This window comes from Delphinapterus leucas, chromosome 10 (genome assembly GCF_059928025.1).
Source record: "Delphinapterus leucas isolate spDelLeu-1000000601 "Yukka" chromosome 10, BTC_Dleu_Yukka2, whole genome shotgun sequence".
NCBI classification, from domain to species: Eukaryota; Metazoa; Chordata; class Mammalia; order Artiodactyla; family Monodontidae; genus Delphinapterus; species Delphinapterus leucas.
In genome coordinates, this window is record NC_143138.1 from 103,462,657 (window position 1) to 103,534,435 (window position 71,779).

General features: G+C 44.7%; 1 protein-coding gene, 1 non-coding gene and 1 pseudogene across 2 annotated transcripts; 1 reads left to right on the forward strand and 2 right to left on the reverse strand.

The window, feature by feature from the left end:
- Window positions 1-238: 238 nt before the first annotated feature.
- KBTBD12 (kelch repeat and BTB domain containing 12) lies at window positions 239-44,576 on the reverse strand. The gene is made up of 5 exons (XM_022562567.3): window positions 43,435-44,576; window positions 38,742-39,012; window positions 36,506-36,656; window positions 14,490-14,687; window positions 239-471 (listed from the first exon to the last, which is right to left on the reverse strand). Exons 1-5 carry the CDS (start codon window positions 44,502-44,504, stop codon window positions 290-292), a joined length of 1,872 nt encoding a protein of 623 aa, XP_022418275.1. The 5' UTR covers window positions 44,505-44,576; the 3' UTR covers window positions 239-289.
- Window positions 15,287-15,768, reverse strand: LOC111168834 (large ribosomal subunit protein eL28 pseudogene; annotated as a pseudogene).
- Window positions 26,422-26,527, forward strand: LOC115801555 (U6 spliceosomal RNA). The gene has a single exon (XR_004021862.1). It is a non-coding gene; the product is annotated as a U6 spliceosomal RNA (small nuclear RNA).
- Window positions 44,577-71,779: the final 27,203 nt, after the last annotated feature.

Below are 71,779 nucleotides of genomic sequence, written 5' to 3' on the forward strand. Positions count from 1 at the left end.
TTATTTAAATGTCATCCCTAAATTATATTTTGGGAGTGGCTGTTTTCTGATTATGCTCAACTGTGGGTGAAGCAGGCGGTTCCATCCTTACCCTCCAAGCTTGGGGAAGACACTGCAAAGCCTGGGTACCGGAGGGCGGACTCTGCACACACCCCCTGCACCGCCCAGCGCATGCCGCTCTGCACCGGGTCACGACGCATGCAATGCACACGTCCCACACATGCTGTGGGCTCTCCATCCCTAGTGCCTCCTTGGCAGACACCTTGGGGGTCCCACAGAGACACAGACCTCAGTGCCCCCCACCCTCCTCCACTGACTCTGAAGGTGGGGGGACGAGGTCGCGGGGATTCTTCTTTGCCACCAGGCAGACATCATAGCTGTCGTGCATGAGGGCGTTGACGGCTACGACATTCCACTGGTTCTCCCAGGGGTCCAGCTCCAATATCTCTTTGGAGATAATTTCGTGGCGATCTGAAAAACAGCAAAGGAGGAGAACAAAATATCAAATATCACACAGTATTAAATTCAGAGGTCATCATTGCTATTAAACAACTTCCTCTAAAAGGTATTATGCAGCAGAAATGAATTAACGAACAGCTGAATACTGTACTGTGGAAGACACAGTGTTCCTGATGTTTAAGAAACCAAGAAAGGCCACGTGACCACTCACATTCAGGAGTTATTCAGACACACTGACAGGGCATACTGTTGTCTCAAGTGGAAGGGGTGTGCCGGGGTCGTGTTAACGATTTATTAAAGATGCCAGCAAGGGGGGAGACTGTCCTTAATTCTGCACCTGTAGGAGGAGGTCTCACGACCTCGTGTGAGTCACTGGCCTCCCTGAGCTTACGTTTCCTTAACTGCAGATAGGATGCTGGGATACAGCCAGGGTCCTTGCAGGAGACAGATGGCACAGTCTAACTGGGCAATTTAAGAGAGTTTGGAAAGGTGTGAGTAGCGTTTAGGAAGACCCACGAGGGATGGCACAGCCCCCAGGACTAAGAGCAGCTGGGCCATTGCCACCTGGAAGGCCGCGGGGAAGGGGTGGGAACAGCAACTTGGAGAGGGCAGCTGCCTGGAGCTTAGCCATCCCCAGGGACCCTCCCGGCAGCCCCCGCAGAGGGGTGGGGAGAACAAATGCCCTTATTCTACCCTTCTTTCTCCCAACAATTCTGGCTAAACCCAACCAGAGGCCAGAGGGGAAAGGAGCCTGTGAATGCAGCCCACACAGGTCGGCTTTGCAGGACACAGAGTAAGATAGAGAAGGGGTGAGTGGGTTGGGAGGGCAGATGGGAGATTTCCAGCCCAGACGACTGTTTCACAACTTTATGATGATAAGAGGGGATAATGTATGGAAAAGTGCCCTGTCCTGGCATATAACAGTCAATACTTGAAAATGGTCTATGTGCGCTTGTAAAGGATGTGGGTTTTATAGTTGTTCATATATGTCCATTAGGTCATGTCATTCAAATCTTCTACATATTTACTGCTTTTTGTGGGCTTGTTCTGTCTGTTACTCAGAGAGCTGTGTGAAGCTATCCCACTAAGATTATCGATTTGTCTATTTCTCCTTTTAGTTCTGTCAATTTTTAGTGTACACATTTTGAGTCTGTTATTAAGTGAATACAAATTTTATCATTTATAAATTTATCATTTAATTGACCCTCTTACTCTAGAATAAGTTCCATTAGAATTCTTTTGACTAATATCATAACTAGCAAAGGTACAATTCTAAAGAACATTCTGATAATCTTTGACTTTTAACTGGAACATTTAGTCTATTTACATTTAATGCAATAACTGATATATTTTGGTTTAAATCTAACATCCCATTTGTGAACCGTCCTTGTCTCACTCGTTCTTTTCTCCTTTAATGCTGTCTTTTGGACTGAGTGGGTTTTTTTTGCGGTCCGCGGGACTCTCACTGTTGTGGCCTCTCCCGTTGCGGAGCACAGGCTCCGGACGCACAGGCTCAGCGGCCATGGCTCATGGGCCCAGCCACTCTGCGGCATGTGGGATCTTCCCGGACCGGGGCACGAATCCGTGTCCCCTGCGTCGGCAGGCGGACCCTCAACCACTGCGCCACCAGGGAAGCCCCTGAGTGTTTTTTATCATTCCATTTCTTCTCCTCCACTGATTCAGAAATTATAAACCCCATTTGTATTCGTTTTTTTTTTTGGCCAAGCTGTGTGGCTTGCAGGATCTTAGTTCCCCAACCAGGGATCGAACCTGGGCCCCGGCAGTGAAGGCACTGTGTCCTAACCACTGGATCTCCTGGGAGTTCACCCCCATTTCTATTCTTTTGGTGGGGGTTACCCTAGATTAAAACTTGCACACCCAACTTACCAAGATCTGATTAAGCAATACCTTGACCATCCTCTTGGAAGGCCTTAGAATAGTTTAATTATATTTACTTCCCTCCCAATTTATTAGCCTTTGTTGATGTGCATTTTCATTCTATCTGTAGACTCTGAAAGACATTATTATTATTGTTCTGTACGGTAAATGCTCACAGAATGACCTGCGTATTTACACTTGCATTGCTCTTCATTCTTTCCTGCATCTTAGACTTTTCATCAGGGTCAGTTTTCCTTATGCCGAAGTACATACTGTAGGGGATGTCTTGTTACGGCAAACTCCTTCATCTTTTGTTTGTCTGAAAATGCCCTTTTTCACCTGCATTTCCTGAATGAACCTTCACTCCAAAAACACCAAAAAATAGTCATAGCTGACACTCACTGTGTGCTTACGGTGGGCTGCGTGTGCTGTGCTCACCGTGAGCCGGGTGCGCTGAGATGTTATATCACATCACCCTGTGGGGCAAGCACCAGTTTACCCCTGTTTTCAGACTAAGGGTTAAGATTCAGAGGACCTGCCTACAGGCACACGGCTAGAAGTGGCAGAGCCGGAATTCCCACCCAGATCTGCGATCCTCAAAGCCTGTGCTCGAGACCACTGAGCCCTTCCGAATGAAGAAGGACGTGGTGGGACTGTGTTTCCTGCAGCTTGTTGATAAGGCAGGAGGAGACAGGCTCTGTGGGACCCAAAGCTTATATGACTTGGGAGGCCCTCTTTAAGGAACATGTTACAAAATTAGGTATGGAAGTGAGTATTTACTTTTTCCAGCTCTATTGGGGCACAATTGACAAATAAAAATTGTATACATTTAAGGTACACGATGTGATGATTGAGATGTGCACACGCTGTGAAACCATCACCACAATCAAGCTAATTCACACACCCATCACCCCACATGGTTACGTGTGTGTGTGTGTGCGTGTGTGTGTGTGTGTGTGTGGAGAACACTTAGCAAATTTCAGGTATACAATACAGTACTTTTTTTGTTTTTTTTGTCCACGTGGCGCGGCTTGCAGGATCTTAGTTCCCTGACCAGAGACTGAACCTGGGCCACGGCAGTGAAAGCACCAAGTCCTAACCACTGGACCGCCAGGGAATTCCCAGTGTTAACTAGAGTCACCAGCCATGTATTAGACCCCCAGAACGCCTTCACTTTATAGCGGGAGGTCTGTAGCTTTTGACCAGTGTCTCCCCATGTCCCCTCCCCCAAGGCCCTGGCAGTCGCCATTTCTGCGCTCTGCTTCTGTGCGTTGGATTACTTTGGATCCCACTTGCAAGTGAGATCACGTGGTACTTGTTGTTCTGTGTCTGGATTGTCTCACTTAGCATGATGTCCTCCAGGTTCATCCTTGGGGGGCAAGTGGCAGGATTTCCTTCTTTTTTATGCTGAATAATATTCCATGGAATAGAAATATATACACACCACATCTTCTTGATATCAGCTCTGTCCAGTACAACTCTGTGATAAAGGAAATGTTCTGTAATCTGCAGTGTCCAGTACAGAAACCACTAGACACATTTGAAGTGTGAGACTGAGGAGCTGATTTTTAACTTTTATTTAATTGTAATTAGCTTAAATTAAGAACTTACGTAGACACGAAGCTCAAAATCTTTTTTTCCTTTAGTTTTTTTTAAAAAAATCTTTTGGGTCTGTGACTTTCTGAGACAGGTGTCACAAAGTCCATGCAGGTCTTGAGGATTTATCCATTTATCTTCCGGTTTGTGTAGTTTCTGTTTTATATGTCTCTGAGCTGTGTTGTTAAGTGCAAAAGGAATCATGCTTGTTGAGTCTGTTAGAGTTCCTGGCGACACCAGCAGACACGAATTCTGTCCGGCTTTAGCAAAGTGGGGATTTACTGGACAGAAGGTAGCTCGGCAGCTTGAGGGCAGCCGAGAGGGGTGTGGGTGGCCCTGCCACTGGCCTTCTCGCTGTGGCTGCTGGCAGGCGTCAGTGCTGGAAACCACCATTCCCCGCAGAGCCCTGGCGGCGCGAGGCTGACGGGTCTGACCCAGGGGCCGCCCATCGAGGGGCAGACCTCCGGGACGACCGTTTCCTCTTCCTGCCCGTCCTCCTGTTGAGGTGGAGGAGCCTTCTCTGGCTCCTTTACTGCCGGTGTCTTGCAACATGTGTTTTACCACTCCCACACCTGGGTTTCTGTTTCGTTTTGTTTTGGTTTAGCTGGATGAAGGCTTGCAATGTGTTTATTTAAATTAATGCAGGATGGGGCTTGTAAAATTTTAGAGTAGACGGAGTTTTCTTCATTAATTTTGCTTCCTTTCGCTCATTTCAGTGTTTATTGGGGAGACGTATTTTTTTAAACGATGTATGCGTATTACCATCTTTCCTAGAAATCTCTAATTTACATGGAATGAAAGTTACTGCATTAGTGCCAAAGAAGTGAAGAAGGTAATGAGTGAGCTTTCTTGACTGGGAAGGGGAGAGTGTACTGAGTCGTCCCAGACTTGGGTGTGGCCGGGGACTCAGGAAGAAGGCACCCCGGGGATCCGAGCTCCCGCCAGGGCCGCCTGACAGGGCACACACCGCGGTGGGCCGTCCCTAACGGAGCTCAGAGAGCGAGCTGTGTACCTACCCGTGTGTGTGAGTGAGCCTGGGCTCCTGAAACGCTGTCCTCTCACAAGGAAGAAGAAACCGGTGGCCGAATTCAGTGTCAGCTCGTTTCAGTTCAGTTGATTCTCCAAAAACAGACACTTAATGCAACAGCATCTTACTCACTCGAGGAGTCAGGAAACTCCCTGAGGCCGGCTGCCTCCAGGGGTCAGCAGTTGAAAACGTTATTTTATACGAAGCAAATAAAGAATTCGCGTAAGCGTTTGAAGATGACAATGCCAAAGGCATGCTGTGAGTGTGGCAGACGCCTCAGCTGTAGCCCCACGTGCCTTAGGGCTGCTCCCTGTTGTTGGATATCCTCCAGTAGACAAACTTGAGAAGCACCACCTTAGTCTAGATCTCATCGTTCAATTCAGTGAGACTGTCAGAAAACTGAAAGCGTGGGATATTTTTTTAGTCCCTTATAGAGTTTTTTTTTCTGACGTGCTCTTCGGTGAAATGCTGACTTGCATTTTATTTATTACAGAAATATAATTGAGGACATTTCTCACTGCCCTATATGAGGCTACGGGGAGAAATTCTCCACGTTTAAAAGCTGTGCCCCTCTAGCAGTGGTTTGTTCCCCTCTGAGGACACTGCAAATCCGTAGCTGGGCGTGTGGTCCTTTCAACTCTGGCCTCTAGAGGGACCAGAGATGAACTGGTGGACCTCATACAGCCAGTGCATGAGAGCGCTGGCGACTTTACCCCCATCTGGCTTGCTTTTTTTTTTCTCTTTAAAAAAAGTTTTTATTTTATATTGGAGTATAGTTGATTTACAATGTTGTGTTAGTTTCAGGTGCACAGCAAACTGAATCAGTTATACACACACATACATCCACTCTTTTTTAGATTCTTTTCCCATATAGGTCATTGTAGAGTAGTGAGAAGAGTTCCCTGTGCTGTACAGTAGGTCCTTGTTGTTTTTCTATTTTATACATAGTGGTGTGTATATGTCTTTATTTTCCCTTCATCCCATTTCCTGATTTTTTTTTTTTTTTTGGCTGCGTTGGGTCTTCGTTGCTGCACACCGGCTTTCTCTAGTTGCAGCGAGTGGGGCCTCCTCTTCGTTGCAGTTGCAGGCTTCTCATTGTTGTGGCTTTTCTTGTTGTGGAGCACGGGCTCTAGGCTCGCAGGCTTCAGTAGCTGTGGCACATGGGCTCAGTAGTTGTGGCTCGTGGGCTCTAGAGCACAGGCTCAGTAGTTGTGGCGCATGGGCTCAGTTGCTCTGCGGCATGTGGGATCTTCCGGGACCAGGGCTCGAACCTGTGTCCCTTGCGTTGGCAGGCGGATTCTTAACCACTGCGCCACCAGGGAAGCCCCCTGATTTATTTTAATTTCTATCTTATTGTGTCGTGTGCCTCTCTATGAGCCATGTCAAGTTCCATTGCATTTTGAATGAATAGGTATGTCAGTCAATCATAAATCATAAAACGGGTTACTGAGCACAGGCTGACCTGGCCTGTGCAGCTGGTGGGCTTGTCCTCAGGCGGGGGTGTTACCTACCCTCTGTAGCGAGGTGGAGCAAAAAGCGTGATACAGCTGCCCCCCACTCAAGCAGGAAGGAGAGGGTGATGAGTGTAACCAAGGCGCGACCGCAGTGAGCACCTCTTAGAGGAGGGACCCGGTTTGGGCAAAACCAGAACCAAAGCCACACGACCGTCTGAGGATGTGCAGTTGCCTCTGTGAACGAGGTTAGGATGCGGGGGAGTCCTTTGCAGCCCCCTGCGGTACATCAGCGTACTGTCAAATCACGTGGCACAGAAACAGTCTTCCGCTGTCTGGAAATTCAATTAATTAATCAGAGATTTTATATTTTCCACCGACTGAAGGAATGGATGTACAAAATCACTTTTGATCAAGGGGTAACTGGCATCCCAAGTAATGACTATAAACAAACTTCTGAGTATTCTGGGCCTTTTTCTTTGCTTTGGCCGTGCCGTGCATTGCGCAGGATCTTAGTTCCCTGAACAGGGATCGAACCCCTGCCCCCTGCACTGAGAACGTGGGGTCTTAACTACTAAACCACCAGGGAATTCCCTGGGCTTATTTATAAGAAACATAGAATGTGTTTTACCCTTCAAGATACACAGGAGTTCAAATAGGAAATGGTGCTTTCGAGAAAATTAGTTTTTTATTTTCTTTTTCTTAAGAAAAATACTTTAAAAAATGAGATTAAGCAAGTGGAAGGTCTGTGAGGTGAAATGATTTGATAAAGACCACTGTATTGGGACTTCCCTGGTGGTGCAGTGGTTAAGAATCCGCCTGCCAATGCAGGGGACACAGGTTTGAGCCCTGGTCCGGGCAGATCCCACATGCCATGGAGCAACTAAGCCTGTGCACCACAACTACTGAGCCTGCGCTCTAGAGCCCACGAGCCACAACTACTGAAGCCTGTGAGCCACAACTACTGAAGCCCGTGCACCTAGAGCCGGCACTGCGCAACAAGAGAAGCCACTGCAATGAGAAGCCTAAGCACTGCAACAAAGAGTAGCCCTCACTCACCACAACTAGAGAAAGCCTGCACGCAGCAACGAAGACCCAACGCAGCCAAAAATAAATAAATTTATATATTAAAAAAAGACCATTGTATTTCATGTAAACATCAACACACTGGGATTCAGGTCTACTATTTTATTATTTCTTTTATGTTTTGCTCCTCTGTTTCCCCTTTCCTTCTTCTTTTTGGATTATGTGAATATTTTAAATATCCCATTTTAATTTATCTTGAATTTTTAAGCATTCTTCTTTGTACAGTTTGTTTTTTGGTAGTTGTTCTAAGGATTACAGTAACTTTTTTTAAAAAAATATTTATTTATTTATTTTTGGCTGTATTGGGTCTCTGTTGCTGTGCACGGGCTTTCTCTAGTTGCGGTGAGCGGGGGCTACTCTTCGTTGTGGTGCATGGACTTCTCACTGCGGTGGCTTCTCTTTGTTGCGGAGCACGGGCTCTAGGCACGCGGGCTTCAGTAGTTGTGGCACGCGGGCTCAGTAACTGTGGCTTGCGGGCTCTAGAGCACAGGCTCGGTAGTTGTGGCACACGGGCTTAGTTGCTCCGCGGCATGTGGGATCTTCCTGGACCAGGGCTCAAACCCGTGTCCCCGGCGTTGGCAGGCGGATTCTTAATGACTGCGCCACCAGGGAAGCCCAGGAGTACAGTAACTTTTAACAGACTATTTCGCTGATACTTCATCACTTCAAGTGGGTGCAGGAACCCCCCCACTCCCATCTAGTCCCTTAGCCTACCTACCCCATTACGTTTAATTGTCACCACAAGGGAGACAGCCCTCTCTGTGTAACACTAACCCACACTGAGAACACTATCAGACAGTGTTAAAATTTTTCCTGTCGACTGCCATTCATGTGCTAAAGAACTGAAGAGGAGAAAAATGTCCATTATATTTACCCGGGTATTCACTATTTCTCTTTGTCTTCCTGGATTCCTGAGGTTCCAAGTTTCTCAGCGATACCAGTTGCCTTTCATTTGAAGAATTTTCTGTAACTTTCCTTTTTTAGAGCAGGTCTGCCTAATACGGTGTATTACACTGATTAATTTTTGTACGGTGAACCAGCTTTTCATTCCTGGCATAAAGCCTGCTTGGTTAGAATGCATAATTCTTTTTGTATGTTGCTACATTCAGCTTGCTAGTATTTTACTGAGCATTTTTGCAACCGTATTCATAAGGGATGTTGGCCCGTAGTTTTCTGGCATGTCTTTGTCCAGTTTTGGTATCAGGGAAATTCCGGCCTCATAGAAAGAGTTGGGAAATGTTCCGTCCTTTTCTATATTCTGTAAGTGTGTGAAGAGTTGGTGTTATGAGCTCTGATCTTTTGGAAACATAATGTTGGCTTCCTCACTCTGCTGGGGGTGGAGAACAGAGTGTTTGATTCTGACTTTCCTCTGCTGAGTCAAAGAACTCAACAGGTCTGTCAAGAACTGTGAAGAGTCTTAGACTTTACAACACGAAACTCCTGGTCATAGAGGAAGGATGGGGTCGCTCGTAGCAACAGCAGCAGGCAGTGTGTCCGCATTTTAAAAGTACAGTTATTTGAGCCACAAATCCCACAGGGCAGCATGGAGTGTGTCAGGGGACACCTGTACAATCAGTGGGCTGCCTTGTAGGAGGGGAGCCCTAAGCTTAGGAACCGGAAGCTTTTATAATGGCCCTTGCGGTGGAGGGAGACACTGTCTCTCTTTTCTAAGGTTGTCTGCTGTACAGACACGCTTGAAAGGGTCTTCCAGAACAAAGGCAGGCAGTGTCTCTGCTCCCAGATGCTCAGAGATGCATGAGACCCACAGAGGATTACCTCCCAGCAGGCTCACCTGCTAATATTTTCCTTAATACTCCCCTCATTGTTCCTCTCTTACAGGTACTCTATTTATGTATCTCAAACTTGCTTTTGTTTTATCAGTTATACACGCGCACGATTTAAAGAGCCAAACAGCTCAACAAGGTTCAGGCCTTAAAGATGGTTGTGTCCTACCCACCTCCCCATTTTCTGCCTTTCAACCTGGCTGATTCTTCTGGCACTGAACACTGTCATCTATAAATAACATATTTTATACTATTGCAACTTCTTTTTTAAAAAAAATGATTTTCTTTATTTTTATTATTATTATTTTTTTGGCTGTGTCGGGTCTTAGTTGTAGCACACGGGATCTTCACTGAGGCACGCGGAATCTTTAGTTTGCGGCACACGAGCTTCTCTGTAGTTGAGGCTCGGTAGTTGTGGCACGCGGGCTTAGTTGCCCCGTGGCCCGTAGGATCTTAGTTCCCCGACCAGGGATCAAACCCGCGTCCACTGGACCATGAGGGAAGTCCCTATTGCAACTTCTTGGTTTCTCAGATGAAGCCATGCACTCCTGACTTCCACTGTAGAAAATGTGGTTTCAGCTTTCTTCCACATCCCCACCGTGTGTGCCCCACTCCCCCGAACGGTTGAGGCTCCGTGTTTACCACTGACATGATTAGACGTGATTGTTATCAGTGCTATTCACACATGACCGGGTGACACACTCTCCTTTCCTGCACAACTGCTTGTTTCCTCTCAAGTCAGTTGTTTTATTTTTGTTAGTTTTCATTGCTCTTCTCCAAGTGTCTAAATCTTGCAGAATATTAAGATTTGATCAGTTTTCTCTTCTGGAAGTCCCCTCCCCCAGAGCCTTTGACCAGCTGCCTTCTGAACTGGCTGTTCAGGCCACTGTACAAGCTGTCATCCCTGGATCTCCCCTCAGTATCCTTCCCTCCACTGTGTTTAATCCTGTCTCCTGGCCCCCTGCCCTCTAGTACTTGGCTTAGGTGTTCGTTGTTGGGAAGCAAAACCTAACAGAAGGGAGCACAGGAGATAAATTTTGGGAACATTGCATGTCTGAAAACGTGCTCCCACACTTAGAGGTTCAGCAGGTACGGAAGTGTAGGTAGAAGGTAACTTTCCTCTAGGGTTTTTGAAGGCATTAGCTTAAGTTTCTTCTAGCTTCCAGTGTCACGTTTCCTAAGTGTGGTGCTATTCTGATTCCTGACACTTTCTACGAGATGAGTCCTTTCTCTCTGGCAGCTTTCAGGATCCTCATTTGTCCCCGGCGTTCTGTGACATTGCAGGGATGTGCTTTACTCTGTGTCCGTTTTCTTCCACTCTGCTGGGGATGAGGTGTTTCCTTTCAACTGGTAACTTTAGTTCTGGGAAATTTTCCTAATTTATTTCATGGATGTTTTGTCCCTCCATTTTCTCTATTCTTTTTTTTTTTTTTTTTTTTTTACTGAAACTCCTATTCAACGATTGGACCTCATGGACTTACTTTCTTTTTCTCTCATTTTCTATCTAATTGCTTTTTGCTCTGCTTCCTGAGAAGTTTCTTCCACTCTACACTCCAAGTTTTCTATTGTATATATAAGTTCTGCTGTCATATTTTTAACCTCCGAGGACGTTTCTCCCCCTGGCACAGCCTGTTTCCTCCAGTTGCTTTTCTTCTTTTATGTTTTGATTTCTGTCTTTTCTGTACATGCTTTCCTCAAAGGTCTGATGAGCCCCAGCTGTTTGCTCATCTTTAAGAGAGGGATACCATGGAAGCCTTTCCTGTGAGGTTCTCTGTGGGGTGATTTGGCTTTGCCTTATTTTGGGGCTGGTCAGATTCCCAAAGAAGAATCTTCCTGTCTCCTGCCTGGAGGTTATGGCTGCCCACGTCTGGGAGCCAGAAGACGAAGAAAGCTGCTGATCTCAAGATTCAGTATGTAGCCGTTCTCTTCAGCCCCCTGCTTTTAGTACTGATTGCCTCCCCGCCCCCATCCTTAGCTTCGGTCTTTGTTGGGGTGCAGGAGGGGCTTTATCTCAGTGTCGAGGGAAGGGCAGGAGATTGGGGTCTTCCTGTCTTTCCGCTGTCCTCGTGTTTTCAGCGTCACCTTCATTCCCTCTTCCAGACTTGTCCACCCCCAAGACTCCCTGGGGTTCTGTGGTTTGTGCTTCCTTTTCCTGTTGCCAGGTTAGCACTGAACTGTCTCATGTCTGGGCAGTTATTCATCCATCTGCTTTCCTGCTTCCTAAATTGTGTTGCTGTTGCCCTCTCTCCTCTTCTCTTTGTCTGACTGTGTTCATTCCATTTACCGTCATTTTCGTGGGACATGGGAGAAAACAGAGGTGTTCAACCTACTATTTTAACCAGTATGCAATTACTATGTTTATTACGTGTTTTGGTGTCTATCTTTCCCATCAGCCGTTGAGCATCTCAAAATTGTAGCCCAAGTGCCTCTAAACAGTTTGTTTCAATACATTTTTATGGAATTAACTAAACAGATTAAAAGAGTACTTTCTTGACTGTGGTTTTTTGAGTAAATAAATGGGATGAGTAGGTTTGTGTCACACAAGGAGAGAAAATTCAGTGCCTCTTTTTAGGTCTGACGCTGAGATCTCTAGTTTGTAATGGGCACGCTAATATACAATTGTTCTGTTTTCCATAAAACCCCACTGACAACTCACTCAGCTAATCCGGGACAATTTTCCATCTTAAAACCAAATAATTAAAAGGGACTTTGAGAGCTCGCATAGTAAATCCCTTTCCCTCTGGCTGGAAGCATTATTAGTCCATTACAGTTCCAAGAAAAGACATTGGCTCAGAGCGTGAGTTCAGACATTCTTGAAAAACTGGGGATATCAATTCTCTAACTCAGTATTATACAAAGGAAAATAGGACAAGGAAACAAGACAAAAGAGAGTATCTTCTAGATCCTTAGACACTAATTACCCCCCACTGCTCTGGAGTGGGGCTCTGGAGGTCCTGAGGCTGCCCTCTGTATTCTCTGCCCTTCTCTTCTGGTCAAGAGAAAGCCTGCAGCCAGGGGATGGAGAGTAGGGCCCTGGCGGGGGGTGGGGGGCGGGCGGCGAGTGGTCCAGCACCTGGGCGCTCTCCTGTCTCCTCCAAGGCCTCCTCACTCACGGGGTTGCAACAGGGGTCTTTACAAGATCTCCTTGCCCTGCCAGGTTTCTTGCTACTGTGACAGGTTACTACCTTTACACAAGCATGTGATGTGTAATATAAAAGATATTAGAACCGTTAAAAAAAAACGTTTTGGAAAGTTCTCTGAAGAACAAATAGAGAAAGAAAAATTGAAGCTTCTTATCATGGGGGCTTTCAAGAATACAAAAACCAGTAAATAGGGAATTCCCTGTCAGTCCAGTGGTTAGGGCTTCATGCTTTCACTGCCAAGGGCCCGGGGTTCGATCCCTGGTCAGGGAACTAAGGTCCCACAAGCCGAGTGGTGCGGAAAGAAAAAAAAAAAAAATCTAGTAAATAAAGCTCCTGTAGCCATTATCCAGCTTTCACAATGATCAACATTTTACCAACGTTGTAAAATCTACTCTTGCCCCCCATCCCCATTCACTTCTTAAAAAATATTTGCTGGAGTAGATTAACACAAGTTCCAGACAGCATGTCATTTTCATCCATAAAAACTTCTACACAGTCTCTCATCGTTCATAACGTTTTTCCTTTTTCTTCCTCTTTCATATAAAACTACAATGCCATTATTATTGTGACCTAAAATTAACCGTTCCTTAATATCCTCTAATACTCCAGTCCACACTCAGATTTCCCAGATTACCTGAAAAATACCTTTCTCCACAAGATTTGTTTGAATCAGGAGCCAGATAAGGTCCACTCATTGTATTTGGTTCATATACCTCCTAAGTCTCTTTTAATTTCTAATGAAAACTTTATTCTTTAACTTACATATAATTCCGTGCTTTAAAAATGAAGGGAGGTGTATAGCAGGCTTGGTTTTGCTGCAGGGGCAGCTCTATTTTAATTGGGCATGCTTCCAAAATTGTAAGTACTCCTGGGGCATGTTTTTCCTGGCTATGTCCTGGCCTAGTACTTCTATTAGGAAGGTTAGAATTAAACTGTTAATCATTTTTACTGTAGCTGCATTCTACCTTACTTACTGATGCAACTTTGGAGACAGTTAATTATTAAATTTGTGCATATTTAAAAATCTACCTGGACTTCCCTGGTGGTCCAGTGGGTAAGACGCCGTGCTCCCAGGGCAGGGAGCCCCGGTTCAATCCCTGGTTGGGGAACTAGATTCTGCGTGCCACCAACAGCCCGCATGCCTTGACTAAAAGATCTGGTGTGCCACAACTAAGACCCGGCACAGCCAACCAAAATAAATAAATAAACAAATATTTTAAAAAATAAAATAAAGAATAAAAATCTCCCTGTTACTTTAAAAAACTATAAATCCGTACTGTAGATTGCAATGATGGTGGCAATTAGATATGTGGAAGCTGAGTTTGGTAATAAACACGTAGATTAGGTATTATCTTAGAAAGGCTTTCAAGCAATTTATTTCTCGTGTCAGTAGTGGGGAGTAAGAGAGTTTTCCGAGGGCAGGATTTCAGTAAAGATCAATAAATGCAGAGCTAACCCCCCGCGTTTCTGGTCATTCCCCTATTTCCATGCGTTCTTCATATTTTTATTTATTTTTTAAAAAATACTTATTTACTTATTTATTTTGGCTACCCCAGGTCTTAGATGTGGCAGGTGGGCTCCTTAGTTGCAGCATGTGGGCTCCTTAGTTGCGGCATGCAGACTCTCAGTTGCAGCAAGCATGTGGAATCTAGTTCCCCGACCAGGGATTGAACCCGGGCCCCCTGCATTGGGAGCACAGAGTCTTATCACTGCCCCACCAGGGAAGTCCCTCTTCATATTCTTAAATCTCTCCTTTAGTCCTACAATCTGGCATTAGCCTTCCCTCCCCCATTTCTCCTCTTGTCGTGTTCAACTCATGTTTATTGTGTGTCTGCTGTGTGCCAGACACATTACAGACCAGATCTCACTTAATTCTTATGACAGTCCGTGGAGGGAGTAGCCCCACTTTGTGGACGTGAAAACCCAAGGTCAGAGGTTGGTGAGTTGCCCAAGGTCACTGCTTTTGCCAGTGCCCCCTGCTCTTAGGATTTTTCGTTGGGTCAGTTAAGGGAGGTGAAAATCGACATCAAAGGAGGTTACAAAACATTTAAAACTCGGCCAGTACCTGCTCCGTGGAAGCCCCCGCAGACGTACAGCTTCCCGTCCACGGCTCCTGCATTGGTAGAATTGGTGCGAAGTGAGAGCAGGGGGCTGGGCATGGGTGGGCCCTCCCTCCAGAAGTCCCCGTCCGGGTTGTAGATCTCCACTGTGTCAAGGCACTTCCGAACCTGACCCTTGTCTCGACCTATGCAGCCGATTCCACCTGCAGAGGGTGACACAGAAGGGAGGTGACCAGAGCTGAGATGTCCCCATGGGCAGTGCCCCCTTTCTGCCGGGTCTGTATCTCAGGCTCATGGACCTTGGTGTGCTTCTGTTGCCTGGTGCTTCTTCTGAGATAATTTGTAAGCAATGGTAATGTCTACTGTGGACTCCATAGCCAAGGCTAATCTCGTTTTATCCATAGTATTCTGTTTGTGCTCACCCATGAGGCTGATTCCACCACAGGCTTTATAACCTACAACATCCAACACTGGCTCACACAATGACCCTCCCTTTAGAGGAAGAATTTCCGGTTTGAATGTGAGGGTGACCCGGTTCTGACATCTGCCTTCCTGTTCGTTATGATTCCACAGACCTGGCTAGAGAGGCAAACATCCTTTCCATCCCCATCATTGCCAGCCTGTCTCTCCTTCTCTTCTTGTTTATTTTATTTTTTATTTTTGGCTGCTCCGCACGGCATGCCGGTTCTTAGTTCCCCGACCAGGGGTCGAACCCGGGCCCCCTGCAGTGGAAGCACAGAGTCCTAACCACTGGACCACCAGGGAAGTCCTTCTCACTCTTTTTTTTTTTTTTTGCGGCAAGTCAGCTGACACCTTTATTGCATTGGGGAAGGGGACAGATTGCTCAGGAGCTCTTGGTGGGGCGGGTCCGCTGCCTTCACCATCACAGGCTTCTGGCTGTGCAGGATGGCGCTGGCTCTGCGGATGGCAGCCATACGCAAATCTGGGCGGTACTTGTTCTTTCGGATTATGTGCCGGCTGCTGCTGAGGGTGGCCCGGGCGTTCTTGTTGATGGTGGTCCGCACGTAAGAAGTGGCTGGCTTTCGCTGGCCGGATCTCCGCTTCATGACCACCACGACCCCTTTGCCGTCCTCCGCCGGCTCCACGCCCACAGTCTTGCGGTGAATGAGCCCGTTGTAGCGAAAGGAGTTGCGGGCCTTCAGGTTATTGGGTTCGGTGCTGTACGTCTGCTTATTCCTCTTGATCAAGAAGCTGGAGCAGTTCCGCACGACCCTCCATTGCAGATGCGCGGACATGGCGGCAGCTCCTCTTGTGGCGGTGGCCGGGTACGGCCTCCCTCTTTGCTTAAGTGGCAGGAATTTTTCCCCATTAGAGCAGGGCCAGTCTTTGGTAAATTTCAGGTTTGGGGGTCAGAGGGAAGCCCCAAACACAAATGCGTGATGCGTCTTCCGTTTCTGAGTGACGCAGTTCATTCGGTAGATATTCCCCGATTACCTGTTACTCGCCAGGCAGCACGCTCATGATGAGGAGCTGAGAAAGATGAGCGAGGTCTGTTTCTTGCCGTTATTAAGAAATTAATGGGGTGGGGCCTTCCCTGGCGGTCCAGTGATTGGAACTCCACCTTCCCGTGCAGGGGGTGAGGGTTCGATCCTTGGTCGGGGAGCTAGGATCCCGCATGCCTCGCGGCCAAAACATCAAGGCATAAAACAGAATCAATATTGTAACAAATTCAATAAAGACTTGAAAAATGGTCCACATCCGAAAAAACTTAAAAAAGAAAAATTAATGTGGTGCAAAGGGCCATATACACAAACAGATAGCGACATCATGACAAGTACCTTAAAAGAGATACACATTACACTCAGAAGTCCAGAGATTGTAGCAAGTAGCAGAAATATCATTTACATAATTGTGACTTTAAGTACAACGCTCCATGGGAAAGTAATGGCATAAGAATTTCCAATCCGCTGTAATAAGAAGCCCAGGTTTGTAGGTGACCTTTTTTGTACCACAACGGAAGGTCTTAAATGTCAGGGCTATATTTCCTGATCTGAAGCGTGGCTCCTGGGATGGAGGTGCATCCCCTGGAAGGAGAGACAGTCCTCTCTTTGGTGCCCTCATTCCATGCAGACCCAATCTGGTGACCTGGTCTACACGACCAATCAAAGTTGGGGGAGCGCTGGCCTCAGGCTACCCGTGGAGGGTCCTGGAAGGGTCAGTGCAGTGGGGTGTGGGTGAGGGCTTGGCTCTGTTGTTTATAGCAACACCAAGACCAGAACCGAGACTGCTCTCATCACATGGCCTTTACTCAATGTGTCACTTAGAGATTAATCACATGACACCTCGTGGCATTTCCTCGTTTGTGTTATTTAATTCCTTTTCCCATCGTCATGCTGGTCGGATGGTCCTTCCGTGCATCATCATGTGGTTTCCTATCTTCCTTCAGTACTGCACCCCAGGACCTAGCACAGTGCCTGCCTGACATGTGCGGGTCTGGAATGAATGAACCAGAAAGTTAACTTTTCCTCAGCTTCCTCTGGCCTAGTGGATATGTTACAGGCTCACTGAGGGCAAAGACCACTTTTCACCTGTCTTATATCTCACAGTGCCTGACACATGGTACTCAGTGAATCCGAGAAGATTGATGGGAACAGCTTATTTTCACCCTGGTTGGGACTCACGCAGACATAAGAGGACTTCAGAGGGAACCTTTTTGTTCTCTTTGCCTATGGAGCCTGGCCTGTTTCCTGTCTCAGTACGAACCCAGGGATCAAGGCTATAAACTCAGGAAGCTCTTAGCTGCTTTCCCTCTTTTCCGCCTGGATAGATAATTCAGCCCGTTACCGTGCCAAGTCTGAGCAGCAGCGTTTCCAAGGAGGGGACATGCCGGCCTCAGTTAACTGCACACTCTGTTCACAGGCCCTCTTCCAGTGTGGCGCTGGGGCAGCTGGAGGCTTCTTAGTCCGACAAAAAGTGGAATTTCCTATCTGTGGGGCAGGATGGGCTTAAAGAAGAGGATTTATCTTTAGCAGTTGACCATGGCAACCACCCATCAGGTAAGAACAAGATGATTTGGCTACCTGCTCCGTAAGAGATACTATTCGGCTGGTTTATATTACGAGCACTTTAGAAGACCAGTCTGTGGGGGCAAACAGATGAAATGCAAGTCGCTCAGAGCCAGTCTGGGCACACCCAGCAGCCAGCAACCTGGGCGTAATCAGAAGTGCACATAAAAGCCCGTTAAGAAAGCTTCCCCAACATAAAGCATATAAAGAATGGGTATTATTCTCTCGGTTGTTGAAATAATTAGAGTGCTTGTCATTTCCGTTTCCCTTTTACTAAGTGTATTTAATTCTAACGTTCAGCCTTTACGCTACAAAACTAAACTTCTACATAGGTACCCTTCCTGTGTGGTTGTCAGACAGTTCACAGGCTCCACTCGGGTGACACGGGCTTGCAGGCTCTGCCTTTGTTGCTGACCGCCCGCCCCTGAATACACTCTCTGTCTCACTTGGATGTAATTCTACCACCAAGTACACTCTCAGCACCACTCTGTTACCAGCGACTTAATGAGCTTAAACTGAAAGTGAATGCTGATTAGATAAATAATCAAATAAAAGCATGGTCTTTATTAATAAGTCAGCACCAGCACGACAAGAGAACTCTTGATCCTGGGGTAGGATCAGCACATCTTTAGAATTTCAATGAGATACCTCATATCTTTAATTTACATGCCATCAGTACCTCTGCGCCTGACTTTCCTTTATTCAAAAACAGGCAAATAGAAGTTATCTTTGCAAGTCATACCCCAGTGGACCTCCAGTGCAAAATATATACTTTAGGCTTTATTGGTGGGGTCAGGGGGGTGTAGATTATAGAAGAAGATGCCTCTCTCTCCTCTTTTATTTCTACCAGGATGAAGGCCTGCTTTCTTTGTGTTTGGTGGTCACAGAGTCTTTCCCTCTGCAGGGCGTGGGAGGAACCGTCTCCCCACACCAAGCCTGGCCGGGCACTGGCAGAGGGCGGGGGCGTGGTCCTTCCCTGACATCCTCTAGGACTTCCTGTCCATGGGGCCTTGAACACAGCGGGGCTGGTTCCTGACGTCCTTCTGCCTGCAGTCCTGCCTTCAGGTGACAGGCTGCACCCGAAAGGGGAGGGTGAGTCTGGAGCAGTTCTCACCAGCTCCCAAAGTTGCTTGCACGGCTCAACAAGCTTTAATAATATATTCACTGTTGAAGGCTCCCGTGGGCCAGGGAATAAAGCATGTGGGCTTTCGGAAACAGACCATGGTTCATATGCCTGTGTCACCACTTATAGCTGGACAACTTTGGTCAGTACAATTTCTCTAAGTCTCAGTTTTCTCATCTGTTAAGTTTCGGATAATAATTCCAATTTCGTAAGTTGTTGCAAAGGTTAACTTATAGGTAACTATGTAAAGGTGGAGGAGGGTGAGGAGGATGGACATGTGCTGTAAACTATTCCCAAGTACTATGATGGGAATTTCCTTTTAGTTCTTCCCATGCACTCCGTGTGATGGTCATTCTTCCTCTCCCGTGTTCCAGGACATTGTGTGAGTGAAGCAGGGCTCACTGAAGCCACTGGTCTTAGGTCTGCGTGATCTCAGTTTAATTGTCCGCTGCGTCTATGACTGACGGCTGTAGGGGCGACGCTCTCTTAAATGTTTACTTTGAGGTTGGATAGAGCCAGTCAGAGGCTGAAGGGCTGAGAAATAAGCTGAGCCTTCAGGTGGGGAGAAAGTTTTGCTGACACGATGGATCAGAGTAATGCACTGGTCGAACATTCGAGAGGGGTAGGAGCTGTCAGGTGGCAGCATAGGAGACAGTCATGCTAATATAACGCTCGCGACAATGTCCTTCTCACCCTGGTTGTCTGCTCTCTGGTTTTCTTCTTCACTCATCTCGGAGCTCCAGATTTGGAGCCTAAAGCGCTAGAAGACATGATCTAGCTTCTTGTCCCTTCTTAGGGCTCTCTTGGGTATTTTCAGAAAAAAAGCCCTTCAGGACAGGGTGGAAAGCAGGCTCATCTGCCTTTTGCAAACTTCCGGGTCACGCCATAGGCCTGTCTAAGTGTGTTGGGCTCACAGGACACGGGTGGTGGTGCGCTCTCGTGTGCGCACACCCTTTCCACCCACTAACCCCTCCCTGCCCTTCGCCAGCCTTTTCTTGCTAAGAAAACGTTCGTCTGCATTCTGTTCGCTCCTCAAAACAGACGACCAGGAAAATCAAATAAAAGAGCTGAAAGGGCAGACCAAGTTGCACTGGCTAGAGCCTGGATTTGCTTGATTTTGGAGGGAAACTCAAGTGCTTGAAATGTCTTATCATTGCCAAGAGGAAATGTAGACAGTTGACCAGAAAGTTCTGGCACTGAGCCTTGGGTGCCAAATAAGCTGCAATTACAGAATCACTGTGCCATCTGTGGCTGATTCCAGATGACCCCTGGGCTTCCGTCCGGCCCAGCCCTGGGCCTCGGATTTCAACGCGCCTCGCCCGTCAGTTCTTTCCAATCCTGGGCTCATCTTTTCCTTGTTTCTTGCCAATCCCACTTCCCCAGCCTGTCCTGCAGGTCCAAAAGCTGAGCCCACAGTGGGGGGGGGGGGAGAGCCCGGGGTCGTGGTTGGGAGCCCGAGTGCAGATGCCACAAGTTCAGACTAATGTCACTGTCCCCACGCCTGCTCGTCACCCAGTTCTGCCGACAGGACCCCTCAGACATCTCAGGCCTGTCCCTCCCCCGTAGGTGTACAGAGCTTGGATGACCGGACACCGCACTGCGCCGTGCTCACCTTCCTTCCCCTCCCATCGCCCCCCGCCCCGCATCCCCAGCACCCTGTGCTCCAGGCTCTCCCAGCTGCCTGCAGTTCCCCAAGCAGTGAGGTTATTCATCTCCAGGCCTTCGCTTAGGCTGGTCTCTGCCTGGACTGGCCTCTCCTCCCCAACATGACAAACTCCTCTTTCAAGGCTCAGCTCTGTAGCCACCCCTAGGAAAGCCTTCGTATCTCTGCAAGCGGCCATTCCCTTCTCGAGCCTCTGCTGCCCTCTGAACAGAGATCAAGATTCCTATAAATAGTGCTGCTCTTACTTATCTTTGTGCGCGTTTCCCTATTTGATTAGGCTGTAAGTCACTGGAGGGCAGAAGAATGTCTAATTCACATCTGTACGCCCCACGCTTTTCAGCCGGGGCAGACAGTCAAGAAAAAATAACTGAGCGCGTGAATGGACCAGCTTCTCACTCACCTGCATCCCGGGTACTTTTTTTTCTTCTTATGCTCTTTTGTCAAAACAAAAAGTGATGACTAGCTTTCCAGAATGTGTCAAGCGCTGAGTCCAAACAGCTGAAAACTCACTTCCTGTCAGATAATAAATATTACCTTCTTAAGGATATAGGACTCTCAGTCCAGATATGGAGAGAAATTGTTGGTGTCTGTTGTTGGGCTCATTTTCCCCCCAGGTCTGCCTGCCTGAACCATCACTAACCTCCCTTAACTTGGGCTGGACATAACCTAACAGGACACAGGCCAAGTTTATACTAGCTCTTCTCTCAAGTGACCCTGCAAAGAACCATTAATCAAATATATTCCACACCTTGGAAATGTAGACACACAAGATGTAAAGTATGAAGGCGAAGTATGCATCATTCTGTTCCCTGAGTTTCTTCTAAAGGAGGCTTGACATTATGTGCTGAATAACTACTATAGAAAAAAGGTCTTGAGACTTCCCTGGCGGTCCAGTGGTTAGGACTCTGGTGCTTTCACTACCGGGGCCCAGGTTTGATCCCTGGTCGGGGAACTAAGATCCCACAAGCTGCATGGCACAGCCAAAAAAAAAAAGAAGATCTTAATAAGTCTTTGGTATGTTTATCTTTTGTGTAAATAAAATGATTTACAGAAAGTGATAATTTGTGCTCATTTCTATATTTACCCAAGAACAGGTAAAGGAAGGGAGTAATTAAAAAAAATGATCACATGTATAAATGGATAAAGTAGTTGAAGATAATACATTTTACTCAAAATGACAAGATTTTAAAATAATTGATATCTTCTTCAAAACATCAAAGTTTTTCCTTTTCAAGTCTTCATGCTGTTTTAAAACATATATTACGTTATTCCCCGCCGTAGTGAATTGACGATTTCAGATTTAACATTTTCTTAAGGATTCAGAAGTAGCAATACGATCTGTTTTCACAATATGCTATGGACATAGATGGTTCTATACACTAGGCTACATGAAGACATACCTAAGATTTGCTTTGTTGAACAAAATTCTTTTTTTTTTTTTTTTTCTTTTTTTTGCGGTACACGGGCCTCTCACTGTTGTGGCCTCTCCCTGTTGTGGCCTCTCCCGCCGCGGAGCACAGGCTCCGGATGCGCAGGCTCAGTGGCCGTGGCTCACGGGCCCAGCCGCTCTGCGGCATGTGGGATCCTCCTGGACCGGGGCACGAACCCGTGTCCCCTGCATCGGCAGGCGGACTCCCAACCACTGCGCCACCAGGGAAGCCCTGTTGAACAAAATTCTTGCTATCGGTGTGGCTTTTAGCAATTTACCTCTTTTCGTAAAAGCAAAGCATAAAACGTGTAGTAGCGCAGGGCTTTGGCTGTGCTCTCTTAAGCTTTTCTGCAAACATAAACAACAGGTCAGAGGCCTGGACAACATCCTCCTAAGACATTTCTCATCTGTTCTCAGTAGCATTATCATCTCTGTCCATCAGGGGTTTTCACACTGTAGAAGCTTCCGAACATTCTCTCATTTCAGCATCAAAAACACTTTAAACTTCTAGTTAGTTTTAAGCAATCTGTAAGCATACTTTGGCTATCCATTTCATATCCGTACTACGTGTTAGAGAATAACAAGTTTAAGGTGTTTTTTCTTCCATAAGACACAGTCTACTGAGAAATCAAAGACAAATATGAAACCATTATAATACAGCATTGTAATGATACATTGATCGAATAGAGTGCAATTTCTCACTAATTGTCACAATGAAATGTGGAACTGTCCACTCTTTGTGAATTTGTAGGATGTCAGTGATGAAAATGACTAAAGCTAAGTTGCGATTTGAGAGCCATAGGCAAACTTTGGCCTCTGAGAGTACTTAGTTCTGGGTTCCCCACTGAGGGTGGCAGATAATCAAGGTGAAGCTCCTTCATAGGATGAACTGCAGATACATTTCATGGACACTGACATCAAAAACATGGTGAGTCATTCGGTGCAGTTCAAATCCAAGTCTTTTCTCAGAATAAACAGACACTGGCATTCCCTGGAGAACTTCTTTGGCCGTTGAAAAAGTACATTTCTTTCCTTGTTCAACCTGAGCTTAAGAAGTATGTCTCTAAGCCCAGAACGCTCTTGGAATGAGTTCAGAACGTACCCAGCAGCCTGCTCTGATGACCTGTGAGTGCAGGATGCTCTGACCAGTGGGCTGACCTAGCTTCCTGGAACACACGTGCTGTCCAAGGGAAGACACCTTGCCTCATTCATCTCTGGGTCGCTCCTAAAAGCCAGCTCAGGGCCCGATTATGTTCCATACATAGGCTTAGTCAATATTTTGAGCGTATAAAACCTCCATTAACATGATGTCACCTCTTCCTTTCCTCACAGTATCAGTGTTTCTCAACGTGCAGTCCTGTGGGCATTCCCACCAGAATCGCCTGACGCTTACCACAGCTCAGATCCCCAGGTCCCACTTCAGACCCACTAGCCCAGAACTGGCCGAGGGTGAGGGCCAGGAATCTGCCATTTTAATGAACAGCCTGGGTGATCTGAGGCAAACTTATATTTATTAAAAAACTGTTTGGAATTTTATGTATTTATTTTTTAATATTTATTTGGTTGCGCAGAGTCATAGTAGCGGCCGGCGGGCTCCTTAGCTGTGGCATGCGAACTCTTAGGTGCAGCATGTGGGATCTAGTTCCCTGACCAGGGATCCAGCCTGGGCCCCCTGCATTGGGAGCGCAGAATCTTCACCACTGCGCCACCAGGGAAGTCTCCAGAAATTTATTAAAAGAAAGAAAAAAGAAAAACCTTAACCATGATGAAACTTGGTCCTTGTATCTCACAGCATAATTCACCTCTAGACTGATCTCTGACACGCATTTACTGCAGTAACTGGAACCCTCTGTGTAACCCCCGTCGTGGTGTGCAGGGGCAGAGTGCTGCCCGATGGAGAAAACAACACCCGTAGCCGCGTGGGGAGACTTGCTATTAGCTGGCTTCTCGGACAGGGAAGTGAAAACTCCCTGCTTTAAAAAATTCTCCACAAGGCCTGTAACTCTGATGATTTTTGAGGCTTTTGCCCTGATGGAAGAGCAGGATAGAAAGGTCAATTCAGTCACCTGACGTTTGTAATCATCCATCACGTGGAGCAGGCCTGGCAGCTGTCAGAAGAGACACAGACAAGAGGGAGGCAGGGTGTCTGCCCCTCGATGGTCCCAGGAGCATGGGGAGGGCCACGGGCAGAGGCAGAGCAGCCTTGCCAAGAACAGTGCCACTAATTCACACAAACCACCTCGAGGAGATGGCGTTTCTGCCAGACCCTGAAGGATGCGTTGTCCAGAGGCAGAGGCTTAAAAGCAGAGGGAAGAGCGTAAACAAAGTGCAGAAGGGAGGCTTGTTCAGGAATGACCCTCAGAGCCCAAGGCTGGGGCTGGGAGGGATGTGGCTGCAGAGGCTGGCTGGGGCCAGCCTGAGAAAGGTCTAAATGTTTCCACAAATAGATTCTGGTGCTCAGTTTCTATATTTGACTTCGCCTGACCTGTCAAACTAAAGCAACTTCTGAATACAATTTGACTTTTTAAAAACACTTGATGGGGGGCTTCCCTGGTGGCACAGTGGTTAAGAATCCACCTGCCATGCAGGGGATACAGGTTCGATCCCTGGTCCGGGAGGATCCCACGTGCCGTGGAGCAACTAAGCCCGTGTACCACTACTACCGAGCCTGTGCTCTAGAGCCGGTGAGCCACAACTACTGAAGCCCGCGTGCCTAGAGCCCGTGCTCTGCAACAAGAGAAGCCACCACAATGAGAAGCCTACGCACCACAACGAAGAGTAGCCCCCGCTCACTGCAACGAGAGGAAGCCTGCGCGCAGAAACAAAGACCCAATGCAGCCAAAAATAAATAAATTTTTATTTTCTTTTGCGGTACGCGGGCCTCTCACTGTTGTGGCCTCTCCCGTTGCGGAGCACAGGCTCCAGACGTGCAGGCTCAGCGGCCATGGCTCACGGGCCCCGCCACTCCGTGGCACGTGGGATCTTCCCGGACCGGGGCACGAACCCGTGTCCCCTGCATCGGCAGGCGCACTCTCAACCACTGCGCCACCAGAGAAGCCCATAGATTTATTTTTTAAAAAATAAAATTAAATGAAATTTAAAAAGAAAGAAAAGGTTTTAAAAAAAACCCACACTTGATGGAAACGCCAAGTATATTTACGAACGTACATTGTCATTTCAGAAGCAAGCATAATATATTCAAAAGTGTAACTAATACTATGAGAGCTAAAGTTTATCTCACAAAAACCCTTTTCAAAGAGAGAACTCCTGGTACCATATTCAAATCGGTATTTTTATAACAGCATCAACAAGAGCTCACAATTGGGTTTGATGAGGTGGAGCCCAGAAGGTTCTACGTTTCTCAAAACTTCACTAGTAAGAGTCTGCATCTAATTCGTTTCCTACTTGATTCTTCATAAAAGTAGGATTGAAAGCCTTTAAAACGAGGAGTTAACGTTTTCTCATAGCAATAGGATATATTAACCTAAAATTTTTTGGACTATCTTTTTAAAGAACTTGTTTTAGAAGATTAAGATATATTTTGGATTAAAGTAGTTTGTCTCATAATGAGCTCTCATGGTACAAATGACAAAAGATCTTTCTTAAAACACAAAGCATCTTAAAATGCATGACCTTGAGTGGCACCCTTCTCCTCGGTCTCCTACCAGAGGATTTCAAAGGGTTCTGTCATCAAGACACAGCCCTACTCTTTCCTGCTCTCCTGAGAAAGGGCTACCCAAGAAAGCTCTCAGAAAAAAGTCAAAATGGAAACCAGCCCATTTTAAATACCTGGGTTTTTAGTAAGGGCCTCATTTATTCATAAGGTTCATATAGACTCTTTAAATTATTTTAAGCTTTCCAGCAAGTTACCCACCAGAAGAGCCAGTTGCAGTGTGGGGAAGCTGGTAAAGTGCACACGTAACTGCATGAGCAATAGAGCCACTTTAAGCAAACGATCTAGGCATATCTTTTTCTGCATTTTTAAGAAGGAAATATATAGTTTTCCAGGAAAAAACCATCCAATAGCTGACTAATACACCCCTTGGTAGTTTGCCATAATTCCAGAAATCATTTTCATCTAAATTCACATGACTCATGGTATCTGTGATGACATGGTTTTCAAAAACAAGCATTTCCACAATGAAAATTTAGCGCAGATTTTAACTGAGGCCAACATTCTTAAATCTTTACAACTCAAATTAAATTAGGGTCAGCATTAGCCAGAGGGTCCAGCAGTCTGATGGGTTCACCTTTAGTTCCCACGGAAGAACACACCCTAGGCAATATTTTAAGAGTCCCTCCCCACGCAGAAGTGCAGGCTGTGTGAATGTGCACTGGGCCATTGTGTGTGTTTGCAAGGAGAGGAAGTGAAGAGAGTAGAAAGAGACGGTCCTTAGACTCCAAATGCATGAGGACAGGGTGACCCCAGCACAAGGACGGCCCCTCAGTAGGCTGCATGGCCAGCACAGAGACCTGTTGAGGGTGGAGCTGGAATACTGCAGGCTACAAAGGAAGATTTTGAGCATTATTAGGGCACTAGAGTGTAAAAGGACCCCTTGCCACTTATTTCAGTAATAATAATCCCTATCATTATCATTTATTGAGCACTTAAATGCCTGGCACGGTATCCATCTCTCTCAAGTGTCACAACTGTGTTATTAGCATCCTCATTTTATGAATGAAGAAAACAGACTCAGCACTCGCCTCGGCAGCACATATACTGAAATTGGAACGATACCGAGAAGATTAGCATTGCCCTGCGCGAGGATGACACACGTATTTGTGAGGCATTCCATGGTTCTATAGCTGATTCACTTCGTTACAAAGCAGAAACTAACACACCACTGTAAAGCAATTCTACTCCAATAAAGTTAAAAAAACAAAAGAAGAGAAATGGTGGTCTAATCAGCCAAACACCTTTGAAAAGAAAAAGTAAACAGACTCAGAGAAGTAACCCAACTTGCTTAAAAGCATGGGGTGCGGCTTCCCTGGTGGCGCCGTGGTTGAGAGTCCGCCTGCCGATGCAGGGGACGCGGGTTCGTGCCCCGGTCCGGGAAGATCCCACGTGCCGCGGAGCGGCTGGGCCCGTGAGCCATGGCCGCTGAGCCTGCGCGTCCGGAGCCTGTGCTCCGCAACGGGAGAGGCCACAACACTGAGAGGCCCGCGTACCACAAAAAAAAAAAAAAAAAAAAAAAATCATGGGGTGATAATAAGTTGCAGGGATAGGATATGTCTGCAGGAGGACCTTTACTTTATTTCAAGCAAAGAAGACACCTGGGAAATCTTTGTATAGATGGGATTAACTCAGAAGTTTTATTTTTTGTATTTTGGCTGCATTGGGTCTTCATTGCTGTGTGGGCTTTCTCTAGTTGCAGTGAGCAGGGGCAACTCTTTGTTGCGGTGCGCGGGCTTCTCATTGCGGTGGCTTCTGTTTGTTGTGGAGCATGGGCTCTAGGCGCGCGGGCTTCAGTAGTTGTGGCATGTGGGCTCAGTAGTTGTGGCATGCAGGCTCAGTAGTTGTGGTGCGCAGGCTTAGCGGCCATGGCGCATGGGCTTAGTTGCTCCGCGGCATGTGGGATCTTCCTGGACCAGGGCTCGAACTTGTGTCCCCTGCATTGGCAGGTGGATTCTTAACCACTGCGCTACCAGGGAAGCCATTTTTTGTGTATTTTTATTCTTTATGTCTCTGATGATATTTTTCTCTCTATTGTCTTACTGAGGGATGATGACCATTGTAACTCTGTTACTTGGCTCTCCCAAACTGTTGCTTGTGCAGCTAATTGGAAGTATGATATAGAGATAGGCTACACGAGTGTTACCAATAGTGATACAATACGAAAATGAAAAAAAATGTCCTTGCACTGACACAAAGGGATTACAGTTTTCTTGGGATGTAATAGTGACAGTTTACCACGAGCCCTAAAGACAGTCTACCTATGGCTCCAGTGAGGCTGATCACATCTCTAATGCAGCCCCCTGCTTCTCTCTTCCTATGTGTGAGCCAGGCTCTGGGTACCAGTCCAGGACCAGGACCAGTTGTCCTGTCAGCCTATTAGTTAGACACTGTGTCTCAGTGTCCATGTCCCAATACCCTCAGGGGTTTACATCCTCTAACAGAGCCTGAAAGGACAGGACGAACACTGGTGGAGTAGAATCCTGAAGCTAACCATCCCATGCATGGCCGCTCTTCAACTCAGGGGGTCCTCAACAATTTGTCCGCCACTTTGGCTGATGTAGAAAATAGTAAACCAAACAGTTAAAATTCCTTTGCCCAGATAGTTATGGAAATCAGCAAAGCCTTGGATTTTTCGGTTGCTAACCAAGGGGAGTCTGTGCCATTGCTGACACTTCATTTTGTACCTGGATCAACGCCACAGATGAGGTACAACAATTTCTATCCACGCAAAAAGAAAAGTGGATTATCAAGGAAGACTATCAAGGAAGACTCAGGCAGTTGTTGGGACGTGTTTTCATGGTCGGACCTGGAAAGATCCAGATGGTGCCTTGAGAGTGTCCTCCACCTCCTCCGTGTAATAATCTGTTACGCTTGTATGTTTCACAGCTTGATTTGTTTATCCAGAGTCTTAAATCTACAGAGCCACTGTCCTAACAAATGTTCCAACAAATGACTTAGAGACAAAAACAGAATGGACTTATGCTGATGGACATGCAAACTGAAAATCAGAACCACAGATAAAATCTTGTCTTCAAGGAGAAACAAGCACAGTGGAGGACATCTGGATCACACTCACGGTCTCTCCTTTTGCTTTGGCTGATAGAAGACCAAAGGGGAGAGTGAGAATATATAAAAGGTCCGCACCCCTAAGAAAAAACTATTTTTACTACAGGTATTGTAACAAGCCAACATCAGAACTGGTTTTCAACCTGCTTAATCAGTCGGTGACAACCTGCTTCAGTGAACTTGCCTCTGGAGCAGCCGGTTAGATGGAGCCTTGCCCCTAAAGACAGCCAGTCAGAAGCTGACTCACCTCTGACCCCTCTGCCGAGGCTGACTTGACACTCCTGCCTCTGCAATGAACACAAACCACACGTCTAAGGTTGACAACACCCCACTCCCACCTTTGTGACAACACTAATCCAAGACAAACTCCTGCCCACAATCTTATGATTATCCATCTGCTTTGCCCAATGAGAAGGTCTCTGACCAGCTAACCCTCCTGCACGTAGGTGAGCAATAACGTCAGCGCTTTTGATTTCAGATACTGAGCAGTGGTCTTATCCTTTAACAGCAGCCAGTAGTCAGCATTTAATTGAGAAACAGACCAAATTCATATTCACTGGTGAAGTGAGATATTAGAGCATTAAAGTAACTCCATGTAATCTTTCTCTACCACATTTGGACTCATCCTGTTCCTGGTGCCAAGTGGATCATTCTCCTTTTTCTTCATTTGACTAATTCCTACCTGTGGTGTGAGTTAGTTACCGTCTGCATAGGTGTTACCGTGTGTCCACATAGGTGTGCACTTAGCCCTATGTATGCACGGTTATCTGTCTGTACCTTGTCCTAGGCCATCACTCCTTCTGGGCTCAGTGTGTGTCTCCCATCCCTGGGTCCTCAACACTCAGCCCAGGGTCTGACACATCTTATGCCCCAACAGGTATTCGTTGAATCAAACTGCAGTATGATAAGAAAACACAGTATCTCTCTGATGGAAAGTATTAGTCTCTCTGACACCCATGTTACTCAATTGAATTGTACCTGTTATTTAAAAAGACTTACTTTCCCCTGAATTTTTTCTCCCTTCAATTCTGAGAAGACCTCTCCTCATTTTCACTCAGCTCCTAATAACTGTTTTCACTCAGGAGTCTCTCGACGCTTCTTCTCCCCTCAAGCCCAGGGCTCTTGCTACCTCCTTCTTCCTACTTCCTTCAATGTATAATTTTGAATTTCTACACTATATTTTCTCTCCTCAATATGTGTGTTTCCCCCACCCCTTTACATCTTTCTTACCTTAACAGCATGCTTTGTAATTTTAATTTTTTAAAATTTTATTTCATTGTGGTAAAAAACCTTAACGTGAGATTTACCGTCTTAACAAAATTTTAAGTGCACGATACAGTATTGTTCCTTTTTTTTTGCTGTGGTGTGAGGTAATGGGCTGAACACATTTGATGGAAAGTTCATCTTTCCCCACTGAAATTGCCCTGACACCTTTGTCAAAAATCAACTGAGTAAAAATGTAAAAATTTATTACTGAACTCTTATTTCTGTTCCATTGATATATATGTCTGCCGTTGGTTTTATACCACTATAGCTCGATTACTGTAAGTCTAGGTTTTAAAAATGGGTTAAATAAGTCCTCAAACTTTCTTCTTTTTCACAATTGTTTTGGCTATTCTAGGTTCCTTGCATTTACACATAATTTTAGGACCAGCTTGTCAACTTTAAAAAACAATGAATCTATTGATCAATTTGGGGAATATTGCTATCTTAACAATATTGAGTCTTCAAATCCATACACAAGGAATATGTCTCTATATATTTGGCTCTTTTTGATTTATTTTTATTTTTTTCAAACAAATGCAGAAGGAACCACTTTTTAAAATTAATTAATTTGTTTATTTGGCTGCATTGCCTCTTAGTTGTGGCACAGGGGATCTTTGTTGCAGCATACGGGCTTCTCTAGTTGAGGTGCGTGGGCACCAGAGCGCACAGGCTCAGTAGTTGCGGCGTGTGCGGGCTTAGTTGCCCCGCAGCGTGTGGGATCTAAGTTCCCCAAACAGGCATAGAAACCACATCCCTTGCACTGGATTCTTAACCATTGGATTTTTAACTACTGGACCACCAGGGAAGTCCCCTATGTAGCTCTTTGTTAACTCTCTTGGGAGTGTTTTATAGTTTTCTGTGTATGATTCTCACACTTTTTGGGTTGAATTTATTCTTACGTATCTTACTCATTTCGATGTTATTGGGAAGTATTGTTTTTCCAGTTTCATTTTTGGAATGTTCATTGCTAGCACGTATAAATACAAATAAATTAAAAAAATTATTTTTTTATTTGGTTGCACCAGGTCTTAGTTGTGGCTCATGGGCTCCTTAGTTGCAGCTTGCCTCCTCCTTAGTTGTGGCATGTGGGGTCCTTAGTTGCTGCACGTGGGCTCCTCAGTTGTGGCATGCATGTGGGATCTACTTCCCTGGCCAGGGATCATACCCGGGACCCCTGCATTGGGAGCATGGAATCTTAAGCACTGTGCCACCAAGGAAATCCCACAATTAATTTTGTATGCTGATTTTGTATCCTGTGACTTTGGCTAAAATTAATGATTAGTTCTAGTATTTTTTGCTTTCTTTCTTTGACTTCCTTCCTTTCTCTGCCTCTCCCTCTCTCTCTCTTTCTTTTCTTGTAGCTTTCTTAGAATTTTCTACATGTAGGATTATATGATCTGTGAATAAAGACTATTAAACTCTTCCTTTCCAATCTGTATGGCTTAATTTCTTTTTATTGCCTTATTGCACTGGCTAAAACCTCTGTTTCAGTGTTAATAGGAGCAGCAAGAACAGGCACCTGTCAGTTGTTCCTGATCTTAGGAATAAGAGCTGTCTTTCACCACTACGTACCATAGCTGTAGTCTTTTCATAGATACCTTTTAATAAGTCGAGGAAATTCCCTTCTAGTCCTAATTTGTTGAGAATTTTTATTATGATAGGGGGTTGGATTTTGTTAAATGCTTTTTAAAAAATTTTTATTTTATATTGGAGTACAGTTGATTAACAATGCTGTGTTAGTTTCAGGTGTACAGCAGAGTGCTTCAGTTATACATATACGGTATCTGTTCTTTTTCAAATTCTTTTCCATTTAGGTTGTTACATAATGTTGAGCAGAGTTCCCTGTGCTATATAGTAGGTCCTTCTTGGTTATCCATTTTATATATAGCAGGGTGTACATGTCAATCCCAAACTCCCTAACTATCCCTCCGCCTCCCCCTTCCCCCCTGGTAACCATGAGTTCGTTCTCTAAGTCTGTGATATTTCTGTTTTGTAAATAATTTCAAGTCAAATGATTTTTCTACATCTATTAGATGATCATTTGGTTTTTGTTCTATATTAATATGGTTTACTATATTAATTGAGTTTTTAAAATTAAAGCCACCTTGCATTCCTGCACTCCTGGGATAAATTCCACTTGGTCATGGTATTATATATAATAATATTTTATGTCGCTGGATTCAGTTCTTTCACTTTTTTATTAAGAATTTTTGATGACATATCATTTTTTATGTTGTTAGACTCAGTTGCTAATTGTTTCTTTTTTTAAAGTTAACGAATTATTTTTGGCTGTGTTGGGTCTTTGTTGCTGTGCGCGGCCTTTCTCTAGTTGTGCCGAGAGGGGGCTCCTCATTGCGGTGGCTTCTCTTGTTGCGGAGCACGGGCTCTAGGCACGCAGGCTTCAGTAGCTGTGGCTCACGGGCTCTGGAGCGCAGGCTCAGTAGTTGTGGCGCATGGGCTTCATTGCTCTGCAGGGTGTGGGATCTTCCCGGACCAGGGCTCGAACCCGTGTGCTCTGCATTGGCAGGCGAATTCTTAACCACTGTGCCACCAGGGAAGCCCTCTACTGCCTTCTTGCCCCCACTATTTCTGATAAGTCACTGGCTGAGCGTATTGTTGTTCCCCTCTATGTGACGTCATTCTTTTCTTGCTTTTAAGAATTTTCTGGGGACTTCCCTGGTGGCACAGTGGTTAAGAATCCGCCTGCCAATGCAGGGGACATGGGTTTGATCCCTGGTCCAAGAAGGTTCCACATGCCGTGAAGCAACTGAGCCCATGCACCACAACTACTGAGCCTGCGCTCTAGAGCCTGCGAGCCACAGCTACTGAAGCCCGTACGCCTAGAGTCCGTGCTCCACAACAAGAGAAGCCACCACAATGAGAAGCCTGCACAACTCAACAAAGAATAGCCCCCGAGGCTTCCCTGGTGGCGCAGTGGTTGAGAGTCTGCCTGCCGATGCAGGGGACACGGGTTCGTGCCCCGGTCTGGGAAGATCCCACGTGCCGCGGAGCGGCTGGGCCCGTGAGCCATGGCCGCTGAGCCTGCGCGTCCGGAGCCTGTGCTCCGCAACGGGAGAGGCCACAACAGTGAGAGGCCTGCATACCACAAAAAAGAGTAGCCCCCGTTCGCCACAACTAGAGAAGGCCTGTGCGCAGCAACAAAGACCCAATGCAGACAAACATAAATTCATTAATTAATTAAAAAAAAAGGATTTTCTGTCTTTCAGTATTTTGTCTATGATGTGTTATGGTGAGGATCTCTGTGACGTTATCTTACTTGGGATTTGATGAGCTTCTTGGAACTGTAGATTAATGTTTCTTCATCAAGTTTGAGAAGTTTTTGACAAATATTCAGTTGAAAAGAGATTTCCTGCCCCTTTCCCTCTCTCCTTTCAGGATGCCCATTATACCTATATTGGTAGCTTTCATGTTATTCCATATGTCTCTGAGGCTCTGCTAATTTTTCTTCAAGTTTTTCCCCCTCTTTTCTTCAGATTATATAATTTCTATTGATCTATTTCAAATTCACAGATTCTTTCTTCAGACTTCTCAAATCTGCTCTTATTCTAGGATTTCCCTAGAAGATCTCTGTTACATTTCCAGCTAGTTTTCCTATCTGCTGCTGTCCCAACCAGGACTAAAAGCTCAAGCTTAGGAGAGCTGCAGGCTTTTTCCATTTGCCACTCTGAGTGTGGGTTTTCCACCCTCTGCTCCCAAACATATCAGACCCCTTTGGCAAACAAAGCTGCTAGGATTCACAGCTAGTCCCACTCCAGTAGAACTACCACGCTGAATGCTCTGGGCTGCAAGTCTGGGCAGTCTCAGGCCAGGATGTCACAGGCTGCCTGAAGACTGACTTCAAGTTCAGCAGTTTCGAGAAATTAAGCTCTTCTCAAATTGTTGTTTATCTTTGGTTGATTTCCAGAGATCTGAAATTGTTGTTTTTGACAAATTTATCTGTCTTTATAGTTGCTTTTTGGGGAGGGGATGTCTCCCTTCTCACTTCTCCATTGCTAGAAGTCTCCTGCTTTCACTTAGATTCTGGCCCACTGAGTGTTTACTGCCATAACAGTTCTTAGTTCAGGGGGTTTTAAACATGTTTCACCTAACTTTTTTTGGTATTTTCAGTGGGAGGATCAGTCTAGATATCTAGTCGGCCATACAGAGAGAGTTAATACTTTCAGTTTTTTATGACCATTAAATGAAATTTTTGATGTAAAGAATTAAGCGAAGTGTCTGTAACACGAAGGGCTCAAAGAACTTTAGTTATAACATCTGAATACTTGTATTGTAGGGATTTTACATACATTATTTTATTTAATCATATCTCTAAGAGGCAGGCAGTCAAATTTTGATATTACCCCCCCCCCCCCAAAAAAAAAAGATTTACTAGACTAGGGCCATACCAGGTAGTAAATGATGGAGTCAGGGTCTGGTGCCCTCCCCCCTTGGTCCTGCTCCCTCCATGGTGAAGGAGATTTCCGTGATTGCTCTTTTGGGGTGGCCTGTAGACTATCTAGGAGATCATAAGGAATTAAATCCAGCACAGGTATTAGGGAGAGGGCTCATTGCTGTACTAGTTGGCAGTGACTCCAATCACAGTGGGACACATAGAGATTCCCAAAAGCAGACAGGGCTTTTGCTAAGACAGTTAACACATGAGTGCATGGTACCTGTGTGAGTCATCGAGAAGGTTTTAGGGCTCTGTATGATATTTGCCCACATTCCAATTATATTTGCAATGAACAATTAAATCTGAACTAAGTGTACCACAAAAATACCTAAACAACTGAAATTCATTCCATTTAAAAGCTTATACAAATACTTGGGAGTTAAGTAGCAAACGTTGGGAAACTGGAACCTTTTGGATTGAATCTGCCAAGATGGTAAAACTATTTGAGAGACTGTGAATCTGGTCCCCAGCCCTGAATATCCAGAAACTATATTTGATGCTGCTGCAAAAGACTTTCTAACTGATGTCCCTACTGACATTTTCTTCTCACCTTTGACGCGTTCCTTATATCCTGACCTTGGCAACCTTCCTCAGGCATTCTCTCATCATGTTTCTGTGCACTTTCTCACTGCTCCCTCTTGTTCTCCTAATTCTTCATCCACCAGCCGCTGTAAGCTGCTCCCATGCACGTGTCCAACTCTCAGCCCCACCCGTCCCTGCTCTTGTGGGCTCATTCACTCATCCTTCTCGCATCCTCTACTCCTAGCATCTCCTTCTCACCTCCAAACCTCTGCTTCTGCCTTTCTTTCTACTGTACTCCCCACCCTTCCCCAGCGCCTCCTTTCTTGGAGCACACTCTTTCCTCTATTTCTCTTACCCACATCTTACAGGTCCTTTAAAATCTACTCCCTTCCATTCACTCAGTGGACGTTTGTTCATGCTGTGAAGCGTGAGCTCCAAAGGGTGTCTTGGGTGTCCTTTCCAGGCAGTTTACAAAAAGATGACACTATCAGTTGTATTCCACGTTGAGCCTAGTTGTGGCTCCACAGTGGGGGAAATCTCATTTTGCTTCAATTGACACATCATTTTTCCCACTTTTGACTGCCTCCAACTTTAATATAATAAGTGGATCAGCCCTTCACTCCTGAGTTATACCTCCATCCCTCGTAATCGATCCTAGTTTAGATGTTATCTCTACTGGGCCTATGACACTGCGTAAGGTTATAATGAAAGTAACGAATATATACCCAGAGGAAAAACTCACTTATAATCACAGGTGAGCCTCATAACTGAGGCAGTCATAAATTACGTTGCATAATGTTCTTAAAATCATAGAACTATTAATGTTTGAGTGCGTTAATTACTTTGCTTCACGCTGTGCAGGCAGCCAAGAGATAACGGCTTCCCTTTAGTTTAAAAAAAAAAAATGCTGCTCAAGTGCTTGGTTTGCTTTCAGCCCATATTTCTTTTTTTGGCCATCTTTTTGTTACCCAGCATCTTTCCCGTGTTGTTTTTGCCAGTTAGGCATCAATGCAGATGGGACGAAATAAAGAATTGACATCGCCATCATTTTACCAGTCCACTCAGCCTCCTGTCTCAGCCTCTTTCTTCCCATACTCATGGGAAGGTGATGGAGGGGTGGGAAGCGAGGTGACAGAGGGTGACGTTAGGGAGCGGGACGGGGATTAGACGAGCAAAGGACTTAATAGAAGGAGTGGGAAGGGTGCGGAGACACAGAGGATGTTCAGAGTCACTTTAACCCACATTAGTGGGAACAAACCAGTCTTTCACCAGTCCCTAGTGGGGGGTGCAGGACCACACATATTCATGCCAGAGAAAAGAAAAAAATGCATTCGGGTAAAAAATTACTTAATAACCTCTGTAGAAGTTTGGTGGGTGAGGCAACACAAAGAGGACTGGTGTCTGTGGCATCGTCTTACGTCTGCTGCCTTTCTCTTCTGTTAGTACAGAGAATCAGTTGGTTGCAAAAGCCCACGTTTCATTGGCTGAAGGCAGCCAAAGGCTTACTGCCTTTTCACCATATTTTACTTGGTGGGTATAGAAGGATGTATCACTACTGTTCTTGCATTCCAAGGGACTTAAAAATTTGATAAAAATAACTTTGCTTTCAACAAGTCAATGGACTTTCATTTAATCTTATCTGACTGTGCTCTAGAAATTAAGAAACAAAAGAGAATTGGGGGCTAGTTGTGTATATAGTTGAACTGAAATGCAAGAGGAAGGGAGAATATTTCATTTTCACTGAGGCAAACTGCTGAGAAAAATAAAAGGAGTTACACTCTTTTAGCTTCTTCTTACCCAGAACATAAATCTCACTGTTGACCACAGCTGTGCTGAATCGGTACTTTGAGTACTTCATGGGTGCCTGCTCTGTCCATTGATCTTGGCTGGGGTCATACTTCAGCAGCTTGTTGCTTAATCGATCAGGTTCTTCATCAGGAAGATCCATCTGTGTGAAATTATGACAGCCAGTATAATAACGTACGACTTAGAGATCTTCGTGAGTACCTGAATGCAATTAATCAAAGCAGACAGCCAAGGAGATAAATGAGGTTAACCGTAGTGAGTCATACTCACAAACACACCAAATCCCATGACTTGGGGATATAAGTACACTGTCAGTATCGGAGGAATTTATATTCTACGATAATGGGGCTAAGGTGTTGGGTTATAGCAAACAATCTGTGATATGAGCAGTGAGGCAATACATACAGCATTTTTTTAAAAAAATGAAGCACTGCAAAGCCTTAAAAACGAAACCAAGCTTTTTTGAATAGTATTTAAAGTATAATTTTATTTTACCAAGCTTTATAGTGGCGGATTAAATAATATTTGTGAGAAACTAATTTTAATAATTTATAAAGCATTTTTCTTTATAATATTTTTCTAATCCAAGTGGAACAAAATTACAAAAACATTTGAGTGTTTTAGTAATGAGAGTATTTTTATACCATAATATAGGAGTGGTCTGAATTTAATTTTAAAGATACATGGATCAATAGAAATTATTTGCAATTATTTTTATGTATTTATTTTATGTACGTATATATATATCTACATATATTTTTTTAATGACTAGGGAAAGTAGAAGTTGAATACACACAGATGTATGTAGCTTTTCCTACTCCTGAACTTGAGGTGAAGTAATATTTTTTGTCTACAATGTGTTAGGACCTTCTATGACTTCAAGCTAAAGATGCTTAAGTGTCTTTTGCTTTTTGTTTTGGATGGAGGTGTTCAACAGAGAAATAATTTCCATACTTATGAAGGTTGTATGCAGTTAGTTTTAGCTCAGGGTTATAATCACTGTAGTGCAATCACTACCCCATGCTTTCTTGCAATTTAATGTATTGTATTCGGTACAGACTAGCAAAAGCTTTCGTTATGCAGTAAATACTGACGTGTTTGAAGACATTATAAATTAGGAAATACTGACTTTATTGTTTTAACTTTCCTTCTAATTTAAGTATTTAATATTTGCTTTAGTGGAAAAAGGCAAAGAAAAGCTTTTCTTTGGAGCATATCATGCAAAATTAACTATGTAAATGAATAGTTCTGAAAAAGCTTTATTACAAATAATTTGTCAGGTTTCAGCTACTAACTGTGATTAAATCTAAGCTACTTTTTGATACATAGCATGAATTTTAAAATGTATTAAATGTGACGTTTGTTATTAAAACAAGTATGATATACCATAAAAGGCAAAATTTAAGCTTATGAAATGATTTAAAAAGCACCAGTTTTATCATGAAGTGAATCTGGCGAAAGAAGAAATCACATAGGCTAAAATAAAATTAGTTTATGTCATGGGGACAGAAAATGAGCTGGTAAGATTAATCTTTATTAGAAAGACTGGTTGGCCAGGGCAGAAGGCAGCTGGAGTGAAACTTCTGTGAGAGCCCCAAGGCGCTCGGAGGGACACCAAAGAGAAGAGAAAGGGCCACTGTGGTCCCACTCCACTGACTTCTCCATCCTGTCTTGCATCCCTTCTCTGGGCTTCAAGACAGTCTCTGGTTTCTCTATCTGCTGATGCCCAGCAAAGACATGAGGAGGTTAAAATTGCAGTATACTTTTGTGGAAATGGTTGTGCCATCACAGGATGAACATTCTGGTTTCCCACTTAGAGTAAGAACTTTAATATGAAAAAGACCTAAGAATTCCTTGCCTCAGGTCATACAGCTGTAAAGCAGAGAGAAGTGGGATGAGGATCCAGCTTCTTTGCCTCCTACTTAGATGCCCCTTACAGATAACCCCTCAGCATAAGCATCCTTCATAGTCAGCAAGGATGGGAAGGGTTATGAAGAACACAGCACAAATACTGAATGAAGTCATGCCTATGAATAACACTTTAAAATTCATTCTCCTAAGCTGCTTTAACACTTTAAAATCTTCCATTTAATATTCTATAACATAAAAGGCATTTTACCGAAATGTGAGTCATACTCTTTTAGTATTCAACAACTACAACATTTTTCAACAGAGCGGCCAGACTCAGCACAGCCATGCCAGTTAGGTACACAGGAAATTTCTTAACCTGAGGGGTCCAGCCTCCAATCACGTAAAGTTTATTATTCACTGTTACTACAGCATGACACGCCAACTGTAGTGGAAGGGGGGACACCCTTTTCCAAGTGTCCCTTTCTACAGAGTACTTATCAACACAGTTTGTAATAAGATACTGGTTTTTAATTTTCATCTGTCCTCCTATAACATAGAGGTCGTTATGGATGGTGCCCAGAGCGTAGAGCTCTCGAAATTCTGTTGTGCATAACTTTTCCCAAAACTGGTTTCCTCTATCATGATACCTGTAAGTTAACAGAGAGAGAACCCAGAATTAGATTTAATATAAAAACAACTTGCCAAAAAAACACACTTGTTTCTTTTCCAACGAAAAACGATATGATTTGGTTCTTCTAATTGGAGAAGAAAAAACCATTAAGATAGTGATACAGGTTTGTGTTTTTTGGGGAAAAGAAATGTTGAACAAAAATATAATGTACACAGAAACAGTCAACCACACCCACCTAGAGAATTTTAGAAAAAAACAATATATTGAAAAAGTATAGATTATCCAGGGACTAGCCTTCATTTCCTAATTCTGGGAAAGAAAATTAAAAATAGGAAAGTCTTGGGCTTCCCTGGTGGCGCAGTGGTTGAGAGTCTGCCTGCTAATGCAGGGGACACGGGTTCGAGCCCTGGTCTGGGAGGATCCCACATGCTGCGGAGCAACTGAGCCCGTGAGCCACAGCTGCTGAGCCTGCGCGTCCGGAGCCTGTGCTCTGCAACGAGAGGCCGCGATGGTGAGAGGCCCACGCACCGCGATGGGGAGTGGCCCCCGCTTGCCACAGCTAGAGAAAGCTGTCTCACAGAAACGAAGACTCAACACAGCCAAAATAAAATAAATAAATTACTAAAAATAGCAAAGTCTTTCAGCAAATCATTTGCTAAAAGAGAATATGTAAAAATAAACATAAAAATGTCTTATTCTGTTGACTAGAAGTTTCATTTTAATACTACATTAAAGAAATGCGTTTAGAGCAGAAAATCTGGAAATATTTAAATTCAGATTTCTAATGGGATGATGCAGGATATATAGAATTTTAAGGATTGTTCTTGTGGTTCTAACTGGCTTAGAACAGAGTCAAGAGCATGCTACTGTATAAAAACCCACCTGTAGGTGTCTGCTGGGCATTTCTCAACTGTGTTAATCTACTAGGTATGGTAATTTCAGTAATTTCTACCACGAATAATTATGTTGGTCTGAGAAGAGTCTTGGGGAGAAGAGCAGGGACACTAGGTGATGTGGTCTCTCAACACCTCCTAGAGTCCAACACATTAAGTAATTATCTGAGTGTGTGCGTGTGTGTGTGTGTGTGTGTGTGTGTGTAGCATTACATGGTCACCAAGTGGATGAGTCTGTGCCCATCTTCTGTCTTGCCTCTTGACAATGGCAAGTCTATTTTCTCGAATCATGATCGAGACACATAGTCTAAGGAGGACAAAAGTACCCATGGGGACAGTGGGATAAAATATGTGAAATTATTTCTGTCCTAGAAAATCCAGAAAGTATAATTGGAATTCAAAACTAAAAACAAAAACCAGAATAAATATGGAAAATAAGAAAAAAAATTTGTTGTTTGGAAACAAATTTTGCATCAAACATGTGACAGTTAATCTATTACAGAAGTTTTCCCCATTGTTCTAGGCCGACTGTTACGTTCTTCCCCAGAGACACCGTTTTCCTTCAGGCTGGACAGGGAAGTTGGAAGATGGTGCTTTTTTCCTGCAGGCATGTCTGCCTTGTCACAGACTGAATGCACACATTTATCAAACCTCATCATAGCTGTCTTCTATGTAATTCTAGGTAGGAAACCAAAGTCCCTAGCAGCACAGGTGATATTTTCACCACTATTTTTAATTGTTCTGGATTTTAGAGGGGAAGGGAGAATTAGGTGTCTACAGGTGGGGGCTACTAGAGCAAAGACAATGAATATATAAATAGAACTAAAAATTGGGTTTTGGTTTTCTGAGGCACGGTTTAAGAAAATAGGCCAAGAACAAAATAAATCCCACGAAGGATGGGAAGTACATGTTTGCTGGACAACTTGCTAATTGGATTTTTGTGTTAACATTTTGAATTAAAAATGGGGAGAGAAAATGCCCAGATGAAACTATAAAACTTATTATTTCGATATGACATAAAGAAGAAAATAATAGTGGCAAAAGCATTCAGTGTTCACAGAGGTTGACAGTTTAAAGACAACACTTACATCCTCAGCTGTTTGTCTACCAAAGTACGAGAGAGAGTTAACAGAGGTGGAAAGGTGTATTTTTTTAAAAAAGAAACAACCTGCTATAATGCTAATCTACTTCCTCTTTTAAGTCAAAAAGAAATATATCTGCATGGAAATGTGTAAACTACAGAGTAGAGGCACGCTGAAAAGCGTCTTGGCAAAGGTAATTGGGGTAAGGAGCAGAGATGATGTGGCAGGAGTGGACCAAAGACAGTGACCTCGGGTGGTACTGTCAGACCTTAACTATGCAGACAGCACTGGAGTCTCGCGTAAGCCTCAGGCAGGGCTTCTGATAATCTATTTGCCTTGCTGACAGTTTCACTATTGCGAGAAGTGAGAAGCTCAACTGATAGTTTTACCCTAATTCTGACCAACGTGGAAGAGCTGTTGGTGATGGGAACTGGCATGCGTTCAAGACAGGGAGGAAAGGAAACGCGGGGTGTGTAGTTAGACACACGCATAAAAAGGGAAGCAGGCATTCAAAAACAGTTAAGAGGAAAGACTTTCAAGGATGAAAACACACACTTTGAGAGGGTTGGACGTTTGTTAACAATTAACTCTGATGGCAGAATTGTGGACTACCTTTATTTTATTTTTTAAAGTTTATTTATTAATTTTATTTTTGGCTGCATTGGGTCTTCATTGCTGCACACGGGCTTTCTCTAGTTGCGGCAAGCGGGGGCTACTCTTCATGGCGGTGCGTGGGCTTCTCATTGCGGCGGCTTCCCTTGCTGCAGAGCACGAACTCTAGGCGCGCGGGCTTCAGTAGTTGTGGCTTGCGGGCTCTAGAGCTCAGGCTCAGTAGTTGTGGTGCACAGGCTTAGTTGCTCCGTGGCATGTGGGATCTTCCCGGACCAGGGCTCAAACCCATGTGCTCTGCATTGGCAGGTGTATTCTTAACCACTGCGCCACCAGGGAAGCCCTGCACTACCTTTAAGAGGAAGAAAATAGGTATCTAAAGAACCTGAGGTTCTTGTACAGGAGGCTCTAAGGTGAAAAGAAGGGCACCCAGCCAAGAGCAAGTAGGAAACAAATGTCAGGGACCCAGAGGATCCGTCCCAGGAGAACCATGCCCCCTTTCCCACAAGCACCTGAGGGCCTGTACCTGTTGCTGCTCAGTGACAGCTCTGTCACCACAGGCAGAGGGCCAGTCACTATCCAGCGCTTGTGTTCCCGCCCCCACTGCTGGGAAGAAGGGACACTTCCTCAACGTGTGAAGGTGACAGCGGGACGGGCCGAGAGCCTGAAGCAGGTACCGCAGTGAGGAGAGATGACAGGAAAATAGCAGACCTCTCATTCCTTCTCTGTCCCCACTTTGCTGTCGAGAATCACTTACCGACTGAAAAGTCTGAGAAACCGTGCTACGAGGGCCCAGAGAGGGGAGGGAGTGCAAGGAGAGCTCAAGGACCTACATGTACAATTCTTATTCACCCAGGTAGATTTAAGGGTTGAATTCTTGCTGAGTAACAGGAAACAAATCTTTCTGTCCTCACACACAACACCTAGACATACACTACTTCTTAGCAGGTACTCCTGTTCCTCTTACAGTTCTAGGGTTGAAGAATTCTTAGGCTACAAACATTTTACACTATTAGAGGTTTAGCAAAGACCCACTCATTAAGGGTACAGAATGAAGGACTTCCCTGGTGGCGCGGTGGTTAAGAACCTGCCTGTCAATGCAGGGGACACGGGTTCAAGCCTTGGTCCGGGAAGATCTCACATGCTGTGGAGCAACTAAGCCCGAGCGCCACAACTACTGAGCCTGCGCTCTAGAGCCTGCGAGCCACAGCTGCTGAGCCCACGTGCTACAACTACTGAAGCCTGCATGCCTAGAGCCAATGCTCTGCAACAAAGAGAAGCCACCGCAATGAGAAGCCCACACACCGCAATGAAGAGCCCCCCGCTCGCCACGAGTAGAGAAAGCCTGCGTGCAGCAATGAAGACCCAACACAGCCAAAAGTAAATAAATTTTTTAAAAAAAGTACAGAATGAAAACTGACAGATAAATAGTACTTTTTTGGTCAAGAAGAAAAATTATTACTCTGAAGTGTGAACTAATAAAAGTCAGTTCAAAGGCGTCAGTGTTAATAAACTTTTCTTCTTGTTAAAAGTTATATTCAGCTCTTCAAAAACAAAGCAATTATAGCATATGAATAGTGAAAGCTAAGAGTGAAAATATACAAAGGAATCATAAAGTATATACATTTAACTTATGCAAATTCAACTATATGTTCTTAATAATGAAAGGGAGAGAAAAATAATTTTAAAATGTGGATGATTTCATTATGAATTTTACATCTATGTAAAATACGTGATTACAGGGTAATTCTGACCACACGTAATTTAAGATGTGATCACTCAGAAGTACTTCGGCTGCTAATGTCAAAGCAAGATAATTGAAACAAAGTTACAAGTATATGGCTAGATACAAACCTGTAGATTTCAACATTCTTGCTCTTTTGTCTGGAGAGTTTAGAGGCACTTGCTTCTCCAGCCACAATGATAGTGTTGTTTTCCATGACAACACCAGTACACACAGTGCCTAAACCCTCCCCATACTTGGGAGAGGAGATGAAATAGGTCTTGCGCAATGCAGGATCATAGCAAAAACTGGCATCTCCGTAGTTCCTGTGTCTCGACCTGATTCCTGAAGAATTGGTGCCAATGCACAGCAAAAGACTGGTAGTCTCCATGCCATAACGGAGATTGAGAGAGTGCTGTTGAGGGGTCTTGATGGCTTTGAATGCGTTTTGAATGATGTCAATGCAATTTGCATCACACAGAAGCATTGTGTTCCTTTTCAGGGCTTGTCTTAAAAAAGAAGGATTTACCAGTTGCAACCTAACTTGCTTCAGAAGTTCCACAAGATGCTCTGTGCGCAGTTCTCGGTTATGATTTACCCATCTCAGAACTAGGTCCAGAATGCTCTCCTCTCTGGATATGTTCAGGTCATCTGATTTAATAAGCGTCAGAAATTGGTGCACTTCAATTTCTAGTATCTCTTCATGTAAGCTCACCTCAGCAAAGTGCTGATATAAATACTTCTTCGATTGATCAGCTAAATCCTCAGCTCCAATCTGCTTTGCAAAATGATAGATACCCAAACAGTTCGAGGCATCCATATGGTCCATCATATACTTCTGACACACACTGAAGACTTCCTCCATCTGCATAAAATAGGCGGCCATAGCCACAGTCTGTACATTGGCATTACTGATCTCCAAAGCTGCATGGTACATATAGTTTAATATCACCGACACACTTTCTGCTGTGATGTCATAAAGTACGACTTCCCTCTGAGTACACTCAAGTAGTCCACAGGTAAACATCGCTTTGAAATAAGGACTAAATGCAGCCAGGACCAGCCTGTGGCAAGGGAATTTCTCCCCTTCTGCGATGAGTACAACATCAATCATCTCTGCTAGTTCTTTCATGTTCTTAATTTTATTCAGTAAATTCAAGCTGTGTTGGTATTTTTCTTTTCCCTCAGTCTTGCACTCCATGGTGTGCTCTCCAGTGTTTCTAAGTAAGTCTTCTTTAAATGTAGCTTGATTCTTGAGGTCCTGTTTACATGTCTGATTACTCAGCAAGCAACAGAGATGTCATGTAACATTCCTGAAGGAAAGAAAAGAGGGAGTTTTCTTCTAAAACAAAAATTTTCTGTAATTTAAATATGCAGCATTAGTTCTAAGAAGTATTTATAAGTAAATATTATTCATTCCAAGCAGAGTAGTTTAACATTAAGACAACTACTTTGGTATCTAAAAATAGCGTCGTTGATTGTAAAATTAAAAACAGGAAATTATTAACCACTAACAGTATTTTCCTAATTGGCGGCAGAGATTTTTCTAGCGGAGGCTGGAAAGTCCTCCCTCCCAAGGTGAACGAAGAGAAAAGGGATAAGATGAGCACCTTTCGCATTTCCCCTTCCAGTTACCAAATTCAGCTGACCCACAGATGGAGGATACAGAGGCATTAGGAAGCATCCTCTCTGAGGAGGTGCAACATCACCGAAAAGGTTATGTGCACCGTCCCCCAAAATGCACCCAAGTGCTATCAGCACCAGTCTGAAAAATCACAAGGGAGGGGGTCTTGTAGGCTGGCTGAAAAAAAAGTCCACTGAAATTCTGCTCAAACTTTGCTATGTGGCAAATAATTCAAAACAGTGCTTTGGAAAGCGCAACCAAATACGTGCTGATGTGAGAATTCACAATACTTGAAACTTACAAGTAAATCATCCTAATCTTAGAAAACACACAAAAGTCCTCCCGTTTCTCTGCCCCTCCTGCTTGGCTTCTCTCTCTTCCCTGTCTCACAGAGGCAGAGGTGGAATCACTTCTTGCCTGGAAAAGCACTAGTCTAATTAAAAATCTCTTTAAGCTGGTTGTCTCAGCTTCCCCTTCCCCAGGGAACTGCAAACAGGATGTTTCAAGGAAGCTAATTAGCTCTTTTGATTTAAAGAACACTCCTAGAGCCAGAAGCCTTAACGGGAGGAGCAGATCTCAATCTCTGTCACCCTGTCCAGGTCTAATGCGGCTGTAAGTCCCACGCAGCTAGAATAAACCTCGATGGTAGAAAAGTCAGCACGAGGAGCTCGGAAAGGCAGGGAGGTGATAATTTCAACACTGTGAAAGCAAAATCTGTCAGCCGTGAAGCTTATAAATCTTCTCAATTTCTGTGATCCTGTAAAGGGTTAGAAATCTCATATGTCTCAATGAGACTTGGCACTTTTCCAGTGTTGAATTAAAGTTCATTTCAGGAAACAAATGTTAAGTATGATAGGAATGTTTAATTATATAATGGCAACTGTAAGACCTAAAAATCGCTGTGCTGCAGGGTGTGGAATCATAACAAGTAGCCAGTCTTGGAATCCGTATACTTGAACTAGAAATAAAAGCCTCCTCGCCGGATTTTCTGGCGTTAATGGCTCAGTTTTATTTCAATAAGAACCTAAGACTTTCTATGCAAGGGTTTGCAGGTTAAAAGTGAACGTTTGCTTTTTCGCTTTACTTGTTTTAGATTTTTACAAAGAGAATCCAATTATGGGTAATTAAGAGGTGATTATATTTCTAAATTCTCCTACAACACATTTTGACTAGCCCAAATCATATTATGTAGGCTTCTTTACACAAACACATCAATCAACTTTATAGATGACAGCTGTTACTTCAAACTAAAAAACGGTAAAAGCTTTCTTATAAGGCAATAAATATTTTAAAATTTCTATTCCATTTGTACTGATATACAAGAAGCCCTCAAAGGGTGCCAGTACCCACAATGCTAGAAGGCCAAGGGCAGCGTCCAGGTTGGATCACGTGATCTAACACAATGCAGATAGTTCAGACTCATTAGTTCTTGCTTTTGCTGGAAAGAAACCGGATGCCGGAGACCCAAATATTAGGACCACAACCTAGGGTTTTGTATCTTTAAGGCAGGAACCAAGCTACCCTCGTTGAACTTTTTGGCATAGGGCTAGTTTAATGAAAACGTAAGTGGCATTAGTTTCAAAGAGAGATTAAAAATGAAATACCTAGTACGTTATGGACTGGTTTTCTCGATAAACGTTATAGGTAATATCTTATACACAAGTCTATAGTGGACAATGTTGGCTTTCTCCCCACATTCAGCCTGCCTTTCCTTGGTGCCACTGGGGTGGGACTGACTCCCGTTCTTCTTACCACTGAGACTGGTTCAGGGGCTGGTGGGAGACCTGAGATTGGCCCGATTGGAGTGAAGCTCAGTCTCTGGTTCACTGGTTGGGGGTGTCCACGTGTTACAAAGATGAGAGGTCTGGATCCGCTACAGCCGTGTCCCCGTAGCCAGCATGAGGACAAAGCCGGTACAGGAAAGAAGGCAGAGATTTCAGAGCAGTGGAGCTTGAAACATGCCTTATATCTGTGTTTTTCAGTTTTGAGAGAGACCATCCCCTTCATTGTTTAAGCCAGTTTGAGTTGGGAGTGCTGGTCCTGGCACTCAGGAGTCCTCACTAGTGTAAGTGGCATGTGCAAAAATACTGAGACAAGGTTGCTTACGGTAACTGCAGTTAGATATTGTATAAAGTTTCACTTTAGGTGTATTCTTGTATTCTCTGTTATCACACTGTCAAGTAAAAGAACTGTAGAAACTTCTAATTGTGCTCGTTTCTCCTTGATAGAAGGCAAAATTACCTAAGTCAGCTCTTCTGAGTTTACCTCTTCTCATTAAATGGCTACACCATTTTACAAGCACACGAACTGAGTTTTGAGCCCAGTTCCATCTGACTCCAAAGTCTGCACTCTTAATCACTCCCTCTAGAGCAAGCACCAAAGTAGGGCCAGAGAGAAAATATCTCAGGCTTTGTAGGGTTCCTGCCTTCACAATTCAGCTCTGCCGTTGCCATGCAGAAGCAGCCATACATGATACATAAACAAATGAGCATCACTCTGTGCCAAAAAATTTGTTTTACGGATACTGAGACTTGAATCCATACACTTTCACACCTTCTGATTTTAAAAAGCCATTTAAAATGATAAAATTCACTCTTGCTCATGGGTGATATAAAACAGGCAACGGGGCAACAACTCGTGTGCCACTGTCATAAATAAATCCACTTTCTAGATTATGTCTGGTGCCTAATCTCCAATTCTCTGCTTAACTCCAGATGAAGAGTTTTGAGAAGGGGAACAGTCAAATTCCTATTTTAAAAGGATCATCTGGTGTCCCCAAGATTCCCAAAGATAAATCAATTTCTTGAATAAATACTTTACTTGGGTATAGTTTCTCTGCCCCAAACGCTGGCTTCAGCAACAAAAAATACTTTTAAAAAGGAAATAACTGTTTCGAACATTCAGAAGAAACATTTATGAATTTTTTAGATGGGCACATATATTTAAGTGTCCCTTCCTTCTAATTGCCTTTTATAAAACTCTTGAAAGCTACTCTAATTGCTGTGGATTTACAGACCAAATGAATTTACTGGTGTAAATCCTGAGAGATACCTGTCAGTTAAATTAGCCACCATGCTTCAGCAAGCATTCTCAGCATTGTTCCTTGTATACATAAGGTACACGGAAGATGCTGGCATTGCGGATGGGGCTTTGAGGTGAGACGGTCCTGGGCCTGAATCTCAGTTTAGCCACTGCTTTCTGTCATCCCAAGATTATGTAACGTTTCTTTTTAAATTTATTTATTATTATTATTTTTTTATTTGTTGGCTGCGTTGGGCCTTTGTTGCCGTGCGCGAGCTCTCTCTAGTTGCGGTGAACGGGGGCTACTCTTTGTTGTGTTGTGTGAGCTTCTCATTGTGGTGGCTTCTCTTGTTGCAAAGCATGGGCTCTAGGTGGCCGGTCTTCAGTAGTTGCAGCACGTGGGCTCAGTAGTTGTGGCTCGTGGGCTCTGGAGGACAGGCTCAGTAGTTGTAGCTTGTGGGCTGTAGAGCTCAGGCTCAGTAGTTGTGGTGCACAGGCTTAGTTGCTCCGCGGCATGTGGGATCTTCCCGGACCAGGGCTTGAACCTGTGTCCCCTGCACTGGCAGGCGGATTCTTAACCACTGCACCACCAGGGAAGTCCCATAAAATTGTGTAACCTTACTGAACCTTGCTTTCTGCACGTGTAAATTGGGGTTACTGTATATAAATAAAGTAGTTGGATCAGTCTTTTGTATCCAAGTGCTCACAGTGGGGTAGCAGAGAGTACCTCAGAGGTTCGGAACGTGGGCTTTGACTTGGGTTCCTGAGACCTGGGTTCTGATACCTCGCTCTGCCATTTACAACGTGAGCAAGTTTCTTAGCCTCTTTTTGATTCCTTGCTTGGAATTAGTTTTGAGACTTATATAAGAATAGCTGGGAGAATTAAATAAGGCCATGCACGTATAACATGTAATTTGCTTAGTAAAGCTGAAACTGGATACACCTGTACAAACATTTTTTGAACAATAAAAATGTTTGGGTTCATATACAAACTGCTTGTGGGTACAGACACAGCTCACAAATGAAAGAGAGCTGACAGCAACTTTTTCTTGTAATGAGGGCCCAGAGGGCATTCTCCTTTCATCAGCAAAATAAAACTGTATAAATGTTCTCAGTGATACCAATGGGAAGTTATTCTCTGCTCCAATTTATAGAAGACTGAATTGTGCAGTCATATTAATAGTACCCATAATAATGGAGAAAAAATGAGTAGCAAAAATAAATATAAATCACAAGAATAAAGCCTAATTACTTTGCAAATCCAAAATGCAGTTTTACCCATGTCCAGTATACTTAGTGTTAAGAAATGGATTCCTATAAATTTTAATGTGGGGCTTCCCTGGTGGCGCAGTGGTTAAGAATCCGCCTGCCAACGCAGGGGACATGGGTTCGAGCCCTGGTCCAGGAAGATCCCACATGCCTCAGAGCAACTAAGCCCGTGCGCCACAACTACTGAGGCTGCACTCTAGAGCCCACAAGTCACAACTGCTGAGCCCATGTGCCTAGAGCTTGTGCTCCGCAACAAGAGAAGCCACCGCAATGAGAAGCCCGCTCACCACAACAAAGAGTAGCCCCTGCTCGCCACAACTAGAGAAAGCCCGAGCACAGCAACGAAGCCCCAACACAGCCAATAACTAACTAAATAAATTTATTTAAAAAATAAAATAAAATTTAAAGTGGCATAAAAATGTTAGTTTACTTAAACTACCAGTGTTTTGCTTTTACAGTGTTTAATTTTATAATCTTTATATTATCTTTAAAGTTGCTACTTTTTCTAAATAATGATTGATACATGACCATGACTCCATGTTTTGCTGAAGTTAAAACTAGTTTAAATTCATAGCAGCACTGTTTGAAATAGTAAAAATTTGGAAATAACCTAAATATTCATTAACAGGAGAACAGATAGACTGTAGCATATTCACTCAAGAGAATATTGTACAGGGAAAAAAAAAGAAAAAAAAAGGAATGAACTAGAGCTACATATATCGACATGGATGAATTTCACAAACATCAATGTGTGAAAAAGACTGAAAAGAATAGGTGCTGCCTGCCACTGATATCTTCTGTAAAATATGCAAAACAATACTATATATTCTAATAGAGTAAATGTAGGTGATATACTATGACAAAATAAATATAAATGGTGAATCTGGTAAAGGGTCTGTGGGAGTGTTTTGTCCTACTGTTAGAACTTTCCTGTAAGTTTGAAATTATATCAAACTAAAAAGTTAAAAGAATTGTATATAAGGGCATGTACAACTGTAGTGGAATATAAAGAAAGGTAATTCTAAACACCACGCTCGGGACAGTGGTTGCTTTCAGGAGGCGTGGAAGCGAGGGCACACAGCTGGAGGAGGGTGACAGGGAGTTTCAGTTGCGTAATCAACGTGCGACTTCATCAGCTGTATGGCAGGAACCCGATAACATACTTTATTATTCATTAGGCCTTTTTGCACGTCTTAAATATTGCATAAACTAAGTTTAAAAGTAAAAATTGTATTAACATTAGAGTAACTTATAACTCTGAAAACCTAACCTATTGGGTTGGCCAAAAGTTTTGTTTGGGTTTTTCCATAACATCAAAACCCGAACGAACTTTTTGGCCAGCCCCATACAGTGTAAACCACATCAGTGCGTGTACATATAGAGAGAGACAGACAGACAGGCAGACAGGATACGTAGATACATTGAGAATTTTCCTTTTAACCTGTCAAAGTGTAGTCAGCCCAACTTATGAGTCATTGGAAAATACAAATGCTTACAACCTGCTTCTCCAGTCTTAATGAGAACTGCTCTGGGAGAAAGGCAGAAACAATTCCTTCCTACTTGTGGTTTGGTGGGAAAAGAAGTTACTGGATTCCAGAATTAGTGTATACATTTTTTTCCCGTAGAAATGTTCAGTATGTGAGTAGGTCATAATATGAAGTGATAGAGTTGATCAACAGCAAAGCCTTGAATTTTATCGATGAAAAAATCTGAAGGCCTGAGAAATTACTTGGTTAGGGTCCTACATTCCAGCCTAAAACCCCCTTCAACAGATTTTGGTTGGCAAGCCAAGGAATGTCAACATGACGTCAATGATGTCTCAGTTCCAACGCTTAAAACACAGCCCTTCTGTAAGTTGGTGACTCTCATGTATGAAATCATTACCCCACGTTTAAAAAAATACCTCAAGCCTATTTGCACCAGCACTACCCGTCCTCCAGACATTAGGAGGCCCTTCCTAACCTGGCACCTCCCAGCCCTTACTACCCCATCTCTGGACTTTCCTTCCTCATATTTTCCAATCTCTTAGTAGTACTGAACCACTCACTGTTCTAATGCTATGTGGCTACACATGTTGTTCCCTGTGTCTGGAATATTCTTCACCTGCTTCCACCTGAAAAAATGTAACTGGCTCTTCAAAATTCAGCCCAGACATCACTTCCTCAGTGAAGCCTTCTCCGCCCTTCCTTGCTTGTACCTTGAACACGGTGGTTATTGCACCGTTGTGACTGCCATTTATTTACGAATTCGGCCTCCTCGCCTTTCACTGATGCGCATATTGAGGGTAGGGGGTCAGGTCTTAACCCTTTCTGTATTCTTAGCGTCTGTCTGTGACAGTGCCTCGCACAGAACAGTTGCTCAAGACGGTTTGTGCAATTAAACGAATGCTTTGCTTAGTCCTAAATTACAAGTTCATAACTTTTTTTCTTTTAGGTTTTATACATGTTATTAACCACTGTCTTGAAGATATTTTGATTCTTCAAGCTGCTATCCGTTTGTCCAAGTCAAATAAATCACCCAGAATCATTAACTTGATTTCCTTGCCTACAGCCTGACACATTCTGACACCCACTTCTGCCATCCTCAAAATTAATTCCCTGTCACCACTGCGCTCAGGAATTTGGTCCCCATTCTTAGAGAACTGAAGCCAGAGATAGCAAATTGGCTGCTCGGACTTCTTTTTTGTAAATTGTCGACACGCAGAGCTGAAACATTCCAGCATCTATAGAAAAAAAAAATGCAAGCTAGGGCAACAGTGGGTTTTTAATTCCCATGGCGACAACCACCAGCAGGACGTGAGTAGCCCCACCTCTCAGATGGCACATCTCCTCCCCATTCCCAGCCACCCCCCCGCCCTAATGCAGACCTGAGAGTCAGTCCTCATTTATAATTTTTCTCACCCCTGCCCCTTTAGTTCTCCTACAGCATTTACCTTGGTGACCCCTGGCTTTTCCCATTACTCCCCACACCCTAGTTTGCTTCAGCATCACCATCTTGTACAGACCCTGGCTGAAAATGGCTCAGGACACCTGCCCCACCCTGAATGCACTCCGAGTCTCCCCGGAGCTTTGGAAAATACTGGAATTTTTGCAAAGTAATAATCCGCTCCACACACCTGGCTTTTAATGACGGCCAGGATGGAGATAAAGCTAAATAAGGCAAGCTTCCTTTTTCCTTTCCTTTGAAGAGCTGGCGTTCTGCATTCTTACCAGAGCCTTTAACATGCATCGAGCTCGTTAGTTACTCTTAAGAATCCCGCGGGGGTGGGGGGGTGGTGGGAAACGCAGGGCGATTAGACTCCTCGGTCTACAGAGCGGATCCTGTCGAGTGCCGGGCACTCTTCTCGGTTCCAGGAGGACCCCGGGACGGGCAGACACAGGCGCCTCCTCCACGGCCGCCAGGGCCGGCGAGGGCGGCCCAGGACCAGGCGGTCAGGGGCGCGGGGCTGCACGCGTGGCGGGGGCGCAGGTGCCGGAGGGGCCTCGGGTGGTCCCCGCGGCCCGGTCACCGTTACTTACGGGGCTACCCCGACGGGAGGCACGGCCGCACTCGCTCCGCAGGGGCCGCCGCAATGGCGCCGCGACCCGGCCTGGGGCGCCTGACCTGCTGGCGCTGCCCAATATGGGCAGAGCCGGCGAACGATATAAATAGACGGCGCGGGGAGGGGGCGCGGGCGCCCGCGGGCAGGAGGCGGCCTGGAAGCTCCGCGGACGGACGCGTGCTCGCCCTCCGCGCCCACCCCCCCGCTCTGGGCTGCAGGGACTACACGCCGCAGCGCCTGCGTGTGTGTGTACATGTGTGTACACGTGTGTGTACAGTGCGTGCGCAGGTGCAGGGCATCAGTGCCTGAGGCTTCATGCTCAGCACCCGTGGGCACGGGAGGGCGGGATTCCAGCAGTTGCCACAAACTCATTTTTTGGGTCCTTAGTGACTGTTCTGGCCTGAAGGGCTGGGAGCACTGTGGCCTGTGCCCATCACACAGTGCTCACCCTACAGAGCGTCACACTGTAGCCAGGTGTGCAAACCTGTCACATTTCCCCACACCCCCGAAAGCTCCCAGAGGCCAAGAGCTCTGTCTTGTCCACCTTGGCGGCCCACTCACATGCTGGCTGGGGCCCTCCAGAGAACGGATGGTCAGGGAGCGGTCACTGATTTGGGTGATGGAGGGGCAAAGCTGGTAAGTGACAGGAAGGAGGGCCTTACCTGGTGTCCTAGCTCCGCTCTGCCCGTGGAAGCCTCATGACCTCCTGTGATTAGCTCAGATTCTTGGAGGACAGTAGACAAGACCGTATTGTACCTGGCTCACACCCAAGTTATTAGGAGGATGAAATAGGAGAGCCAATAGGTGTGAAAGTGCTTCGATAACTATCAAGTAACCCAAGTCATTTTCTCCTGATGAGGCAGGTATTATTAAATGCAGACTCCTCCAAAGGTCTTGAAAGTGGGGCAGAAGGCCACCTCTTACTGATAGTACTGATTGTATCCTGTCCTGAGGCAGAGACAGGGACATTTCTTTTGGAGGCTCTTCTGCTTTAAGAATCTGTCAGAGAGGGACTTCCTTGGTGGCACAGTGGTTAAGAATCTGCCTGCCAATGCAGGGGACACGGGTTTGAGCCCTGGACTGGGAAGATCCCACATGCCGCGGAGCAACTAAGCCTGTGTGCCACAACTACCGAGCCTGCGCTCTAGAGCCCGGGAGCCACAACTACTGAGCTCACGTGCAGCCATAAATAAATAAATAAATACACGAATAAATAAATAAATAAGAATCTGTCAGAGGGAAGCTGGGGAAGGGAGGTTCCATCTGTCTACTAAGCCTCACCTGCCCACTCCTGTGATGATAAACCACCCAGAGCCCAGCCTCGGGGCACTCAAGGCTGCACACAATTTAATCTAATAGATTTCAGGGTTTTTGAAAGGTCACAAACCTTCTGGATGCCAAATTTCTCTCCACATCCCAAGATTATTTCATTTCCCCCAAGCAATGAAATCCTCAAATCCTGAGTCTATGAATCATCAAATCTTGCGTGAGGCAGAGTCCAGGTACACTAACTGTTATTAAGTTATTATTTATTAAGCAGTGGTTAGTATCTTGCATACCGTGTGAGTCAAGATGTATAGGTTCAGCTGCTCTAACAGGGAATTCCAGTGATAGTTCCCTAACAGGAAGGAAGGTTAAGTTTTCCTTCTTACAGTGCCTGGTGGAAGGGCTCCAAGGCTCCTCAGGCAGCTCCACAGTCACTGCCCTGGGCGCCTCCCCTCCACCCTTCTTACTCCACCTTCCCTAGAGTACTGCCCTGGTCCACATGCTCCAAGACAGCTCACCACCACCTCCATCTGGGAGGAACAGGAGAGGGGGGAAGCCTCCCCCCTTTAAGGACACACCCAGAAGTCACTCTTCAGATACTGTTGTCTGTAATTTAGTTATACGGTCAAACCTCGCCCATGGCGGTGGGACTGGGAATTCTAGTCTCTCCTGGGTGGCCAGTAGCTCCGTTATTTACATTATGATCCAGCCGGCAGTCTTTGCCCTACACATTGTCTGTAGATTCATCAATCCACAAACGTTTATTTCACCTTCCATAAAACCTTGCACCACTCCTTTCTAGCCCTGGTTTCAGGTTTAGTTTTGCATTTGTTGGTGTAATTGTGAGATCAATGGCCCTTCTCCCCACGAAGTGAGAGCAGGGCTGTATCTGTTTCTGCTCACCCTTGTGCCCAGAGCCTGGCACCAAGCTGGTGCTCAGTAAATGGTTGCGGACCCAATGGATGCACATAATTAGGGAATTATCTCCCAAGTCCAGCTCAGATGTCATCTCCTCCGTGTATCTTTCACAGAACACATCTCCAGCAGAATGACTGACGCCACTGTCTGTGTTCCCAGGGCACTCCCCCTCTGCTGTTGACAGGTAGCACTGGGCCCATGGCCTGATGACTGTGGTTTTGGGTCTCACATGCTGCTGGGTGGTGGGCACCTCCAGGCAAAGAGCGGCTGCTCTCATCCCTGCATCCCCGGAGCTCAACAATGGCTGGCACGTAGAAGACCCTCAACAACTTTGTGTTGACTTTTTTTGTGCTTGAAAACAGTTGGCTTCTATAGAGAGCAAATGTTTTTGCTTTCCCCTTCTCTGCTTTTGCCCACCACTGCTCATGTAGCTCCTCTCTCGAAGCATTCTTTAATTAAGTCCCCAGCCCTTTCCTTCCACCTGCTGGCGCTCACACCACATTGCACGAGAAAGGCTGGGGTCCTGCAGTGTACGACTCACCAGTGACACGGTGTGATCTCAATTGCTCTCTAAACTCCCAGCCGAACTCTGGATTTTGTCCTTTCCCATTATCGGGGTGTTGCCATTGGAAGAGTAATGCCTCCCTTGCCGTCTGTGCATTTGTCTAGTCATTTAAGAGACATTTATTGAGCAACTATTCTGTGCCAGGCATAACTAGATGCTAATGAACAGCTGTGAATAAAACAGGCTTGGTCCCTGGAAGAATATACTCTGGTGAGGTGACAGTTAATCTCTCAGCTCTCCCTTCTCCCTCTCTTTCCTTGGGTGAGATGGTAGAAGCCATGAGATCAGAGATGAAGCCATGTTGGAGAGAGAGAAGCAAGGGGATCAAAGACACACCCAGGCTGGGGATGGAGGTGGAGGAAGAGAGGGCGATGGAGAGGAAAAGAATATTCCGTGGATAAAAGCAACAGGAACCGACAGAGCATGGCTGCAGAGGAGGGAAGTGGTAGGAGGAGCGTCGGATTATGGGAAGAATTAAGAACAAAGGCCAGACCCCAGGATCTGGCCAAAACGTCACTGACAGTGGTGGCAAAGTGAGAGCTGGGCTGAAGTAGGAACAGGCCGCAGCCCTTCAGGGCTTAACGTAGAGAGGCTCCCCCGCCTTCTGCTTCTGCGGGAGCCCTGCAGGTGTTTGCATCATCCAGGTGGCTGTCCTCCTCTGCTTAGTTGTTAGGACACATCCCCAGTGGAGGCTCTGCCTAGTCCCCTGGGTGTTTGTTGGTCTCCAGACAGAGGGAAAGAGCGGGGGGACAAGTGCACAGCAGATCTGTGGGGGTCAGGCCTGGAAGAGGCAAATGTCAGGCCGCTCACTCCCTTTGGAAAGATGGAGGCCACGTGGTCACACCTCACTGCGAGGGAGACTGGGAAATAGAGTCTCACTCTGTGACCAAGAGGAAGGGAAAAGGATTTGCTAGACAGACGGCCATGTCCGTCACAGACCAACTGGAAGCAGAGACACTGGGTGCAGACCAGCACTCGTGGAAGCCGGATGCTAGTCCCTCAAGAGTTTCCAGAAGACAGAGTTCTAAAGCCATTAGAACTGGTTTAGAACCATTTGGGAAATGGTTTAGAAGCATTTGGGAAATGCTGCATTCCTTGTCCCTTTGGGGAGAATCAAAATACAGTATTAAAGGCTCTAATGAATCCTGCAGTGAAGAGGCAAGGCATTTCCTAACCGTTCTTGACTTTGGGACCTCTGGGTCTATGATGTGAATATGGGTCCCCATGGGACACAGCTGGGAAATGCTGATGGGGCAGAAGGAGGCCTTAGGGTAACCTGAGGATGTGTTAAGATAGAAGCTTTAAGTCTGTATAAAGACAAAAACCAAGACACCCTTGGAAAGGGGGAGGCTCCAAATGTTAGAGGGGAGAGAAGATGCAGGATCTAGGCTGGGGAAGTAGAAAGGAACGGAAACCAAAGTGGGAGCAGAAATGCCAGCTGTCTTTGCTGGGTGCAGAGAAATCGACTCAGTTCCTGGAAGGAAGCGTGAGACCCTTTGGCTGATAGAGGGGCTGAGGGGAAGCTGGGGGTCTGAGGAGACACCATCTAGAAGGAAGCTGTGGAGAATCCTTAAAGGACTGCATGTCTCCACTCTTCCGAAGAATAATGGGTGGAAATGGGAGGCAATCTCCTCAGTATGTTTTATAAGTTAGCCCACAGTTAGATTTGTAGATGAGTAACCCCCTGTCTCCCGAACCTGATAAAGATGACTGTAAAAGATGTGATGACGGCTCTCGCCCGGTGAGGACCCTGTCTCATCCCACCCAGTCCTCTCACGTACTGGAGCACTGACTGCCTCCCAGCAGGTGGTGGTCCTGAGTTCAGGGGACTATGGGGGGCTTGCAGTTTGCACAATGCCTTTGCTCGTTTTTCCATTTAATCCTCACACCACCCAGGAGCAGGATGAGTCTCAGGACGGCCAGTGGTCAATGGCAGGGTGGCACAGTGAACATGTGAGGGACCTGGCTTTGGACCACCCACCATCATTCCATGTCTGTTATACCATCTGTCTCCTCATCCACTGAGATGGGGTCTGTACAGGGGTAATCAGGTTAGGATGAGGTCATTAGGGTGGGCCCTAATTCAGTATGACTGGTGTCTTTAGAAAAAGGAGGATTTGGAGACAGTCATGCACACAGGGAGAACACCGTATGACTATGAATACAGCTGTCTGTGACAGGGAAGAACAAATCTGACTTCATATTGGATGTGTTTCTCTTAACCTTTGTATTGTATTGCTTTTGCTAAAAGTTAATCACTAAAGGGATGTTGCCTGTAGGCTTAAATTCTACATAATGGCCCATCTCCGGGGAACCCTGCCTCTTTCGGGAAGGAAGAAATGAACACTTCCCCTCCGCAGTCTGACCAGAACTAGGACTTTACCCCCTCCCCTTTCAGTATAAAAAAGAGGCCTGAATTCTAACTCAGAGAAGATGGGTCTTTGGGACACTAGGCCACCATCTTCTCGGTCTGCTGGCTTTCTGAATAAAGTCGCTATTCTTTGCCCCAACAACTCGTGTCTTGATTTATTGGCCTGTGTGGCGAGCAGGACGAGCTTGGACTGGGTAACGGTCTACCAGACAATGAGAGAGGCCTGAGGCAGAGCCTTCCCTCACGGCCTCAGAAGGGACGAACCCTGCCGACACCACAATCTTGACGTCCAGCCTCCAGAATTGTGACACAGGAAATTTCTGTTGTTTAAGCCACCACTCAGTGGAACTTTGTTACAGTGGCCCTAGGAAACTATTACCACTGCCCCCCAGATTCAGTCAGTTTTCTGGGTGGTGCTGTTCAGGTTGCTATAAAAATGCCAAGTGCTGCATCATTTTATCCATGAGCATGTCATGCACAGCTTACCCCAAAACTTTGCCAAATCAAGATACACTATGCTGATGACCATTTCTTTATTTTAGAAAAGAATGTGAGGCTCGTTTGACCTAATTTGCATTTATTTATTTAGTGGGGAAAGTTCATGTTGACCACTAGAGAGCCTCCCTATCCTTAATAAGCACTCACAATGCATCCATTTGAAAATACAATAGAATTTTTTCCAGAATCAACTTCAAGTTTACAGTCTATAATGATCATAATCCACTTTTTATCAATTGCAACATTTGTCCATTAGGAGCGTTTTCAGATCTGAGTTCCTTTAGTGTGGCTGGGTACTATCCTCCTACTGGCTTTCTATTTTGGGAAGTTTCTCTTTCTCCTTTTATTTTGAAAGAATTTCAAGCATTCAAAATAGTTGCAAGACTATGACAATGAACTCTCGTATACCTTTCACCTAGGTTGACCAATTATTAATGTTTTGTCATATTTACTTTTTCTCTCTCAGGATTTAAATTATATATATAATTTTATTTTTTCTGAATATTTGAGAGCAAATTCCAGATAATGAGACCCTTCACCCCTGAACACTTACTCATGTAATCCTAAGAACAAGGATGTTATTTTACACATCCATGGAGTGATTATCAAAGTCAGGAAATTTAACATCAATAACAAAACTATTATCGTACCTCCAGTCTACATTTGAATTTTGCCCAAGTCCTAATCTTGTTCTTCACACAATCCACTATCCAGGATCACACACTGCATTTTCTTGTGTCTCTTTGGTCTCCTTCAGTCTGGAATATTTCCTAGGTCTCCTTCGCCTTTCATGACCTTGACGTTTTGGAAATGTTCAAGCCAGTTACTTTGTAGAGCCTTTCCATTTGGATCTGCCGAGTGTTTTCTCTTTCTTAGGCTCAGGTTCATACTTTGCCATACCTAGGTATAGTTCTAAGAGTATTCTCTTTTCTGAGGAAGATTGGAAGAAAAATAGTGGTTGCATACAGTGGTTCTGTGTAAAGTGACATTTCTGATTTTCCTCTGCTTCCTTCTCCAGCTCCAGGCCGTGCCTTTCTGTCCCTGGTGTCGTGTACACTGCAGCCCACCACATAGAACCCCCTTCAGCAGGGAGACACTTTCCACCTGCTGAGTGTTAGCTGCTGAGCCCCCCGTAGATTGGTCCCCTCCTGGAATTTCTCTGGGCCCAGAGGAGCTGCCTTGCCCAAGCTTTCACCCCTCCCCGGAGGCAGTGTGCCTCCAATGACTGGTCTTTGAGGGGGGTACAAAGGCCCTCAATTTGGGAGACTCTGAAGGGCCGTCCCAGATCCAGAGCGTCCCGTGGGTCACATGTCTTTCAACAAGAAGTCTCTGGCCTTCGATTTCATGTACATCATTCATTTTGGAAAAGAAGCTATACTGAAAAATACATCCATTTCCAAAAATTCAATCAATACGAAAAGTTCAAGGAAGTAAGCAAAACTCACCCAAAGTCCCAATATTTTTCAGGCGTCCTCCCATTGTCCAGGTGCATGTGTGTGAACGCTGGGGGTGTATCTTATACAAATGGGATCATGCGCTACATGCTAGGCTGCAATACCCATCCTCTCTTGCTCCCATGGTACTATCACCTATGTGCGAGACTTCCCAGAATAAAGACGGCGTCTCCCCGCCTGCCCTGCAGCCACGTATGGCATCTGAGAGGAAGAGGTGCGGGTAACTTCTGGGAGTGACCCCCAGGAGGAAGCGAGACGCCCTTCCCTTTCCCCTTCCCGCTGGTTGTTACCGACCTTTCCAGTTAGTTCCCCACACGGGTCCTTCTGCCCCACGCCATTGGAGCCAGTAAAAGGAGATCAAGTTCAGTTGAGAAGGAAAAGAAGGCTTTTATCCTCTGACCAGATGATGGAGAGGTGGGGGCTCCTGGGCGGGGCCGCTTTACAGGTTTTCAGCGGCATCAGGGGGAAGGGGGCGGAGTTCTTGTGGATCTTGTGGATCGGGCGCACCTGAGCTGCTCATCTTTGGCATCGCGGTGCAGGTGCGGCGCCTCTGCACACGGCCCGCCGCCATCTTCCAGTGTTGTGGGCGGTGCTTCTGCACACGGCCTGCCGCCGCCGTCCTGAACTGAGCTCTCGGTGGCGTCTCTGGGTTCTCTGCGCGGCTGTTTCCTACGGGGAGCTGGGCTCAGGTTTCGGGGTGCGAGGCCTCTGCACGTGGCCTCCTGTGAGCGAGTGAAACTAGACTACTCACAAAGGAAAAAAAAAGGTTAGACTTTATTTCATTACCCAGATTCTTTTGTTATTTCCCAGGAGCTGTGATTGGGCTTTGTGACATGATGCATATTGAAGAGCTTTGAGCAAAAACTGTCAGGCTTGTCATTCCTCGAGTGGCACGTTTGAACCTCCATGTGGCCGTCATGGTTTGGTCCGAGCTCGGGGTCTCACCGCCTCCCCAGGAGGTGGCACGGCGATCTGATGGAGTCTGGGGGCCTGAGACCTGGTGGAGGGCCCTCATGGGAAACGGCTTCCTTTCCTTCTCTTACCTCTAAGCTTCGAAAGTCCTGCTTTCCATTCCCTATTTCAAACATTTTTGTGAATAATTTTATTTCCTTCCAAATATTTTTGGTTTTAATTTTTTAAAAAGAGTTTTGGTTTACTTATACAAGTTTTTATTCAATGGCAAAAATTAAGGAAATACAAAACATTAAGAAGAAGAAAACAAAATGGCCCATAACCATGGCTTTGATTATATCTTTCCAGGAAGACTTTGTTATATTGCTAATAAATACTATATTTTTCATTGTATGAGATTGGTAATTTAATTTGGTTTATGGCACCTTTTCATATAGGATTTAAAATTTGTTATAGAATCAAATTTATTAATCTGCTTTTTAAGGCCTCTGGGATTCTCTGAAGACCCCCTCCCATCACACACCTGAAGGTTATAAAAACTTTCTTCTGTTGTATTTTCTAGTACTCTGTATAAAAAATAAATTAAAAAAATTTAAAGGTTACACTCCATTTACAGTAATTACAAAATACCAAAACACTGACTGTATTCCCGGTGTTGTGCGATACATCCTTATAGCCTGTTGTCTCTTTTGTCTTTATTTCTTACATTTAAATTCTAACCCAGCTGGAATCAATTGTGATGAGAGGAGAGAAGCCATCTTTTTCCTAATTGATGCTGTAGTTTTTCCACCACCGTTTGTTAATAATTCACCTTTTTCTTATGGACTGGGAAAGCCACCCTAATCACACAAGAAACTCTCACCTGTAGTTGGATCGCTTTCTGGACCCCCTAGTCACTTTCTTCAGTTCAAAGTTCAGCCTGGCTTTTCTTACCTGTTTATTCTTAACTTGTTTTTTCTTTTTTGAAAACATTGGTTATGGAAATTTTTATGTAAGCATAGTAAACTAAATCAAATTATACCAAAAAGATAACAACCTCAGCACCCTTTTGACAAGCCTTGTTCTAGAAAATAATGTCATGGGCCCTTTGAGACAAACACACACCCTGTTTCCTAAAAGGAACCACACTTCTTCTGTGGCTTGGTTTGATGCTTTGACAACTTATAGGCAGCTTTTCATGTCAGTAAACACAGATCATAACTTGTGGTGTTTGCATGGTATGGTACAAACTGTACCAGAATTTATGTAACTGTTTTTAATCAATGGTCATCTCAGTCCTTTCTAACTTTTTTTTTTAGCAGTTGTCAATACTGTGATGAAAATCCTTGTACATAAAGCTTATTGAACTTCTAACGATTTTCTTCCTCTGATTCTTAGAAATGGCATTTCTTGGGCGAAAGGTGTGCGTACTTCACATCAGAGGTTTTGCCAGCAGCCTGTACCCACCGAACGTGTAAGTACCTACCTCTTAGCCAGCACTGGCCTTTGCAGTCTTTTTCACCTGTGATATTCTGTTAGGCTGGAAATATTATCCTGTTTTTATTTTCACTGTTGATTGTTAACAGAGTTGAACATCTTTTCATATGGCTATTGTCCATTTGTATCCCTTTGTAGCTTTGTCGTCCAGCTTCTTTCCCTGTTTGTTTTATTATTGGTTTATTTGAGGTTTGAGATATAAATGATATTACGTTTTTTTTCTTGTAATGCATTACAAATATCCCCTTCCTACTCCTGTTGTGTTTCAACTTTATGGAATTTTTACAAGGGTTTTTTGTTCTTTTCTGGTTTTGCAACATGTTTAGAAATGTTTTTCCAACCCAAGATTATTTAAAATTGCATTAGTTTTTCTTCTAGTGTTTTTATGGCTTTGTCTGTTTGAAAATCTTTAAATGTTACCCCTCTCGGGATTTGTTTCCGTGTAAAGAGTGATGTGGGAATCCAGGTTTATTTTGTTTTTTTTCTGAGTGTTGAGCTGGTTGTCCCAATCCAATATTGAACACTCTCTCTGCAGTGTCTGGTTTGAAATTCTAACTTTCCCCTGTACTAAATTTTCTTATTTACTTCTGTCTGTTTCTACACTCTCTTTTTTCCTACTGGGCGATCTGTCTATCCTGTCTCAGTAACATTCTACTTTAATTCTTACAGCTTTATAATGTCCTTTAACTTTTTATGGAACCTGGTTCGTTTGCCCGACACGCAGCAAGCCAAACGCTGAGATGCCGAGGTTTGCAGCAGAGAAAGGGTTTATTTGCAAGGCAGCCAAGTGAGGAGATAGGAGAACCAGTCTCAAATCCTTCTCCCTGAAGGCGAGGGGTTCAGGATATTTATGAGTGAAGCGTATAGGGTGGTTGGAGGTGCAGAGGGAGGTGATTAGAGGAAGGAAGAAGGTAAGGTAATCAGTGGTCCATGCACGTGTATTTGAGTAACATGCCTCTCCATGGGAAGGAAGCATGTTCAGAAAATGGCAGCATTAGCATGATCTGAGGGTGGAGTTTTTGGCCCTCTGACGACAAAAGGTCATCCATCAGATACTCGCACAGGCCCAGCTGAATGGTTTGTGGTCTTGACCGGTTTGAACTGGGGAAGACTAGCTCACTGTTCCTGAAAAACAATGGAAGCCACTGTTACTATAGTGACCCTGTGTCAGAGGCGTTATCTATAGGGAGTCTGGTGATGCTTTGTCTAAGCTACCTGAAGTTTGGAGGGTATGCAGTTTGCAAGAACAATTAGTGAAGGCAGCTTACAGGATATTGTTTATTAAGCAAGTTACAGTTGAAGGAATCTAGTTGATGACTGCTTGGCTTCAAACTCAGGATAAGTTTTTCTTCTTTTTCAGTATTTCTTGACTACTGTTACATGTTTAGTTTTCCACTTCAGTCTTAGAGTCATTTGTCAAATTTCCAAGAAAAATCACTTTGTAATTTTATTTAGGATTGCTAAAAAACCCCAGTATGCTAGTCTGGGGAAACTAAGCAATTTTACAATGTTGAGTGTTCTGTCCAAGACCCAGGCAGGCATTTCCATTTGTCAGAGGTACCTGTTGTGTCCACTGATAACGTTACTTTTCTCTCCGTGGAAGATGCCTCTAACTCTCAGCCTCGGTGGCTCTCACTGAGGGAGCAGTACTGCAGCCACAAACCACATGTCATGCACCTTGGAGAAAAGAGATTTTTAAGGGCAGTTTGGTCTGTCACTGATTTTTCCATACATGCAGACTTTTGAACCCAACCCATGTGGGTCCAAGGTCATGCATGCTATTCCTGTGACCTCTGGAGGACCAAGTGGGCTAGAGACCTTTTTCATTTTGTATTTGTGTTTGTTTTGAAATAATTCTTACAAAATTTTTAAAATTAATTAATTTATTTTTTGGCTGCTTTGGGTCTTCGTTGCTGTGTACATGGGCTTTCCCTAGTTGTGGTGAGCGGGGGCTACTCTTCATTGTGGAGCATGGGCTCTAGGTGTGCAGGCTTCAGTAGTTGAGGCACGGGGGCTCAGTAGTTGTGGCTCGAGGGCTCTAGAGCGTAGGCTCGGTAGTAGTGGCGCACGGGCTTAGTTGCTCCGTGGCATGTGGGATGTTCCCGGACCAGGGCTTGAACCCGTGTCCCCTGTGTTGGCAGGCGGATTCTTAACCACTGCGCCACCAGGGAGGCCCCAATAACTAAATTAAGCAGAGTACAGTTGAAAAAATCGGTGACCTACTTGGACATCATTTAGTCGGCCATGTCTGTGTAGTTTGGGGGCTGTGTAATTTGCCACGATTGGCTCTTTGGTTTGCCTCTGGTTTTCGGGGAGCCCGCAGCAATGCTGTGCCTTCTGAGGACAGGTGTGCTGTTAAATCTTGAGCCTGTGTGAATTTGTTTTGCTCGAAGTTCGTCTGTGTGCAGCCACAGCAACTATCAGGTTGTGAGATGCAGGATGGTGCTTGTGCACAACAGGAGTGAACGGGTGTCTTGTAACCTGCGCCGGTCCCAAGGCCCAGGATTCCCTGAGTGCTTCAAAGCTTTCCTCATTAGTGCAGCTGCAGCCACAAGTCTAGTCCAAGACCCAGTGTCACAGGGTGAATAGCGAGGTAACCATGGACTGTTTACGGACCTGTGAGACTTTGTGCAGCTGAAGAAGGGTTTTCGCTGCAGTCCTTTCGGACCTGTTTAGTGGCTTCCTACCCAGCTCCGCCCCCCCCCCCCCCCCCCCGCCCGTCCACCTTGATCCTTTTATTTCCTTCAAGTGTGCTGCAGCCATAAAAAGGGTACCAGCCACCGGGGCGGTCAATTTAGGGCCGGAAAGGTGGAATTTAAATATAACTGTGTAACTGACAAAATGATTCATTACTTTGTAGGCCATTGGAAAAGAGCAGAAATTTTCCAACTGTTCCATGGGCTGGTATCAATCATACCAATGCCCTAAGCACAAGAAGTTCTCAGCATTCCAGGGCCAAGTTGGCTTAGGAAATGCGGTGTACTGACTCCCCCTCTCAGAGCTTTACAATGTGCATTAGCATATTAAAAGTTCTGAGAAGTAGGCAGTAAAGAATCCAGCTTTAGTTCTGCTGAGTGATTAAGGAAGTGTACTAGTGCAGGGACAGATTTCTTTTAGGCCAAATGGGTTTCTCTTGATACTAACTTCAGAAGCTAGAGGACATTTAGGGGAATTTTACCTTCTCTATTGTCACAGCGTCCTACCAGCCATCACAACGTGTGTCAGTGTTGGAATCCTGGAGCTAGATTTTAAATGAAATGCAATCCAAATCAAATTCCACTGAAAATATAATTTTGCTTATTTGTTCATAATATCAGTGATGTATTGAAGTGCATAGATACGATGTGGACCTTTTAACTCACATGACACTTTCAGAAAATGACCTTGCAATGCATTCACTGATTAATTTATTCAAATAATAGGTCTTAAGGGACTCCTGCGTCTTCAGCACTGTGCCAAGTGGGAGAGAGCTGGGATGTTTTGGAGTCTGGGAGTGGTGAGGACTGAGAGAACTGGGGGAATAAAGGAAGCCCGGAGCCTTATGGGGCTCTGGCTACTCCAGGGGCAGAACCCTGCCGTCAGCTGTGAGAGGAGAGGCTCCAGCGGGGGGTCTGAGAGGGCTGTGGTCCAAGCCAGAATGTAGGTCGCCTTTTCACTGGGGCCCTTGAGAGTTTTGCCAGTCACCGACGCTCACAGACTACATTTTCAATGAGACAACACTGCTGTGTAACAAACCACCTCACAACTCAGTTGCTTAAGACAATACTCAGGACCACAGGGTGGCTTGGGCTGGCCTGGTTGGCTCGGCTGGGGGCCCCTGCTCTGCTCGCAGACCTCTCGGCTTCCTTGGACCAATGGACTGGCCAGGAATGCTCTCCTCGCGGAAACGGAAGAGGCACAGATGGCAGTCCAAGCACGCAGGCACTTTCAAGCCTCTGCTAAAATCTCATTGGCCCGAGCATCTGGAAGGATAGGAAATACCTTGCCATTGTGGGTGGAAGTTACTTAGAAAAGGGCCCGGATGTGTCCTGCTCTAACTGGGGAGCAAGTGAATCCAGGAACCGTGGGTCGATGATGCTGGCTCCGCCTCAGGAACGTAAATTCCGTCCCCTGCCCCAGAGACCTCAGTGCTGGCTCCCGGATGCAAAAGAGTTGTGTCCTAATCCAGTGAGACCTGGGGCCTGGCAGCTGCCTTTGAATGAAACACAGCAGCGCAGGGGTGGAAGTTTGGCGTCCCAGCCTGTGTATTGTAGCCACATCCTCCTCCTCAGATTCGGCTGAAAGTCAGCACTGCAGCCGGCATACACTGTGCCTTTGTGCAGGTTAGAAGAAGGCTCCTCCCCCACCCTGCAGCCGCCTTCATGAATCCCTCTGCAGGGGACTATCGGAGGATGAACTCCAGAGGGAACTTCAGAAAAGGATTCAATGTCCAATACATTTGGCAAGAGACATTAGGCAGAAATAACAAAGGAACCAGATTAATGGGCTAGGGCACGGGGTAGACTGCAAAACGGCCCTTCTCCGGCACTGACTCCGGCCTTGGCCATGTGACTTGTTTGGTCAGCGGAACAAGAAAGATGTAACACAGGCAGAGGCTTGACATGTGCTTGTGTGTTGGGGCTTGCCCTCTCTTGCTGCCGAAAGCCCCTCTGACTTCATCTGAACAAGCCCAGGCTAGCCTGCTGGATGATGAGGGGCTTCTGGCTGTTGCCTCAGCTGACATCAGGTCAGCTAACTGCCAGACCTGCGAATGAGGCCTCTCGGGGCCACCGCGTTGCCAGCCTCCTACCTGGATGGTGTAGCCAAGCTGGCCCCCAGGAGCTGCTCAGCTGTGACGGAGAATGCATGTTCATTGTTTTAAACTACCACATTCTGAGGTGATTTGTTAAACAGAAAACGGATGCATAGTATAAATGTCATAGGCCCTGGCAGTGTATAAATAAGATAGAAAAAGCTTGTGGATTGCCTTGTCTTTAACGCTGACGAGTTGTGTTGTCCACATTTAAGAATATTTAAGAATGAAAAGATAAACGTTAACAGAAACAGTGTTATTGACTAGCTTTGGGTTGTGGAAGATGGGAAAGGGTTAGGGAGGAAGAGACAAAAGCTAATTCTATTGTTTACTTTTCCAGGAACCAATGGATACTAGCAAAAGAAAGAGGAGATTACAGGTTTTATATAAACATATAAAAGTAACCACTAGAACAGAATGCAAATCTTCCTTAATAGATATAGAACAACAATAAAAAGTAAACAAAATACTTCAAATATATACCAAACTTTGACTCTTAAGATTGTATTGGTTATAAAATCACCATTATTTTAATCATCATTATATAAGGAAACAGTGTTGCCAATGAAGTCATGACATACCGTCAATTTTAAGACATCCCAATTCCAAAGATGTTAACACTTTTTAAAAGTGCTTCAGGAATTGTCATAATGCAGTATCTAAAAACAGAAAACATCATATAAATTATGATAGAACTAAAATCAAACAAGTCATGCTAATAAATGTAAATATAATTTTCCCATTAGAAGAAAAAGATTTTCAGATTGAGTCACAAAGCAAAAGAGAAAAGCAAAATAAAAACATGGGCAATGATACCGCAGCAAAAACCCAAAGTGTGTGTGTAAAGGGCTCATGTCCCTAATATTAAAGAAGTTAAAATCCAGGCCAAAAAGTACTAAACAAGACAAAAGCACCTTATAATGCTAGTGAATACAAACCACCATGAAAATATAGTGGTGATAAATATCTATGTATCACATATCTTTCATTAGGCAGAAATTGAGATACAAGTAGAAATAGACAAAAACATGCTAATAGTAGACCCTAATTCACTTACTTTAGTTTAAGAGAGATAAAGTTGAAAAAAATTGTTATAGCAACTCCATTAAATATTTTTAGCCATTATAAGTGAAGATTACATAGTTCTAAAGGAAAAGTGTACAATATATGACAGAAAATGGACCATATACTTGTGTGATTCTATCTTATAACTTGCAAATTGGTGTTTAGGGGGACATAAAGATCTGAAGAGCCATAGGGAAGTATATATAATTAGTTAAGTGAAAAGAAGTATGAATCTGTAGATGCTAGCAAATTGTTTTGATGATTTAAGCATTTTAAAGAAAATGCTAATTCTTTAGCATCAATCTGTATGTTCACTATAGAGAATAGCTATGGCAATACTTGCCCATGTGAGGGTCCATGTAGGGACATATAAGCGTGAAAGTCATTTATGAATTAATTCATCATATGAGGTTGAGGCTAACTCCTCAACCTCAGAGCACCCGACTTAAAATTTAAAAGGTTAGGTTTGACAATAAGAGTGTATACCAGGATCCTGAGTCAGACATTTGCTGCCTGTTTTCTATGCTCTAAACGTTAGCTTTGACACGGCATAAATATTTCCTACCAGCCATTCTTTCATTGCAATCCATAAGCACTCAGCTAAAAGTGTATTCAATAATTAACTGAAACAAATAAATCAAGTTCCCAGAGAATTACAGACTTCTGGGAGTGGGGTGGATAAAATAACAGAATTCTGAGGAATCGTTTGGTTTCAAACAAGGAAACTAAGACAACTCAGGTTATTTCAACGATTTACTTAGGGTCACACAACTAGATAGAAGCAGGGTTGAGATGAGAACAAAGTTACTGGTTTCCAGGACGAAAAATGTTAAATTTCTTCCACTCCACTACCTGAGTGTTCATTAGCCTCAGAACTAAGCATCCTTTAGGATAAATGTTACATTTCACGTGATATATTTTATATGTGTAAATACATCCATGAAGTGTTGCCAACATATTTACAATTTTCTGAGCCTTTAAGAAGCACTGTGTGGAAATCTCACACCTTAGCATATATCTTTAAGTGGGTTGCTTCTTCCACAGCATCACATTAATACAGCAGCAGTCCTTTACCTTGGTTCTCTCAGCTGTTGGTCGCTTTTTCATGATTGCAGCTGTTTTACTGACCTTATTTCCTGACTGGGAGTGTGCCCAGTCAGCTGTGGAAAACAAAACCCCAGAAACACAAAATGTAACAGTTGCAGATATTTATTTTAAAATAACAATGCATGCAGGGCTTCTTATGTTAAAAATCTTCTATACACGTGTTTCAAAGCCAGAGTTTCCCAGATTTCTAAAATACAGCTTGTGTAAACATTGGCAGGCTGAGTGGACTTGGTAAGCTGATGGTCCCCAAAGCCAGATGTGAAGATAAAATGCTTCTCAGAGACGTGGCAGCATTTTCCAAGTTAAACAAATTTGCAAAAACAGTAAGCAGTGGCTGGATAAGAACTCAGGTCAACAAAGGGAACCGGGGAAGAATCTAAGTGTGTTGCTTGAAGGGAAGCCTGCTGTGATGAATGCTTAAAGATTTGGGTTATATACATTTATTCGAAAATATTTGAAAGCACCTACAGTGGGCTTAGTATTGCATATAATGAATTGTTAATGTTAATTGTTCGTTGCTTTCTATTTTAAAAAAAATAAATTTATTTATTTTTGGCTGCATTGGGTCTTCGTTGCTGCACGCGAGCTTTTCTCTAGTTGCGGAGAGCGGGGGCTACTCTTCGTTGCGGTGCGCGGGCTTCTCATTGTGGTGGCTTCTCTTGTTGAGGAACATGGGCTCTAGGCGTGTGGGCTTCAGTAGTTGTGGCACGTGGGCTCAGTAGTTGCTCCGCGGCTTGTGGAATCTTCCCAGACCAGAGTTCAAACCCGTGTCCCCTGCATTGGCAGGCGGATTCTTAACCACTGCGCCACCAGGGAGGTCCCTGCTTTCCATTTTATAGATTCTCTGTGATAAACCTTCAATCCGAATCCGCTGCCAGCTACAGCAGGTGCCCAGAATATTCCTGGAAACTGTTTGAGGCCTTCTTGGAGCAGAACTTTTTACTTGTGTTTTTAACTTCAGCTGGAGATTGGGAATACATTACACACACACACACACATACACACACACACACACACACACACACACACGCTCTCAATCGCAGGCTGAAGTATATATATTTTTTCTGTTTTTTGTTTGTTTTGTTTGTTTGTTATGAATTGCATAGTTGCTTTGAATTTTGAATTGTCATTGACATTCCTCCATTAGGGCATATTGTCCAGAGGATTTTCTGCCTTGTTAAAATGCAATGCAAGCCAGCAGCTATTCCGGGGTTTCTAATTTCTCATGTTGAATTAGGCCTTCAATAGAATACGTTCCTATGTTTAGAAGCCATTGTTCTGTTGTTGTTGTTGTTATATAATCTTTGTATTTTGAGACATTTTGGAGGCTTTTTGTTGAATGTCACCTTCCTCCAAATGATGGCCATGTTGTAATTCCTGTGTCTTAGGAAGGGCTCAGAATGAAAGGAGTAGGGGCATTGGATAGGGTGTCATCCTGAATGGGACTGACTATAACTGCCTGATGCGAAAGAGGAGGGGGCTGGGACCTGTGCTGAGGGCACCAACTCAGCTGTAGGGTAGGCCCAGAGGGAAGTGGGCAGCAATGTAGTTTTTAACCATGATCCTTGAGCCAAGGGAAGCACTCAGGATGACCTCCATATTTAACCTGGTTTCTTGCTGGGGGGTGATGTGCAAACCACAGTACAGTAAAATTTAGTCCAGTGAAGAGCATCAGTTTCCTGGGCAGAGGAAACAGCAGAGATTGGGGCTGCTAAGATGGCTGCAATTCGTGTGTTGGTACCAGATGGGAGAGAGCAGCTGAGAAGGAATCCCTTAATGTTGTTGAACAGTGGTCCCCAACATTTTTGGCACCAGGGACTGGTTTTGTGGAAGACAATTTTTCTACAGACTGGGGACGGGTGGGGGGACAGTTCAGGTGGTAACGCGAGCAATGGTGAGCAGCAGATGAAGCTTCGCTCGCTAGCCTGCCACTCACCTCCTGCTGTGCGGCTGGCTTCCTAACCAGGCTGAGACCTGGGGGTTGGGGACCCCTGCTGTGGAAGGTTCCCCTTCAGGTGCTTGGCTAAATCCTCAACTGAGCAAAATCTAGGTCAAGATGCCACGGGGCTTAGTAGGGAAAAGCTCCCAGGGAACAGAGAGTTGAACAGAGATTTCAGAGGTCACATAGCACTGAAGAATTTCAGCCAACCAAGCCAGAGACCTTGGTGAACCTTGCTTCTGGGCATTCAGTTAAAACCCAGAAAGGCCTACTCACATATCCTGAACATCCTCATTACAAGTAAGAGTCATGCCACAGGAATAAGGGCTGTGCCCTGTGACTGAGAGAAAACTGACTGGAAATCAAGCCTCAACAAAATTGAGGTGATCCAACAGTGTCTCTGAACACAACTCAGCACCGTATAGAGGAAGATGACAAAATCCAGAGTGTCTAGTAGGATTCACAGAATGCCCAGCATTCAGTTAAAAAAAAAATCACTTTTATATGTGAAAAAGGATGAAAATGGATTCATAATCAAGAAGGAGAAAAAAAAAGTAGTCAAAAGAAGCAAACTTACTAATAAGCCAAATGTTGGAAGTAGCAGACAAGAGCTTTACAATACTGTTATATGTGAAAGAATTTATTGGAAAAAGTTGAC

Excerpts from the sequence above, each read along its gene's own strand:
- KBTBD12 (XM_022562567.3), bottom strand. The coding sequence starts at position 44,504 with ATGGAGTGCAAGACTGAGGGAAAAGAAAAATACCAACACAGCTTGAAT. Across the intron at positions 39,013-43,434 it reads AAGAATGTTGAAATCTACAG|GTATCATGATAGAGGAAACC; the intron begins GTTTGTATCTAG and ends GTTAACTTACAG. Across the intron at positions 36,657-38,741 it reads TTGGAGGCTGGACCCCTCAG|ATGGATCTTCCTGATGAAGA; the intron begins GTTAAGAAATTT and ends AATTTCACACAG.